The sequence below is a fragment of the Dermacentor silvarum genome, chromosome 3 (assembly GCF_013339745.2).
Source record: "Dermacentor silvarum isolate Dsil-2018 chromosome 3, BIME_Dsil_1.4, whole genome shotgun sequence".
NCBI classification, from domain to species: domain Eukaryota; kingdom Metazoa; phylum Arthropoda; class Arachnida; order Ixodida; family Ixodidae; genus Dermacentor; species Dermacentor silvarum.
Window position 1 is genome coordinate 166079838 of NC_051156.1, and position 72089 is coordinate 166151926.

Consider the following 72089-nt stretch of genomic DNA (forward strand, 5'->3'; position numbering starts at 1 on the left):
TAAGAGCTGTTCGTTCGTTAATAAGAAGCCTTTATGCTTCGTCGAGTGGCTTAATGCCAGACAGCTCGCAGTCGGAGTCGCTTTCTTCAGTGTCATCTTCACCCAGCTGGATGATGATGGGTTGAATGTGCTCACTTCCAGACTTGTCAAGTCTGAACTTTACCTCCAAGTCCAACACATGCTGTATGCTCTTCCTCCAGTCTTCCGCCATTACCTGCTTGATTTTATCCCTCAAGATGGCGTCGATCATGGACAGCTTGAAGTCTCTGTTGTCCGCAGCGATGCCATTTTTGTAGCGTTAGCTACACTGGCCTAGCCAAGCCCGTTTCGCGCGGCACATCAAGAGCCGTGCTGCGCATGCGCAAGGATCAGTGATGTCACACGGCTTGCGCACCGGAGCCACCGGAGCCGGCACCTCTCGCGCACTCCGCCGCCGCCGCGCGCGACTCACCGCCGCCGGTCTGCGCATTCCAGAGGAGTGACGTCGTAGCCGTGATAGACGCACTGGCGCCGGCGCGCGCTCGCTGTGCAGTCGCCGTCTGACACTGCGCTGGAGCCGCTGCGCTTCTGACTGGCCAGTGTGGTATAGCCATGGAGGAGGAGAGCGCAAATGCTGCTCAACAGCGCAGAAGAACGGAGAAGCTTGACTCATAAGAATAATCTTATCTTAAGAATAATCTTAAGAATAAGCTAAGAATAATCAGCTGAACCTTTGCTAACGCTACGTATATCCTGGCATAGCCGAGCTAAGCCACTGCAACTTTTTTACCTTGGCCCACACAAGCTCAATGGGATGAAATTCGCAGTGGTACGGCGGGAGCCTGAGTACAATGCAACCGGCCCTTACAGCTGTGTTGTCTACGATGTAGCTCAGAAAGCGGGACTTTGCAGCTGATGCCACCAGCTCAAGCAGCTGCTTCTTTATCATCCTTTCATCGTAGGTGATGTTCTTGCTTGTGAGCCACTCCTGTATCTTTTTCCTTATTCAAGGCCGTCGTCGGCAATTTCTCTTCTCGCCGGCTATGGTAAGGTGCATTGTCTAAAACAATGACGCTACCAGCTGGCAACTTCTGCAGAACGTCATTGAACCAGCCCTCAAAGCGATTGCCGTCCATTTCCTCGTGGTAGTCGCCTCTCTTTTGGCCTCGGAATACATTCAAGCAGCCGTCGACGAAACCATCCTCGCTGCCGATTTGCGTCACGATCAGGCGCTGACCTTTCCCAGAAGGTTGTTTTAGACCCGCCGTCAGGCCATTTGCTCGAGCGAACAGGCGTCCGCGCTTCTGCACCACGGTGTCTGTCCACACGATCGACCGAGTGTGTCCCGCCGTCACCCATGTCTCGTCCAGGTAGAAGATCTTTCGGCCTTCCGCCCGGTAGCGCTCCACGTCACGGAGGTGATGTCGTCCCGGTCGATAAGCAGCGAGTTAAGGCTTCTCTTTTCGTGCTTGAAGCCGATATCGGCAAGCAGGCGACGCACAGTACACCACCTTTGTGATGGGAGTTCCATACGCTGCGATAACTCGGGAGTTATCTTCTCGACCGTCGGTATCTCGTTGCGACGAAATAAATCGTGCACACATGACCTCAGCGCGCACAACGTGAAGCTGTCAAACTTCGCGCTGCGTCGTCTTTCTCCGCATTGCGCTGGGCGCTTTCGCGAGGGCGTCGTCAGTTTGCCACCCGAAAAATGCGAAGCTTTAACTTCCTCTCTCACCCTGAACACAGTCCTTTCGCTGACACCGAGCATGTCGGCGACAAACTTGCTCGTGTCCTCCACGCTGCGTTCAGGCTGCCTGTTACGCCAAAACGTGCAGTAGTGGAAGATCATGTTGCGTGAATTGCTGTTCAGGATGTGGCCGCCCTTGTTCTTGCCGAAGCTCCTTGGTGGTGTGGTCATTGAGGCGACACAAGGCTCGTTCGGCAACAAAGGATCGCGTTCCGATGTCACCTCGCTGGGCTCCATGGCGGAAAACTGGCACGGAATGCCGCGCGCGATCGTGCGCGAACTCACAAGATTGCAGGTTCGCAACTGCAAAAAAATAATAATTAAAAAATAAGCCTAACACATTAAAAAACATAAGCTTGTGCAAACACACTAAAAGTATATATTGTCACGAGCGGCTATCCTGTGGTCGGTGCTTGGACGATGACGAGGACGACGGCGTGACTTTCTGGTGTGCACGCGCTCTCCTGAACCATTGCTGTAGCGTTGTGCGCCTTACCTTGTAAATATGCCCATTGAATATATAATCTCCCCGTAACTTCGTGGTCCTCCAGAGGAGCGGTCGGTCGTGCGACGAGCTCTGCGGGTGCGGATTTTCCCTGGTTCCGAAGACAACTTGACCATCATGCACAAGGCGAAGATCCACTTCTCGGGCGGTGAACCCATCACATTCGGCGGAGACGAAGAGGACGAGGTCCCCCTCACCCAGCCCGAAGCCCGCGGCTCCCTCTGGAGCGACCAGGCGTCGGCCTCTCAGTCCGAGGTCACGTTCCAGGGAGGGCGACGCCAAGGATGGTCGAAATCGAAAACGCAGCCGCGTGGAAGTTGCTCGCGGTCCACGGTGCAGCGGCGGGTCGAGGGCCGCTCTTTCTCGAGGCTCCGCATGGCGCTCGAGGAACTCCCGGGTCACTGGCGCCAACTGCCAACATTGGCCCACACTCTGGTTCGTGCAGATGACAGCCGTCGTGATCACATTCGTTGTGGCACCGCTGGTGGCTCTCACTTACATTCTCAGAGAAGCAAGTGTCACAGCGAAAGAAGCGCACGATGCCGGTAGCGCCATGGACGTCGACGACATCGCCAACACCACAAACATCACCGTTACGCTGTTCGGGGGCCGTTTCGGCTCTGCAGACCTGGACAACAGCAGCCTGGAGGCCAGTGCGGCTGTGGTGAGCGGCTTGGCTCCTGTTTCACCGGCAGCGGCGAGCCGTCCACGCCCGAGGGAGTTCCATCCTTGCGAGAAAGAGCTGGCGAACGGCCGAGTCAGAAGCACAGCTCAAAGACAGTGCGTGGCGCCGGACCGAAGCAAGAACAACGTGTCCGCGGCAGTTCGCTCCAGCCCGGAAATGAAGAGGAGGAACTACACCGGGAGGGCGAGGCGTCACACGCGCATTCCATAGAAAACGCTGCGAAGACCACCAGCTAAACGTCCACAACAGAGCCGCGGCTTCAGGATTAACGTCAGGATTTAAAGCCACGCCGTCTTCGTCGTCATCGTCCAAGCACCGACCACAGGATCTCCACTCATGACATTTTGAATCTTACGCTATTAAGCCAGCGACTGCTTTATAATTACACGCCCGGTGCCGTCGATCTTGCTCCGTAGCAGACGACGCACAGCATTGTAGAAGACACGGAGTTATTTTTCGCTCGCTATCCGGCATGTGCTGTAGCATTTCCATCATGATAGTTTTAGTAAACGACTCGTCTAGATGCACAAATCTTATTTATACCGACAAATACGCGTTTTAGAAGCAGTCACAATTTTTTCAGCGGGACTATTTCTATAGTCGCGGAGGAATTGGCTGCTGCGCTTCGGTCAACTGGGCGGGGCCTCTCCTGTCTTCTAAAGTTGTACCCGATTATAGATAGATAGATAGATAGATAGATAGATAGATAGATAGATAGATAGATAGATAGATAGATAGATAGATAGATAGATAGATAGATAGATAGATAGATAGATAGATAGATAGATAGATAGATAGATAGATAGATAGATAGATAGATAGATAGATAGATAGATAGATAGATAGATAGATAGATAGATAGATAGATAGATAGATAGATAGATAGATAGATAGTGAAATTGCTTTTGTGACAAACTGAACCTGAACAGTATTGTGAAATTTCAAAAGATGGGCAACGTCCTCAAGCGGAAAGTGCAGAAGAGTATCCTCCAACTCCTTAGCTTTCACTACTTTCGAGACCGCACTGTAGGTTGCCTCGATGGTCGCTCTCCGAGCTCCCGTGTACTTGAAGCGTAGAAACAGGGCAAGCCTCCATTCAAACCGAAGTCCCTGTACAAGAATTCGCGGCGGTCACAATCCTTCCTGTAGGTTCCTTTGCCGACGTGTACACCTTTAGAGGAGTTGTACCTGACTCGTGCATCTGGCAGACCGGAGAACTACAAATTTTACCATAACACCTAAGCCTCGAACCACCACGTAGGACAATTTTCCCGCTTGCCGGAGCACACAGGGACAACAGTTACTGAGCAGTGCAGAGTTACGTTCAAGTTAGGGCAAACCATGAGTACTGCTTATGTAAACGTTTTTCCAGTGGCGTGACTGGGAATAGTACGTCATGTGAATGACTACCTGGAGTTCCTCCTTAGCGCAGTCACAGATTCAGGGTTGCCGGGTGTATCTTTTATAGAGAATACAGACTAGATTGCTAATCTATGTTGTAGCACATTCGTAGACAGAAGCTTCTCACAATTTCTTTTATGTGTATATGGCTCACTTACTGTCCTATCCTATCCTACTGTCCGGATCCAACGGCGCTATTACAACATGTGGCGTGAAGTGATCAGTTACAAAGTTATTTGTGCAACTTCAATAATCAGCTAACTTAACATTCCAATTTTCTCTCGCAATAACGTCCGTCTCAAGTGATTCATCGGAAGAGGCAAAATCAAATGCATAACAAAAGATACCTTAGGAGATCAAATATGTTCAGTAGTGTGTTCATAGCGCGTAACGCCCTGCGACAGATGGCGAGCCTCCTCCGCAGTATTTTCAAAATGATCAATTGTCGGTGTTGCACACCTCTGCTGGACAAAATGTTTTCTGACGTGGTGAACGACATTTTTCAGACAAGGACCTAAAAAAAAAGGCCATCGCTCTCTTCAACGTTCATTTTATATGATGTTCACGTTAAATTTACAGAATGACTTGATTCTGCTTTTTTCATATGGGGATTATGAAAGCAGTAACAAGAGTGCGTTTAGTTTAACGTCAGAAAAGTCTTAAAAATTCTTGAGCCATTTCACTCTGTGAAGGTGGATGACCAGCGAAGCTGTTTACATCGTATATCTAAATGTACAACACAAGGCTACATAAATGTTTTGGTGTCGTTGCGGCCAGCGTCGTCGACTCCGCGCCGTCTCTTGCACGCCGAATCGCGGGCATGTTCCTCTTCTCGGGTCCTCAAGTCACCGCGATGACGACGTTCCGCGGCGGAGCGCGATCTACTTCCCGCACCGCCCCGTCGACGGCGCGACGCCGACGGTCACATTCCCGCCGCTGCTCTCGGTGTCGTTCCACGAAAAATCGCTGTTCTTTGGCGTACGAACCTGCGGCCGTCCCATGTCGAAGGCGGAGCTGAAATCAGACCGCAACTTCATCTGCTCGAACGTATGACATTGCGCGCATGCACGCGTACGTGTGCTATTTGGGGAACTACGTCCAAGCAGATGTCGTTTTAAAGAGACGGGTAGCAACCAAAGCGCGCTTCCATGCGATGGAAACAGATGCGATGATGATAGTTTTCCGCACAACGGAGCCAGCTGTGGAAGATCATGACGATGAATGCACGAGCAGTGGCACGAGCGCATTCGCCCGGTCGCGCTGAGAGGCTCCATCGAGCTGTCGAAGAAAACGACGACGCTCGAGCCATTGCTGATGAAGATATTTTTTGTTCGCGGACAGCGGGCATGCCCTAGGCATTCTTCTTTCTGGGGTTTTACGTGTCAAAACCAGTTCTTATTATGAGGCACGCCATAATGGAGGGCTCCAGATTAATTTCGATAACCTGGGGTTCTCTAACGTGCACTACAACGCAAGCACACGGGCGTTTTTTTGCATTTCGCCTCCATCTAAATGCGGCCGCCGCGGCCGGGATTCGATCCCGCCATCTCCTGCTCAGCAGCGCAACGCCTTAGCTGAATGAGCCACCACGGCGGGTGTAGCCATATACAGCTTCGCTGTAAAGAAGCATTACATACCACAGAGTATCTGCTTAAGTCATGCTAGACATTCGTAAAACTAGTTGTAGTTACAAAATATAACACGCAAAGCATGTGTTTTAATAACCATAGCGCAGGAAAGGAAGCAGAAGTGCGTATAGGCTATTAGTCAGGTGATCTCTGTTCTTGGACCCGGTGCACACGTCGAAGTTCTCTAAATAAATGTGATGCAAATATTGTAATTGATGTCGGTGATCAAAAACAAAACTTCCCACCAACGACGTACGGCGTATTAATACAAGCACACCACAAGGAACAATTGCCTTCAGACAACGTGCATTTTTTCTTTGTCTTGGGAACAAAATGTCGTACCTATCGTGATCGATTTCCTTGCTAAAAACAACAGTATTGAACAAAATGAGAACATGTGAACATAATTCAACACTGCGGGTGGCTCCCCAGTCGGGTCGAGTCTGTTGCTATACTAACGAAAGTTTTCTTTAAATTAAATACAGTATGCTTCCACACTGTGGGTGTATCTGGGATATGAAAAGTTCCACAGTTCAGAGCTCCTTCTGGATGGCGACGAGTGTGCGGCCCTCGGTTTCGGGCACCAGCGCGAACACGGCCACGGCTGCGGCCAGCAGCACCGCGCAGAACGGGAGCGAGCCGCTGTAGCGAGCCGCCGTCAGCACCCAGCCATCCAAGTGCACGAACAGGAACGCGAGCAGCCAGCGTCCCGTCCAGGCGCCCGCCACGCCCACGGTCCGAACGCGACCGGGCAGCAGCTCGGCGACCAGCAGCGCCGGCACGTGGCACAGCCCTATGGAGTAGCTGGCCAGCAACAGGCCGACTGCACGCACGCCAGACCAGTTGGTCTCACCAGGCGATTCTTCCAGGGACCAGACGCTGCGGCGCGCCGGCGTTTAATACGTCGATTGGTTAGAGGTTTTGTGTTCGGTGGCACGCACGCTTATCAGTCACTATGGTTTCCGAGAAAAGTACCGATGGTGAACAACGACTCATGTGACCCTATGCCTTAAACAGGCGAGTTCCTTCAAAAGACTGGCCAATGAATGGGTTCTGAGTGCTAAGCTGCACACCTCCCTCCATAAAGGAAATACTAAATATTGATAATCCCGTGACCAATCTAGCAATAATAAGCCCAATAAGAGTTGTGATAACTATCCGCAATATTCCATGTGATCATGTGTGCTGTTAAAGGGAACTTAACTGTGAGAAATTGCAGTGGAGGCTTCCCAATTTCATGCATGACATGCTATGCATGACATGCTTTTAGCTCCCGTTGTCGGTGAGCTTCGAGTGAACTTGAGCCAAAAGCCAGAGCTGTCATTCGGGCACTCAAATGATAACATCCGGACATCGTTGCGAAAACAAAACGAGATCATCCGGGCAACCAGCCAAAATTTAAGAAAATGCGGTCTCTGGCCCCGAACCCTTTGTACAGGCCTGACGTATTACATACGCTAGTTACTGCCCAAAGAAGTTGCAAAAAAATACTGCTTCCGAATTATTCCTAAGGTTTATTCACAATGCCACTCAAACTAACTTCTAGTACGCTGAACTTTTGTCATTTCCAATAGCGACATTCAAAAGGCAGATAGAGGGCACCACACACTTGAATGTCATCTTTTAACGCTGAGACAGGGTTGCCTTTGCCCGTTTGAACGCCAGCGGTGCGCGAGCTCCACGGCGCGGGTGTCGCGTCGCCTCGAGAGCTGGCGCCTGGGCAGTGCCCTCGTTCTCCTTGGCGTCTATCGCTGCCTGTCGTGCCGCCTTCAGCCGGTTTTCTTCCAGCTGGGAAGCATCCATATGGACCAGTGCACAGTATGGCGTGCTGCGATGTCGTGGGGTGTGCCGTTGCGAACATGCGCTACACCCGTTTTAAGATTGTGGCTACTATCATCTCCAACCAATCTGCTTTGCTGGTAGCCACTTCATGCTTACATCTACGCTCGATTACTGGAGAGTCAGCAGTTTTTTTCACCAACTGATTACATTTAAGTTGCATAGCTGCAGCGATAACAAGCGAGGCTTCTTCAATTCATGTCCAGTAGGACACCAAGTATACAGCAGGGTTGCACGATTTTATCAAGCGAATTTTCGCGCGTATCCTTATATCAAAAGCCATTGCCTTGGGAACAACTGATATAGCGTGCATGGCGGTACTGGTGTACCTTTAAAGCATCGCCTAGCAGTCTTTGACTCGGCCCGTACAATCACAAGCGAATGCTAACGGCCACTACAGCCTCTACCTCAGCTCCCACGTCACTAGAGAGACCACGTTCATTGCATCCACCTGCCCTGCCGGTTTTTTGCATAAATACACACTAGAAAGAACCAGCTGAAGCTCATTCACTGCCAAAACGTTAAGTAAACCAGTTTGTTATGCTCTTCTTTAAGCCATCCCACTGTCTTTTAATACTGGTATCTGTTGCTCGACTCATTGTGTCTCTGCAAAGAAATACCAACGTTTCCCAGCCTTCCCGTCTAACTCTCGCTTTGCTCTATACCCAGTGAAGTTCTCACCTGAACGCGAGGTGGTCGAGCGGACGCAGTACGGCGACGCACATGGCTGTCATAACGGCAGAGAGGAGCAGCAGGTGGCGCCTTCCCGCCAGCCACGTGACCGAGGCGAAGCCTGCCGACAGGACGACGTGACCTCCGAGCATCCACAGGGCCGCCAGCTTGGCCGCCTTCTTGTCGGCCACCAGGGCCTCCATAACCTGGACTGCCCGCAGCAGGAGCAGCTGCACGCACGACAGACACGGCACCAGCTGCACCAGCACGCCCAGGGCGAGCCGCCTGCCGAACAATACAGAGGAGTGTCGAGATGTGAGCAGTTGGCGTCCCTGCCTGCTTGTAGCGTGACAGCGCCAAAATTACTCAGAACACCAGCACCAACGCAGTAAGCCTCGGGAGGTGCCTCCAGGACACACACACACATACAAAAACAAGACAATGAAGGTCAAACGCACATGTAGGAATACGAAGGGAAGTATTAATAAAGCGGCAAATTAAATGCTATATAACTGACGCCCACGTGCACAATTCTGTTTATCTTCGTTCTCTCCAACTTGTAATGTCATGCAATGGTTTTTGCACAGCAAAAGACCCTATTTCAATCTCGTGTAATTTTCATATTTATGCACTACAACGTTCACAAGTTATGCCGAAATGCAAACACCAAATCAGGTGCATACGCACTGTGAAACGCTTGCGCAGCGATGTGACGAGGACGAAGTGGTCATTGTAGAACGTATTGCTGGACCAGTTGTGTCTGTTTCACTGTCTCGTCTAAGATGCTCGCTTTCTAATCCGACAAGAATGGTGAATGGTAATGACAGGTGCATGCACAGAGAACTACGAGACGTATCGAAAATGAAGCGCTTCAGCAAAACAGAAAATTGGACGAGTTGGTATTGCTTGACTAGATTTTACTAAAACGCAAAAAAAAACAAGAAAAACGAAGCACAAGCAGTAGGAGACGCTGTAGTGATCGCGTGTGTCGTTCTACTTGTGCTCGGGTTTTTGCGCCACATTTAGATATGGTAAACATATCAAAATACAATTAGGAATTATGTACTACGGATTCTGTACCATTTACGTATTGTACACATTCAAGGCAGAAAAAAAAAAAGCTTCACCTAATTTTTTCTTGAACGTCACACTTGAATTTCTCTTTACGTTTCGGCTTTCAGTCATTTTTGGCACCATCCCGCCGACACTTCCATGTGTTACGATCAGCGAAAATTAAGCTGCTTTTTTTTTGTCATCCCTGCGGCATTTTGCGTACGTGCGTATGGGCAAGATTCTTGTCTGTACTTAAAAGCTATGCAGTACAACTTCATTTCTAAAACATTACCTTTTGAGCACTTCGGTTAGATATATGCACGAGGTACGAGTTGGTACAGAGGTGTGCATCATAAAGAGCTGTCAGCGGACAGTACATGACTACTGTAGGCAATATAGAACTGAACAGGAGACACAAACTCTCGATAGAAGCTTTTACACGGCCGTGATGTACAACAGCTATGTCCGGAACTCCTCCGCAATGACACTATCAGTAGCGCTATCACACTGTTTCCTTTCGAATTGCAAGCGGCGCGACCTTGCTATTTCTTCAATTTTGGTTGTTGGTTAGTGCGTAGTCTTTTCTGCCATGGCCCGCCACGGCTCCCACAGCACGAGAACGTTCACCTCTACACTTCAAACCATGCATTTGCACTCATCAGGGGCACATACCGCAGCCTTCACGGACCGGGGAGTTCTCCTGTATTTTAAAACTGTTACTCCACTTGGCCCACCGACTCGGCTTCTTAGAGTTAAGTGTGGAGCCGCCGGTCAAATTATATTACCTGGATCGAATTTTCTGCGTGATTTCGACATCGCGCCACCTGGCGGCGGGGCTTGCACCTTGCGTCGCACGATGGCCGCACTGCGATTGTATACTCCCGGGCAACTTTCAGTGGCAATGAAGTGAAAGCTACGCAGCCTAAGCGTGCATATGTATAAGAGTGTTCCTGAACGCTCCATTTTCATCGGCGTTAGTTTAGGCTGCGGAAGAGAAAACGCAAACATCTAATTTACAGCAGCAAAGTAAAGCAAGGTGCCCTACTGACTGTAAAATTTGACTTATTCGTCTGCTCTCCTCTTCCGCGTTAGGCCAATAAGAAACCATTGCACGTGGAAGCTACGCGCTGATTTAGTATCTGTTCAACGAAACCGAAAGAACTGTCAAACTCGACCGGTCTACTTGGCGCAGCAACACATGTGCACAAGCGGCGCACCTGAAGCTTTCCCATCAGTTACCACAGAAAGTTGTCCGTGAATATTTTAGATATTGTTGTAAATGTTTCTTATGTTCTGTCCGTTGGCATGGCAGTCAAATGAAGCAAATTTTGGAAGCAATTTCAGCTCACTTATAACGCTACGCAAAAAATACCTGTTGACGCCGGGTGAGGAGTTTCCGGAAATACGTGGGATATGCGGTCCATCTTGTTTCCTGCATTATGTGCAGTCACTAAACTTAAAAACGCTACTAGGCGATGAGTGAGTTGTAGTTAAGTAGTTTTCAGGAAATTTCAGCATCTTTATGTTAGACAATGCTGGAGCGGAGGGGCACGTTGCTTTAGGCTGCACTGCAGCTCGCTTTGGAACTTCATTGCGTTGCTAGCACTATCGCTTTGACACTGACGTGTTCTTGCAGCGCAATAACCAACTCAAGTGTATAGAGCGGCGGCGCGCATCTAGGAACGTATTATATTACGAGACCTTCGGAGGGTCTCGTGCGACAGCTCCTATCTTGTCGTGCCTTACTTTCGTTCCATGTACCGATGATTCCTCTACGATAATGTTCGTAAAACAATGCGAAGCATTAAGGACAGGGTAACTGATCCATTCCAGGACTATGCGATTTCCTTTTATCTAGATTGTGAAGATAAGCACTCTAGGCGTGGCAATCCAACTCGAATACAGAAGAGAGAGAGAGACAACTTTATTCGTCGAATGCGGAAAGTTGGTTCCTGCACCGCGCTGCAGTTAAGTTGTCAGTCTGCTCCAATACGATTCTCGATGCTCCATGACATAACAAATTCGTAAGCAAGCAGGTACGGCGTCTCGCAGAGTACGTAGGCATTTCGCAAGTAACTCCTCAAGTCTGACACCTCCCGGCACGCTTATTCGAAGAGCTATGCCGACCGTATACGAGCTCTCAAAGTCTAACTGGACTCCAGAAAACAGTGCATTTCGGGTGCTTTTGTGAAAACTGCAAAATAATAATCCTGGGCACCTTTTTGTGTCAATTAAGGGAAAACTACAGAGGACAAGTAAGAACACTGCTAAAAATTACCCCATGTTCTCATCAGCTTTGCCTTAACCAGGAGAAGATACAAAAATGCATTCTCAGAACAGTAAAGTAAGAGAACATACACGCCTGATTGCTGAATTATGTGTTATACTGCTTTTCTCTTCTGTCCTTGCGCAAATGTGAAGCCGTCGCACGTGGCAACTAAGCTGACTCAGTATCTACTCCAACAAACTGAAAGCGCTACGAAGCTGCGCCTAACTGCACTTCGCGAGTAACACGTGTGCAGAAGCTTCGCCCCCCTAGCTTCCCTCAGTGGCATGCAGAAAGCTGTCACGTATACTCGCCTGGCTGACGTGTACGCCGGCATGCTGTCCCACGTGTTCTTGATATCGCGCGCTGCCCGGACAGTGAACTCCGGCGGCACATTCGTTCCGTACAGGCGGTACAGCGCATGTGTGGCGTCACGCAGCCTGCCGTTGCGCATCAACCACTGGGGGCTGTTCAGCACGCGGTTCTGCAGGCACATGATCAGCAGAGGGGGCAGCACGCACAGCCCGGCCTGCACCTCCCACGAGCAGCAGTAGCCAAGCACGTAGGCCATCAGGATGCCCGCGTTACGCGTCACCTGTGGTTGAAGGGAACGTTTGTAAAAAGCAAGGTTGTTGAAGGAACAAAACCAGCCACTCGCGGTTTAAATGGATATCATTCATTCATTCATTCATTCATTCATTCATTCATTCATTCATTCATTCATTCATTCATTCATTCATTCGTTCGTTCGTTCGTTCGTTCATTTGTTCGTTCGTTCGTTCGTTCATTTGTTCGTTCGTTCGTTCGTTCTTTCGTTCGTTCGTTCGTTCGTTCGTTCGTTCGTTCGTTCGTTCGTTCGTTCGTTCATCCACTTCTTTCTTTAGTCAGCAATCTGAGGTGGATTCAAAGGCTGACCGCCCTGAGGTAACTGATCGCTTCGTGTGCGCTGTGTTCTCGCGCGCCTATAGCTCGCGTTGAAGCGAGAGGTAGCGCGGAGGGGAATTCGCTTGCCGCTGCTGTCGCTCTTTATCACGCCAACCTTCTGACAGCGACTGTTCTCGGTCATCGAGTGAGATGTGTTCCTGTTTTGCAGGTTAAGTTAGTAAGTTTTGAGGAGTTTATACAGCAGATAAAACGACTACCCTGACTTCGTATAGTTGTCTAATAATGTGCTAAAGCAATCAATGCTTCGCCTTTAAGGCGAAACCGATTTTTTTATCTAATTCGTTGACAGGAGGTGAGGAGCGCGCAGAAGTGTCTCAGGATTCTGTGGAGCCAAGCTAGCGCAGTACAAGTAGATAATCGTGTGAGGAGAGAGATAATGCCACGAATTCATATATATATATGAAGAAAAAATTAGAGCCGGCAGCTTCGAGTAGCCAGTGCCAGAGCGATCGGCGGGCAGTCCTGTCGTATTCCTTTCAGAACGGTGAAGTTTTCCGGCCGTTCTTAAAAAAGAAACTTAGTTTTGTTCGGCATAATCACGCATCTTTCCTTTGTACGTACATGTCGGTTTGACGTGGTGTGTTTTCGAGTACTTGTGACGCCGCGTGACAGGCAGGCGAAGTGGGCGCAGCCCGCAACATTTAGGCAGACGTATTTAGGTTAGGTAGATACAGCTTTAGCGGCCGCAGACCAATGAATAATGACACATCGTTACTGCCAATTAATTTGATTATACCTCTATTTGTATGTTATGCGTAATTTCCTGTTCACGGCTGAGCGGAGCGTACGCACAGAGGGTCCATGTAGCACGCAATGTAAAGATCCCCTCCCCTCTGCAAGATCCACCACAATGGCTGAAGGACGCGATCATCACGGACACCTGCAGTGCGTCCCTTGTCATAAGGCACCATTTTGCCTTGCTGGCTGATAAAAGCTTCGCGTACGCCGATTCCCACAGTGCGTGGTATCAGAATGTCTTTTTTATTCTTTCCTATAGGGTGTAAAAGTAAGGAGAGGGCTATTTGCAAGTAATTTCTGGTTCTCGTATTTCTGTTAGAGCAATAAATTTTTATTCGTTTATCATTTAGTCGTTAAGACGTCTTACAAGCAACATGGCACAGTGTTACAGGCTCGACAGTGCGTGTGGGTGTTTCTTTTTGATAATATGCGCAGGAAAAACCTCTGCTTGTTATTTTTTTTCACGGCCTTTCAAACTATCTATCTTATTCTATCAAGATTCGTAACATAACTTTTGCGGCGCTACCTCTACGAGTCCGAGGAAGAAGGCCCTCCGGCGGCTGGGGCAGATATCGGCCACGTGCATACCAACGCAGCTGGACAGGGCGCCCAGGAAGATGCCGGACATGATTCGCGCCACGAACAGCGAAACCGTGTTGGAACAGAAGAGCAGCGTGATCCAGCTGGCCAGCAGGCCGAACGAGGCCAGCAGCAGCGTCATCCGGTTTCCCACCGTGTCCAGTAGCAGTCCTGCACGCACACAACAAGTGGTGTGGTTACTGAGAGCAAGTGAAGGTTCCTGATCTCAAGGACGACTGCTAAAGGGACCCTAAAGAAGAGTATTGCGTTAACCTGTGTCGGTTAATTAAGCTTTTGCAACCGAGACGGGACCTTAACGTGAGAGAAGGCTTCAAGCCCATGCTCTCAGAGGCCTCAACATTAAGAAATTCCCTGCAAATTCCCTGTAAAACCGCTTAGGTTGAAGCTTGTTTTTATACGTTTGCACAGACAAGAAAAACTAATCCAGAGAACTGAAGCATTTGCGTACAACCGGTACACCTTACTCAGTACAACTTTAAGATCGCTGATCACATCACCTTCCTTACCTGTCCAAATTGATCAAAACCAGCAGGGCAAGCCGTAGTGTGGTGACCGCAAAATACACTAGTCGTGAGGAAAGGTTCCTTATAAAGTAATTAGCAGTTTCGCCCTGAAGGTAAAAGATATATAGACAGTGATAGCAAGACTTAGCATTGCACTTCACTTCCTCGAGTAGTGATCTACCGATACGTTGGGGCCACTTGCTGGCGCGACACTAAGCGTGAGACAACTGCTGATGCGCAGCAGGCTACCAGGCGTCTCAACTTCCAACGTCTCAACGTTAACGCCGTGGCACCTCCCAGCTGTTCGAGATGAGACCGACAAAATATAGTCGGTACTCTTCAGCGCCCAGAGAAAACATCAGATAGTTTTAGTGGGTTCAGGCAGTCGTGTATTGTCCGGTATAATATGAACCTGGAGCGACATTCTGGGACAACGCCTTAGGAGATACTTTCATTATTGCGAGATTTTCATGTTCGGGGACTGAGTTAATGGCGCTGCGCTAAGACAGCGTGCTTGGCAGTGTGCCAAGTACACTGTCGCTCGTATGAGACATCGCTGCATCGGCGCCGGCCACGTAAGTGTAAGTGTCCCCAAAGGGGTCACTCAAAAATACCACCATAGCGTACGCACACAGCAGCTCAGCAGGAATGCTAGAGCGTGCGTGCGCAAAACGATCATGCCAGCAGCGGATGGCAAAAAAGCCTCCGGTTTACGATGCCGAGCCGATCGAGTGGGTCGTGGCGATGCAACCACTTCATTCCGATGCTTCCTCAGCGAAACGCACTGCGCCATCGCACGCGTCTGTGTATACCGCCTAACCTTCCACGCCTGGGCTACACACGTGCCATCGATGCCAGGACCGGACGGTGGCGGTGGCGATGGCGTGAACGTGCCTCAAGTGTCTGCATATTTGCTCTCTTAACAAAATTGTCATACTCGTCGCACCCGTGGTGAGTGCGCTGGGCGCGGCCACCAGGAGCAGCATGTCGGCGAACCAGCGGTTGTCGGGCGACCGGCGCTCGAGCGTGTACCAGGGCTGGACCTCGATGGACTGCGCAGCCGTGGACGCGTATCCCAGAGTGGTGCCGGCGGCGCACGATGCCAGGCAGGCGACAAGCATGCAGCTGGTCAGGCAGCCACTACCCTGCTGCATGGGCGGCGACTCGGCTTCCATCGACTCCGGCGAGGCCGGCGTGCCGCCCCGCACAGGAGGTTGCCAGTTGCGCAGAGCCTCCATGGCCTTCTCGCCCGGATACAGCTCGATGGAGTGGATCGCGGACTGCGGCTCCGCGGCATCCTTGCCAGTAGACGCCACGGCCTCCCTGTGTGTGCACTTCCGTTAATTTAGCCGGAATCACGACAACGATTATTCTAGTGTGGTCCACCGGGAGTGGGAAACGAACAATTCGACCAGCGATCTCCTGTCACAACCCTATCCCGTGGGAGCTGACAACATGCCAAGCCTAAATATTTCTTAGTCCCCATGTCTTACCCGATTATACCACTAGGACAGAAAGTTACGCCTCCGGAATAAACTTTAGCTTGAAAGTTAGCGCTTGTCCTGTCGTCTCCTCTTTTGTGTTCGTTTTCCTTGCGCTGGTAGGGCAATCGTGCATCGATTATCTGTTCTGCGCGACACCGTGACCTGCCTAACTTGATATTTTCCTCTTCCACTCAAAACCAGACGGTAATTACCTCTATTCAACCGCTGGTTATGCAGTTCTCAACTCTTGCGTGCTGCTGCGTCACGGCATGCCAGAAATGAGGCCATCTAGGCAAGGTCGCACGTATCTAGGCCCCTACGTTATGTTAACATAATGTCCCTAACTGTTTTCCTCCTGTGTCTGTTCGAGGCAGCGAAATGTATGAGGTATCTTGTTGGCAGCATTGCAGCACATTACCTCCTCAACCGCCTGAACGCCATGTTTGATGAAATCAGTATGCAAATGGCTTTATCAGCCTCGAATGACCTTGGCGACGCTGCTGAAATAGCGGCAGAGGGTCGTCAAACTAAATATAAATGTGGCAGTAAGCTCTATATATACTTTTGCCAATACTCCTGGATTTTACTAACCTCAAAAAACACTACATCATCACAGCAGCAAATTCATCACTAAAACCCCTCCAACCATGTACATTATCGAGATATCAAATGGCACCAGAACCCCCTGCAATAACTCTGATAGTGATTTGTGTCGTTGTAACCAGTATATAAACCTTTTCATCGTAAATCTTTAGAAATGTTTCTGTTGGTATGGTGGTTAGCTGATCAGATGCAAAAAGTCAAACGGGTTCGCAAATTGTTTCCTGAATTGGTGAGAAGCAACTTAGGGCAGCGCAGAAAGCAAATATCACGGTGGTAGAATACAACGTTCACGTTACGACGGTAGTGAGGGCACCATAAGTTAAACTTTTCTTGGAAATATCTGAAGCCATGACAGTATAGCTAGACTATTTTATAAGTTGTAATACATACACCTTGGTTGCCTTATTTGTAGCCAGGATGTCGACAGAGCAATGAACGCCGCCAGTCATCAAGGTAGACAGCTTCTTCTTCTTCTTTCCACGTGCGAAAATGGAGCGTGCCAGCTAGCTGAAATTCGTCTTCGTCACTTCGCACACGCGTCTGTTACACCAACGAAGCGCAGTAGGAATACCTCAAATAATTTCATTTAGAAATTCTATATAAAGTAGAAAGATAGTTATCCGTGAAGTATACAGTGTGACCATGAGGATATTCGCGAGGCATTTCAGATACTCTATGCAATGTAATCAGCCCCGACGGAAGCAGAGAGAGAGAAATGGGGCGGGGGGGGGGGGGGGGGGGTATTTAACGTCGCAACCATGCACACACCCAACAGGCAGACGCACTAGATACGTCCCGTATACACGCAGAGCTCACTTCCACCTGGTTTGTTGCTCGTATGTAAGCCCACATTTATGCAGAAAGTTAAGCATGCGCGAAAGTACAAGGAATTGAAGCCAATATGAGAAAGATAGAATAATTGATTACTGCCTTGAATCCAAAAACGGCACTTCCGCAGGGAACCAAGATACAGATGGTCCACTAACACAATGCTGCTCGTTCTTTCGAATCAAAAAAGGCGTCTAAGGCCACACGTGATATTCTTCTTGCGCTTTTGTCATGAGACTGCGTGTGACAAAACCGTGGCTCACAACCACAAAATGCGACATGAAGAACGAAGGCGCGTCGTCGTTCTCGAGGACGCAAGCATCTCAGAGGACGTCGAGCAGCTGCTTCAAAAGGGTCCAAGTTCTGCCTACGATACCCGCCCACGACCTGGTCGGCCTGAACCTTTCGGCGAAAGCCTGCCAGGATCGCGACACATGCCTCCTGGACGGCGTAGAATGCTTACGGAAATGTACTTCGCAAAGTCCGGCTAAGCATAAGGATAAGAGACTAAACATGGTGGTGTCGTTCTTCAAATAAAATAATTTGAAACTAATTGAGGCAGACAAGGACGGTGGCCTTCCACTAAACAGCTTTGTCAGCCATCAACAAAAACTTTGTAACCGTAGGAAAGAGGCGCAGGCGTAACTGTTGAGAACTTTATGTCGCTTTTAGAATTCTATCTGAATGCAACTTTTATTGTCTTGACAATAAGCCCTACCTGCAGCGACAGGTTATTTGTATTAGTTCGTGTGTCATGCCACTTCATATATTAGCAGATGTCGTTAGGGCTCTAGACAGTGTTTTTAAACGGGGCAACTTTTCAAGGTTTTTAGATATGTCGATGACGTTTAAATCCTCTAAAATAAACAGGGTGACCTTACATCCTTGGAACCATTTTAAATGTTCTTGAAGAGCAAGGACGAGGCCTCAACTTTACGGTCGAGCCACCACAAGAAGCTTGCCTGCAGTTTTTAGATATGCAGCCCATGTGGAATGATGAGCACCTATGCTGGTGTTATCACCCCGTAGTTGACAAAGACTTGCTTCTATTCGATGCAGCACATTCTAAGATTGTAAAAAGAAGCGTCGCTACACTTTGCTCAGGTCAGCCCTGATGAAATCGTGCCCCCACATGATGCACTGCAGCTTTAACGATCAGGTGATCTGGCTTTTGGCTGCAGGCTTCCCGTCTTCGATCATAACTGCCGTTGACGAGACACTACGGCAGAAGTTGAAACGTGTAACAGATGGGGAGACGACTGCTACGCAGACCTCAAAGATCAGGCCTCATGTTGTGCCCTATATCCACAAACTATCCTATAGTCTCAAAAAAGTCGTGGGCAGGCACGGAGTGCGACTGGTTTTTTCGGCGCCCTTGAAACTTGCGATACTTTGCCCTCGCATATGTGGTGCCAGGAAACTTGGCTGCGAGAAAAAAAAAACAACATGAGGCTACCTTCATGAAATGTTCCACTGGAGTTGTTTATTAAATTCATCTTGCCTGCGGTAAAGTGTACATCGGGCAAACCGAGCGATCTTTGAATGATCGATTGCGGGAGGACGCACAAAAAGTAAAGAAAAAAGAAGATAAGTATGCGCACCTGGTTGCCCATGTCGGGTCATGTCGCTGTGAGCAATGGTTTCGTGACACGCAGACTCTTAACGAAAGCGCCAGAAGAATAGCACGTGTGGCCCTAGAAGCCTTTTTCATTATAAAGAACGAGCAGCAGTATGTCAGTGAATCATATGTATCTTTGGTACCTGCGGAAGTGTCGTTTTTGGGTGGAACGCTGTGACCAACATATTCTGTCTTTCTGATAGTGGCTTCAATTATTTTTTAGAGCACTGTCTTTATAAACGTGACCTTAAATATCAGCAATAATTGAGCGCTGTGTGTTGGATACGTATCTAGTAGGTCTGCGTGTGTGGGTGTTTGCGTGGTTTCGAATGTTCCTATTTGCACTCTTTTAATTATCTAAGATATTGAGAGACAGTCCGTTTTCTATCATCCGCGAGCTTTTTCATCCTAATCAGCATGGTTCTTGCTATGGTCACTCTTCCAGAACGCAACTTGCTCTTTACTTACAAGACATTTACACGCACTTTAACTAAAACACGTCCATGGACGCTTTAATTATCGACCTAAAGAAGGCGTTTGATGAAGTCTCTCGCCATCGCCTTTTGCTCAAGCTATCGTGTCTCAGCTTAGATGAGCATAGTTTCCAATGGAAAACATGCTATGATGTTCCCAAACTAACCGCGAGCAGTTTGTTCTTGTTAACTCCTAATCATTCCTCTATACCAAGTACTCTCAAGTGTCCCTCAGGGCAGTGCATTAGGACCGCTTCTATTTCTTATATATAGTGACAACTTACTCCCCTGTGTTAAGTCTAACACGCGGCTCTTTGCCTTTAATTGCATTGTGTATCACCCTATATTTCATGCATCAGCTGTCTCTACTCTGTCATCACAATGGACTTTATTAAAAGCAGAAATAGAGTATTAGGATTAAACAAACAGCTTGCTCACATACTCAGGAATCATTGGTGAGTGCGTATGATGGTGGTTTAGCCTAAAGAGTCTGATTTTCTGAGTGACGCAGAGTGCTCCTTTACGTAACTTCTCGCTTACTATACCTGCTATGGCCGCCGGGATTGAAATTTTTACATATTTGCTCCAATTTTATGCTTGATCGTGCACAGGTGGCGATTTGAGATGTTCAAAAACAATTCGTACTCGTATTTACAAATAATGACGATTCGACTCGAATACTGGTTCGAATAAGGGCTATTCCATCCGATAGTCGAACGCTTCGAATATTCACACACCCCCATTTGAATACATTGGCGTTCAGCTTTCTTGCGATCTCACTTGGTCCAAGCATATTATAGAAATCAGTGATTCTTCAAATCTCGTACTAGAGAACTAGGCCACTTACGCGGTAATCTAGACTTTTCACCAGCTTTTGTCGAACTATTCACCCATATAACACTTGTCCGACCTACGCTTGATTATGCTAGGTCATTTTTGATCCTCGCCAAGCTAATTTAGTTAGCAGGCTAGAATCGTTCCAAAACTATTCCGACAGTTTCATTCTCTCTAACTACTTCTACCATATCACTGTTACCTCCATGAAAACACCATTTCATTTTTCTGCACTCGCCTCTCGTCGTACAATACCATGCCATTCGCTTTTTCTAAAGTTTTTATATTCTTTAGCACTAAACAGCGATTACTTTCGACCTGCGCATCGCATATCGTGCAGCAGCCATCAAAACACCGCTTAGCCTTCATGAGTCAGCACAACGACTTATAAAAAATATATTTTTCTTACGTACTGCCTAAGACTAGAATGACCTTCCTGCCCCCATCGATTTGATAACGGATCACCTCCAATTCAAGTCCGCCTTTGAAGAACGTTTTATCATCTAAACCACCACTGCTCTACTTATGTACTCTCGACCAAAAAAGTTTACGGACCCCGGGATCTCAGAAAACGCTAAATATCCGAGCAGCCTTGAAAAGTAGCCAGTAAAACCGTACATCACAATGTTGTTCGCATATGCCAGTAGAGGCTGGAAATGGGATACCACGCTGCGTTTTGAGGCTGCGGATATATTCAGCTTTTTGTCAGATTCCTTGGTCCATAAACTTTTTTGGTCAATAGTACACCCCTCATGCAATGCATCGCATCAAGGCCTTTGAGGTTTAATGAATGAATAAATAAATAAATAAATAAAGCTATGAGGATTTCTGGTCACGGGATACGATTGCATTCACACGAAAACTAATGAAACGTATCCAGTTAACATCGATTACAATGTAATTACCTATGTGACCTGCCAAAAATGCCTCCATCTGTGTTACCGCGGGCTTTCATAACCAGAACATACCGCAAATTTAGTACCTAGATTAACTTCTTTGGATTTTTGGCTGTGGCCCTCCTGTAAATTTGTTACCCCGGCTAAAAACGTTCTTTTGGCTGGGTATCTTAGAGACAGCCTGCTGGTCATGTAAAGCTTGAGCCTGCCCTACAAGTTTCACAAGGGTGATGAAAACCAGGGTGTAGTTCTGGCACAAATGAGATGAGTGGCCAGTGACATAAGGAATGTGAAGCTTCTAAAAGTGTAATTTATTCCTTGTTATTATGAATAACCAGCCAACTTTTGGGGGCTAAAAAAAACATCTTAACGAGGGTTACAAAACATAACTTCGACCACCTCGAGATTTTTTTTTTTTTACTGCACACCCCACTAATCCCTACTATAGCTAGTTGGCCTCATATATTTAAAACGTGACAAGTCATTTTTCTTTTCAAGAAATTGACTATTTTCCAGTTCAAACGCAAGAGTCTAACACACCTTATTTTTATTACACCAAGGTGAACCTGGTGCAACACGTTTGCTCCGAATCTTTGATATGTACGTCGCGAGTTTGTTCCGCGTCAAACAAGTGTCAAAAACATGCTGGCACGGTTTGGTTGTGAAATATAGTCTGGTGCTAGCGTGCACGATTGGAAACTCTGCGTGTTGACCGCTACATGAGACAGCTCATTGTGCGACATGTCATATACTTGGCCAAACGGCATAAGATGTTTAGTACTCTGGGCAGCCGTTACAGCCCGGCAGGTCAGGGACAGCGCTCGAGAATTATGAGGGCGAGATAGCCCTGTTGCGCCGTTTCTTGACGCAGCGATAGCGACTTTTTATGTTGTTTATGGCAATAAAAAACCGTGCCCGTAAAACGCTGTTATGATGACACCATTTGCGATTGACTGTAGCTTTAAGTAGTACCCTTCAAGGGGCGCAGGGTTTGTCTAGCGTGCCGCTTTGACATGAGATGACAAATTCTGCACAACAAAGTTGCACAAGTAGATTCAGTGATTCGGTAGCATAAATGCGTCGATAACAAACGCTCTGTACATTACGCCACTATATAAAGTAAACTTCCCTGAAGACATTTCTCAACTTGCGCTTGTTGCGGTGATCTTTATTTTCTTTTCCCATTATCACCTTCCTTATTAGGTAATGAAGTATTATTATTAAAAATTACCTTATTCTACATCTCACAATTTATTATTCTAGATTTCTAGCCATAAGAAAAAGTGTGCTTTGAGCTGTGCGTTATTCTTACGAAAATCGGCTCTGAGAAGACGATCCCGGATTTTGGCAAGAATAAAGGCATTTTGTGACAAATCTTTCAACACGATCATCTCTACATGTGCTACAATTTCGAAACCTCTCCAATCTTTTGTTTTAGGGGCCGCTAACTTCGAACACATTTTTTTATTTATGCTTGTTCTTCACATTTAACAACATGTGCAGTTATTTTAGGCATACACTTATTGCAAACCACGCACCAAAGCATAGGCTTTGGTGCGTGGTTCATAAGCAATGGTGCGTGGTTCATAAGGTACTCATAAGCAATGAGTACCTGTAGTGCCAACAGTTATGGGTGTTCCCTGGTGTCCCGGGCTCTCAGATCTCATAGCATTGCGCGAAAATTCCAAACACGCATGACATATCTCTTGTGCGAGAGTTCGAAACGAATCTCGCAGTTTTTCAGGTACTCGATAAGCTCCGTATGCCGAAGCCATGGATTATCATTATTATTATTATTTGATTTGAAAACATGTACACAGGAAAGTGAAAGCGAGGAGAAAGGCTGGCAACTGCCACTGGAAAGGGCACAACTCCTGCCAACTCTTCAGAAAGGAGGAGACGGAAACATACAAATGGAAGATCGGAAGGAGGGGAGGAAAGAGGAAAGAAAGAGCGAGATGACAAATCTCAAAGCATAAAGTAGAACACACAGTATGTATCACGATGACACATGTCGTCTTAGTGTGGCGCACGCCTAATCACAGCTTTTGGTGTCCTTCGGTGTCCCACCTAAGCTGCTTGCACCTGCTTGAAACGTCGACTCGGAAACAGTGCAAGGCGTCACGATGGCAAACGGTCTTTTGGAGCAGGTCTCTCTGTTCCTTAGGCTGTTCCTACAATCTCTCCTGGCGGTTTCTTGCTGGTAATGTGTAAGTCCCATGCTTTCCGGTGCATTCTGTCTATCACCGCTATGCAGCACATCACGCAGGCAGAGACGAGGCTTACAGCTGCCAGCATCCAGTAAAACTTGTCGTACGAACCCAGCTGATCCCTGAAAAAGCCTGTGAAGGCGAAACGCAAGAGTGAGACAAGGAACAAGGCGACCATTGGACGTAGAATTTTTTCTGCAATTATCTATATAACTGCCGACACTCGCACACGATGTCATGCGTTATCAGTTCATACTTGGGCTTGGTCGTCGGAAAACAAAACTGTCAGAAACCCAACAGCTCTAGAAGGGCCTCTTATAGACCGCATTCCCATGTTTGTTTCTGGCCTTGCTAGCACCTGAGGACACCGTCCTATAGTGAAACCGACGCAACGAGGACAAAAATGTTGATAAAGTCCCCTTGAGAAGACATTCTCCCTCTCAAAGTGTTTATCTTAATACAACGATCTTATATCAATAGTATGGGTGTAAATTAGGCGCAAGAAATTGAATATTTGCGTCTCACATGCGAACATTATTAGACGACTAGTGTTTCTTGGCCAGACGTGAGGCGCACAGCACTTCGTTTTATCACAACCGTGACCAATATATGCAACCTCATCTGGCATACACATGAGATTCATGAGATAACACGGTATGCGAATGATGTGACCCCAGGGTTATTCTTTCTAGAGACAGATATCTTCAAAATTCCTTCATTTAATCTAGCTCTTGCGAGTTGTCTTGTTTATTAGATTTATGGGTGTCCAATCCAAGATAAAAAAACGCTATCTAACCGAAGCATTAGAAATTCTTTACAAGGTGGCTTTCCTCCTATACAAAATGATTCCCCGCTAGTATGCGCATCGACGTACTATACACTGAACACCTGCGCTTGATTCCAGTGAGTACACGAAACCCTCCTTGATTCGGTGGTCTAAACGACATATTTCGGTTAGATTGTGTGTTGAGTCATCTGAGCTTTGTGTATGTTGTGTGTCTGTGACTTGCAGTGTGGGTATCACAGACAGACAAGCTTCGGCACCACTATGACTGGGAAAAATTAAGGGATAGTAAGCCATGCAATAGATGTAAGAAACGCGGCGAGAATTCACTACTCGCTGTCAATGATAAGCAAATGAACTTCACGTTTTCTATTTGCATTGTTAGCGCTCTTTTGCTGGACGTGTGGTAAGCAACCTCGGTTGCATTCCAATTGGCACTCAGTTAGAGACAGTGTCCGTCTCGAGTGAAATGCAAGCTTCAGAATAGTGTTTGCCTGAGCTCATTGGTGGACCACAGCATGAAATGTTTCCAGCAGAAAGCACTGACAAGGACAGAAAGGATGACGACACACGCTGGACTAACAACAGAAAATTTAACGCTCGCTTTTCACACTTTTTATAGTACCAGACAGCCATTGCTGTGCATTCTTTTACAGCGGAGCTGTTAAGCTTCTTGCCGGCAGAAAACTCGTTTCGTGCCGGCAGAAAACTCGGCCCAGATGTGCGTCGCCGAGCCACGCTACCTCCTCGCGTCACACACGTGCGTAAAGGGTGAAGGCTCGACGCGACATGCGTGCGCTTCGCCTTCCGTCTCCCCAGCCGAGGAGAAGCAAGTGTTCGCTTAGCCTTGACGTCCCTGATATGCTAGAAAGCTCAGAGCAGCCGGCACGCCGACCAACGTGTCGTCTCTCTCGTCTAGTGAACACACATGCACAGCTACTATGGGGCGACGGAAGAAAGGCAAAACTCCCGAGCACGGGACTACGATCGACGAAGGAGAGCTGATCCTGCCCGTCGCGCCGAGGCCGCCGCCGACAAACGCTGTCGCCGAGCCGAGGATCCCAAGTTTCGGGCCAGAGACAACGAACGCTGCCGACGGAATGCTCGGCGCCGCCGGGAATCAGTTCCGGGCCTGCACGTCATCGAGAGCTTCCAGCTAGACGAGCCATGTATAACGTTGCGAAACTTAGCAGAACCTAGCAACACTTACGAAAATAACCCATCCTTGCACCACTAGTGCAAACTGGCCACATTTTTTATTTTGTCACGCTGATAATCCGTTTCTTAGTATGATGGACCATTTTAGAGCAAGTAGCCTTTTCCTATTTCTCTTAGTAGTATCGATGGTGTAACGGTGCATGATTGCCCGCTTCCTTCAATGGCAGGGCTTCTAAAATTTCGTTAAACAGCGTGTCTTTACTCTTTTCTAAAACATTTATGACATGTAATCGTACGCTGTAATGGTAATGGCGATGATGAAAAGCGAGAGGCCCGGTGGAGACGCCTTCCAAAGATGCTGCATGTTCCTGTTGTCCTAACATTCAGACACGTGCCTGTTTGTCATATGAATCATCGGCCACATTATAAAGGTGCATCATAGATCAACCTTTTCTTGCAGGCGGTGTACTTATGTTTCTTTTTTTTTGTACGTTGTTTACATTCCTGGCCAATTTTGACCGGTGCACCATTGAATACGCTGATTTGGTGTTAAACATACAATCCTGACGCGTTCTTTTCCGGCTATCTTCTTTAGTTTGTAGGTTAGGCTGTGTACATAAGGAACAACGACAACCTTCTTCCTTTTCTGTTTAATATTTTCTACTTCTTCTTGAACCTTGCGGTAAGCAGGGTTCAAGACCACTCTAAGCACGCCTTTGGGGTAGCCAGCGTTGCAGTAATTAATATAAATAAACAATATTTTAGAAAGCTACTCTACCATAAGCAATAAAACTACATGTATGTCACAAAATAACAAACAATTGTGACAACTTTAGGCGAGCCATGTTGAAGGCGCCGATGACGACTGCCACAGTGCTACGAGAAGCCTTGGCAGAGGTGCCCAAAGTCATAACACCGAAGCACCTGACACCTGACATCAAGTAAGCATGCCGAATCATCGTAAGCCTTGCCTATATCACTGGCAAGACATGACCAGGGGAAAAGCTGCCGGAGAAGACAGAATAACAGTCGATTTAATCAACGATGGGGGAGATATCATGCTTGAAAAGCTTTCGGCCCTTTATACGCAATGCCTCACGACTTCAAGTGTACAAGAGAGCTGGAAGAACTCCAACATTATACTAATCCATAAGAAGGGAGACGTTAAAAAACTGCATAATTATAGACCCATTAGCTTCCTTTCAGTATTGTATAAAGTATTCACCAAAATAATTTCGAATAGAATCAGGGTATAACACTTGACTTCAGCCAACCAAGAGAACAGGCTGGCTTCAGGAAGGAATATTCTACGATGGATCATATCCATGTCAATCAGGTAATCGAGAAATCCGCGGAGTACGATCAACCTCTCTATATGGCTTTCATAGATTATGAAACCGCATTTGATTCAGTAGGTAGCGATTCCCACTGCTATAGAGGCATTGCGTAATCAAGGAGTACAGGAGGCATACGTGAATATATTGGCAAACATCTACAAGGATTCCACAGCTACCTTGGTTCTCCACAAGAAAAGTAGAAAGTTACCTATCAAGAAAGGGGTCAGGCAAGGAGACACAATCTCCCCAATGCTATTCACTGCATGCTTAGGAGAAGTATTCAAGCTCTTAGACTGGGAAGGGTTAGGATTGAGGATCAACGGCGAATATCTCAGCAACCTTTGGTTTGCAGATGACATTGTCCTATTCAACAACAATGGGGACGAATTACAACAAATGATTGCCGACCTTAACCGAGAAAGTGTAAGAGTGCGGGTTGAAGATTAATGTGCAGAAGACAAAGATAATATTCAATAGCCTGGAAAGAGAACAAGTATTCAGGATCGTCAGTCAGCCTCTAGAGTCTGCAAAGGAGTACGTTTATCTAGGTCAATTACTCACTGGGGACCCTGATCATGACAAGGAAATTTACAGAAGGATAAAATTGGATTGGAGTGCATACGGTAGGCATTACCAAACTCTTACTGGGAGCTTACCACTGTCGTTGAAAAGAAAGTGTACAATTATTGCATTCTCCCGGTGCTAACATATGGGGCAGAAACTTGAAGGTTAACAAAGAAGCTCGAGAACAAGTTAAGGACGGCACAAAGAGCGATGGAACGAAAAATCTTAGGAGTAACGTTAAGAGACAGGAAGAGAGCAGTGTGGATCAGAGAACAAACGGGGATCGCCGATAATCTAGTTGACATTAAGAGGGGAAAATGGAGCTGGGCAGGCCATGTAATGTGTAGGAGGGATAACCGGTGGACCATTAGAATTACAAAATGGATACCAAGAAAAGAGAAGCGCAGTCGAGGATGGCAGAAAACCAGGTGGAGTGAAGAAGTTAGGAAATTTGCAGGCGCAAGTTGGAATCAGCTTGCGCAAGACAGGGGTAAATGGAGATCACAGGGAGAGGCTTTCGTCCTGCAGTGGACATAAATATAAGTTGATGATGATGATGATATTATTGGGGCTATGGCATTTAACCCTTTAACTGGCAGCTCAAAAATATTGTTGACCTAGCAAAACTATCTGCAAGAACTAGACAAATCCAAACATTAGTCTGCGCCTTTCAATTTACCTTTATGTGCCTGCTCAACAGTGGTATTAAATAAAATGTCGAGCGCGAGCAGCAGCAGATGTATTGTTCAGAAAATCTGAAGGCTTCGTCATTATCTTCTTAGCGCACGCGGGGTCATATTCTCGCCAATGCGAATTTTTGTTCCTTTTTTAAGCAGGCTCTTATTTCTTAACTTCATAAAGGTACATCTCAAGAACACACATCAGCCTTGCCAAAGCAAGTGCCACAGACCAGTTTTGGGCGATATATTTTCCTGTCACCATGTGGTCAACAAAATTTTGACCTACTGTATCTTGTTTATTTTTTAGAGAAACCGTTTAATATTTCAATTGGTAAGTATTTGAGCAAAGTAAACAAGAACTAAAGCAATAAAACCATTCTAGGTCAAGTCTTTCTTGTCTTGCCAGTTAAAGAGTTAACGCCCACGCTGTAAACTCATGACAAAGCAGAAAGGCGTGTTAACTAAAGTCTACAAGAAAGAAGACGAAGTCGACATACAGGGTATATGTATTTATATGTACGAAAATTGGGGGCATTAAAGGTCATGCAGTGATCCATATTTGCATATTTTTGCAATATTTAGATTATGTATTTCGTTTTATGGTCAGACGCTACACTTTTATGCGGTCCTTGTATTTCTTTTACTCATGTCGAGTTCTTCAGGTTCCTTCTTTTTTAATTTTTTGCACACATGTATACTAACGTTGTCTTCTTTCTCGACGACTTTGGATCCCACGTCTTTTCTTTTTTCCTGACCACGGCGACCGGTGGGCCTATCCCAGCGATAATGCAGTCTATGATGCAATGCGGGTAATGTTCTACAGTATTGGCGTTAATTATGCCTGTGCTGCTAATTTTACCTGCTCTGCGACGACTCATTGTCGCTTGTTGTCTCGTTGAGATATATTGCGACTCGCTACGACTACTCTGAAGGCGCCAAAGAGCCGTTTTTCAACCAAGAGGCCGGATAGGTACCTATATCCGGCGTACGCCACACCTGTGTGAATTAACCAAAGCAAGTCGTGTCTTTTAAAATTCTCAAGCAATATTCCATGATGAACCTGGAAATTCGTGTGGCAGTATCATGTACGGAAGAGACTTGCCGCGACTGATTGCGCGCCAAGTCAACAAAAGTAGTAAAACCTTTCAGCGTAATCCTCGGCTTCCAGAGGTATGTAAATAATAACGCGGAATGGCCGCTTGGTAAAACAAGATTATGGGAAATTTAAACTTCTTCAATACCTAAGGACAATTCAGAAAGACCGGACAACTAGCAACACGCGCCCTTGCTGTCCGTTCTTGTCAGTTCTTGTCCCGTTCACAAGTACTCTCGTAACGTACGAACAAGCTAAGCTGTCAACCTTCCTGCAATTTAAACTTCGTGCCCTATCACATCAGTTAAACTTAACACTCCCACCACTTCGGCCTCTTCGGTGCATCAACTCGGCGATACACGCCGTCCACAAACCACCGAGAGCTGTCGCTTTAAAAAAGGAACGAATACTACGCAAATGCATTACCTATAATGGACGGCGCACTTAACAAGGCAGGGACACTGGCCACTCCTAGCAGACCACACACAGCTGCAAGGGTCTCGACGCCCAAATAGTCGCCGATGAGCACGCCCTTGATGCACAGCAGATAACCTTCACACACGCCGACCACCGCGGTCAGGGCAGCGAGTGTCATAAAATCCTTAACGTGGGAGATCAGGAGCAGGCAAGCGGCCGCCACCGCGAGGCTCGCGGCCGTGAACGGACAGCGACTGCTCGCAATCTTGTCCGAGACAAAGGGCACCACCATGCGACCGACCAACTGGCCCACAGCCGTGTATGTCTGGAGCTGCTTGGCGTCCTTGAGAGTTGCCGCTCCTTTGTCGATTCCGTACTCTACGATGGTGGTGTCGACCATCGCCAACATGTAGTCGATCGTCATGAAGGGTATCAGAAGCACGTAAAACATGGGCGACCGAAAGAGTTTCGCGTAGTGCTCCAGCAGACTGGGCGAATCGACCCTCATCTGCTTGGCGCAGACACGCTTTTTCGCGGCACAGCTTCACAGGTGGCGAGCTGTTGGGACTGCACGTTGTAGTCTCGTCCAACTTCGTAACGTCCGTCACCAGAATTTTCCCTGAGTCGTGTTTCGTGGTCTCCTTCTCCATCGCCTTATCCTTCGTCACGGGTTCTTTATTCGCTTCCCCATTCGTCACGTATCGCCTCGTTAGAAGCAGTCGCTTTGGTGTCAGTTCAGCCCCTTTGGTTATGCATTGCTGTACATTTGGTGCCACAGGGGCTGAGAAGCCCTTCGCCGGCTTTCTAACGCACCACGCCGGTATGGTCACGGGTTGCGGATCGCTCAGCAGCATGACCAGTGGCAGGGCGTGCATGGCCATCGCGCCGATGAAAAGAAGAGCTCCCTGGGCACCGTAGTGCTCAGCGATGTAGCCGATCAAGGTAGGACCAACAATTCCCGACGCTGCCCAGCCGGTGTACTTGAAGGCGGTCGCAGTGCCACGGTACTTGTCGAAGTATAGCAGAAGGTAGAGCGATAGGCTGATCATAGAAATCCCGGCACCGGCTCCTGGGCGGGTACACAAGTGACATTAGCAGTGAATAGATACCGCCATCGTCAAATCACTTCTCTATAGACTTTTCTGTAAAGAAGCGCGGTTCGCTACAGAACACTGAATATTAACAAAGGTGCCTCTCCGTCAACGCGCTAGTAATCAAGTTTTGATGACACCGCACAAGAAAGATTACTGATGTTGCACTGTATCTTGTGGGCTTTCGTGCTATGTGAAAAAGGAGAAAAAGAAAGGTAAAAAATTGACATCCATCAGAATTTTACCACGAACCTACAAATGAAACCCAAACGGCTTTCACAGAAAGAAAGTTTCGCCCTGGTCCGGGGATCGTCAGGGTCCGGAAAGTCGGGTGGACGACAATTTTTGCTATACATGACCTTTGACCCACGTTGCGGGCTTCCTCAGAATTGATTTTCCACTTGCTCTTTTGTGTTGACTACCTTCAATATCAAATCATTGTCTGTTCTAACGCTTAGCCTGCATGACACATTCTAACAGGTGATTAGGACAAGGTCATCTGTAGCCGTAGTTGCTCAGGTTCTTCTACCTTAATTAAGGGGGCGGGTCAAGGCTCACTTGTTTTACCTAATTGTGTTGTTTTATATTGGCAATTGGTCAAACATATTTCTGTCAACTGGTATATATTGTCATTACAATTTCTTACCGCCTACTTCAGCTAAGTTATTTATGTATCACAGTGGTAAGATCCACTGTGCAGTACAAGTTTAATTGTTTCCGTTTCACAGAATTGATATACTGCAATGAGGTGTTTGCAATCTGCTACAAACTTATATCTGGCATGTAGCACAGAACCTCCCTACGGCTGCTGTCGGTGCTGGCGCCGTATGATTGCTGCTTAAGGTGCTAATTAGTGTATCTGTTCATCAGATGAACAAACGCGGGACACAGCCCCTTCATGTTACTCAGGATTTTTTTATCGTTCCCAATGAATCAAAGACCATAGGCTCACGCGCGCTTACCGTACACGCCGCCGTACAATGCCGCCATCCATACGATGTCCGGCGAGAAAGCACACGCAACCAAGCCTGCACAGGTAAGCCCGACTCCGAACAGGGTGAGGTGGTAGAGGGGCACCCTCTGCTGGACAACACTTTGCACCAGACCTGCGAAGATTAGAACAGGTTCCCAGCTCCGGCCTGCACTCCTTAAGCTGGTCTCACTTGTTCACTTCCCTAAATAAGCCTCGAGCCATTTTCTGAAGTAAAGCCGCCGATCTATCTGGCCTAATACCAGCAGGTTCATGCAGTACAAAAAAGCCTGAGGGGGGCCTGTGGCCTAGTTAAGGGAGACTGAGTTACTTTCCTGGGCTCTGTATTAGAACTGACGGGGCGGATTGAAAATCTAGCGCTTGGCCTTTCCTTCCGTTATTCTCTCTGCAGAGGAAACCTTATTTATATGTTTGTGTTCTACTGTGGCTCCATGCTTTGCTATTACTGAGTTCGATATTTTGTATAACTGCCTTCCAACGTGCACTCCTAAAGAAAAGTACTGCAGTGCATTGCTTTGCGTCATCGCCAGCTGTATTCGTTGAGCGTTGCATATGCTTGCAAGCCTTATATGTTCACTTTTTCTGCGGTGCTCCTGTTGGTTCTATTTTTTTTTTTTATGAACGGACAAAGGGTGCATTGTATCCCTCTGTCCTGGAGCAGCGAAAACGCGGTTGTCTTTAGTGATTTCAGGGTAAGCAATAAAGTACTCGACATGGGATCATTAATTTCTTCGTGCTAATTCAACCAGCGCCACATGATTAATTCTAGTGTGATGGCGCGCGAATGAATTCTCTTGTATTCGAGGCTGTGCTTCACTAAAGTTGAACGATTGACAGTGATTTTTTAGACACATATAGGAGCTCCAACAAAATGTTTATTTATCTCGCAATAAGTATAATTATATTTATTTCCTTCCTCAAAAAAGTCGCAGTCTCGCCCGAAAGGCGAAGCATCGATTGTGATAGCAAATTAGTAGAGAGCCAGACGTAGCAGGAATATTAGTTTAATTGGCAGTATAAAGTTGTAAACATTCGCTTAGTAACTAAATAGACAAGCACGATGTCGGACGCGCACGGGTAAACATGAACTCATCTCGCTCGATGGCCGCGGAAACTCGCTGTGAAAACTCGCTTTCTCACTCGCCGGAGTGAGAAAGCGCGCCAGCAGCAGCGGACAAATTGATCTTCGCGCTGTCTCTCGTCTCGCTTCAACGCGAACTAAACGTCGAAAGCACAGCGCATACGACGCTACCGGCACTCGGCGCATGCACTTTGTCCCTATCTCAGATCGCTTTCAAGATACGGCGCCCGCGCGGCAACGATGAGAGCAGCAGCCGACGGGGCAGAACGCACCCGCCTCCCTTCCTCTTCGTCTCCGTCACCACGACTATGTGCCTCGCGCGCAAAAGAAGACCGCGCGCTTCCGGCCTGCCCTCCTCCCTCGCGTGTGCTACATTAAGCCGCGATGGCCGGCTCACCCTCGCACGCTTTCACTCGCACACATAGCGTGTGGCGCGCGGTGACGATTCGCCGTTGGACTTTATACGGAACCTCATGGCGACGGCGACGGCATAAGTGCTCTTGGAGTGTCCATATAATTGCTAGCGCAATAAAAAACGAAAGAAAAGAAGAGTAGCACCCAAGGAGGGGACAATCACAAAAATCATGCTTTGGGCGGCAGCTTCAAAGGGTGGGTTAACCTAAACATCGCACTAAGAAAGCCGATAGGCACTAGTTTTAAACGCGACGTAGTCATAGTCAATCAATCAATCTTTATTTTATGTGACCAGGAATAATCGAAGGTCTGAATACTGGCTCACAGAGAAATAAGAAAAAATTGTTCTGATCCTACACCCTGTGGTAACATTCGTTATGCGAAGCATTTTGCAGGTATCTGACGATTCAGCGTGGTTTGGAGTTGCGCAAGACAATACCAGGTGGACCAACGTGTTCATCTGAGTGTAGTTGTGTGTGTTAGTCGCGCGCGTTCGTGTCCGTGACGACTGCAGCCCGACAAAACCAGGTTGTAGACGATGATATGACGGCGATGGCATAATTTCTACCATGGTCGCTCGACGGGAGCCTACGGCAACGCTATTGTTGGGTTCTACATAGGTAGTGCATGAACGTAAGCGACAGACGCACGGATTGTGACGTCATCATCGACTACGCTTTATACAATCGTACCTACTATCGACCAAAATAGTTTACGGACCAAGGGATCTGACAAAAATTTGAATATCTCCGCAGCCTCAAAACGCCAGCCTGGTATTCCTATTTCCAACCTCTACTGGTATATGTGAACAACAATGTGATCTACGGTTTTACTGGCTGCTTTTAAAGGCTGCTCGGATATTTAGATTTTTCTGAGATCGCGTGGTCCGTAAACTTTGTCGGTCGATAGTACATATGGCTATTTCAGATGATGTATGTTACGATGACGATTGCATTTATATTTCGGCGAAGAAATTTTCAAACGCTATTACCTTGGGCGATCACGAAGTCTGTGCAACGTCGCACAGTTTCTGCGTAGCGTACGCTGCTACGAGGATAGAAGTGGGTGAAGTGGGCTGGTCGCGGAGATTGTGCAGTCTAACATGGCGCCTCATAGCACCAGCTGTCACAAGAAAATAAGACGAGGAATTGGTGCGGGGTGCACGCGCTGAGTGTTTCAAAGAGCTGGTTGGTACCGGTTCCGGTTCCGCTTGTGACCTCGCCGCTGCTGTTCGAGTCGTGTTGCGGGGAATTGGTCATATATCGCGCGCTTTATTTTTCTTTAGTTTTGTTTAGTACTTTCCTCTTATTGTGTCGTTGATCATAACGTCTTTTTCTTCTCCCGGCCAGAGGTCTTTCCTCTGGACGGCTTCCCTTCTCAGTAATGATATTCCTAGAGAGGCTTCCTTGCGCAGTGGCACTCACAGCGTACCAGTGGCCCTAGTGCCGACCAATGGAGGATTCATCCGTGTGAAGAATCCAAAGGCGATTCAAGAAGAGCTGCGGAAAGCTACCCCGCACTTCCAAAGCATAACCGATGTTCGACAGTTTGGCAGAGGGGGCATTCTATGCAGTTCGCCGGACCTGTGTCTCCGACCTTCTGAATTGTGAAATGTTCGCGAATTACCCGGTGAGGCCTTTTATTCCTGCTCATCTAGCTTGCGTTAAGGGGCTAGTTCGTGGAGTCGACGCGAGTCTGTGTGCTTCCGAGCTCCTGCAGATGGTCTCCGCAGCAGGTGCAGTCTCCGTCTACCGATGTTCACGAGTTTCTGAGAATCAAAGAGCCCCCACAGAGTCGGTCAATGTCACCTTTGCAGGCACAACTAGGCCGTCGGAGATCAAGGCGTGGCCCTTCATATACAGGGTCGAAGCACTTTCTCCTCGCCCACTGAAATGCGTTCAGTGTTGGTGATATGGCCACAGTATTAAGGGGTGTGGGTCAGATCTTTGGTGCAGCATTTGCGGAGAATGCCACGATGGAAAAACGTGTTCCTCTCAGAGCGAGCGATGCTCTTTGTGTGCCTACCCACCTGCCTACCCATTTGTGAGCCTACCCGTCTGCCGCAAAGTGCCACGAATGAGGCGAATAATGCGAAGCATTCTTTGACTCATTCTTGGCACTTCGAAAACTTGATAGTTGATACTTGGCAATGAGGCAAACTTTATAGCCTCATTTCCAAGAAAGTATAAAACATAAAAAAAGTGTCCCGGTATGCAATTGTTCAAGTTAATCATTTCAAAAACAAAGCTTGCAAATGCATTGATAGAGTAATAGTTTATTATTGTGCATTTAATTTTTTTTCAAGTGGAACAGGGGCTGCGAGAGATGCTGTAGGCAAGGGCTCCGGAATAATTTAGACTGCCTGCAGTTCTTATATGACCAATAAAAAAAACGCTACACTGTTCTTTTGTCTGATTGTTGCATTCGTCCCACATAGGAACGTGTTCGCCATGACTCGGAATTGAACACGCGATCTTGCGCTCCGCGGCAATACTACATAGCCCCAAAGCCACTGTGGCGGTCAGAGCTAGACTAAAATCAACCTTTCCTGCATGTTCTGCCACGTAAAAAAATGACCTACTTCAATGGACTCTCCATTAGACCTATTTACCAGTTGTAGAGAATAGTATGCTATTGATTGCAAAGCATAATTATGTCAAGAAGTTGGACTGCGCGTATTATTTGCGATACTTGCGTTGCATGTGCAAGGGTTGCCTCGTAAGTCGCACAGAAGAATCAAGGCATTGACATATATTTGTGTACTAAAGGCAATGCGAAATTTTCACTGCGTGTGCACGTGCAGTTGGTATTAAATTTATGTTACGCTGTATTACTTATTATTTTTGAAAAAAAATGAGCGCAGTTTGCACTAGTGGTGCAAGGCTGGAGCAAACAGCGGGGCTTGTGATCGACCAAGCTACAGCCAGGGTCGCTATCCCGACCACGCTGGATACTCAAACGCAGACTCTCGCGTTCTCATTCTCTAAACTCGGGATCTTCGACTCGATGATGCCTCTTCTCGGCTGCAGCTTCGGCACGGCATTCCGGATCGGCTCGCTGCCGATGCGCAGGTTCTCGCTTGGCCGCAAGACGCACTTCAAGACGCGGCCTGGCGAAGCGTTGACATGTCTAGGCGAAGCGAGGCACATGTGGTTGCTAGGCGACGCGAAGTGACGTCATGGCTGGACGGAGCAGGTGCGCGGTCGTAGCAGCTTGGTGCGGCGGTGTGGAGCGGCGGCGAAGCAAGGCGCAGCTGTGCCAAATGGTTGCTAGGCAACGCGCGGTGACGTCATCGCCAGGCGCAGTTTCTGGTCTACGCTATACGGGCCAACCTCCGGCTTAAACGGCTCCGCTGTTAAAACCCCCCTCAGTCCTTTGTTAACCACTCTGCAGTAAAAGCGATATCTGTGGCATTGTATGGGACACTATGTATCGTCATGTACACTTGTCTTTCGCAGTAAGCCTAAGGTAACATTATGTTGAACTTGTGATAATATATGTGAATGTTATGATACCACTTCACCTATGCACGAATCAGAATAATACCAACTTAGCGCCTAGGTTGACGCACCGGGCTGATCTTTCCAAAGCTTTTTTTGGCGCTATCACCTACGAGCGCTAATATGATTATTTCAGGCGTGACGCACAGCCACACGTGTTTTCGCCTTTAAACAGAAGAAAGCACTCCGACCATCCAAAACTGACCATCAAAACGACACAAAACTGCACACCTTCTCACGCAATAGAAAGCCGACCACTATACATCTAAATCTGCCACGGCGACTGAAAGTTGGCTGATATAAGCCGGCGTCTCACCTATCGAGTTCGACATCACTGTGTACGTGGACTGCGGCCAGGCGGCCATTTCGTGGGTGATGCCGAACTCGCCCATGAATAGCACGTACAGCAGGCCAGCGCTGGACGGTGGCAAGAAGACGAGGAATGCCGAGAAGGTCGCCACCACGGGAACACCCCAGCACCGATCCTGCAACTCGGCTGGAGGAGGCATCGCAGGTGCTGTTCTCGAATTCTGTTCGAGTACCTGTCGCCCAGAGAAAAAATTTGATGATTATTTATGGGCTTTTGATTGAGTGATTGATTGATTGATTGATTGATCACTTATCAAAGCAACACCGGTGAAATGAAAGGCGCCATAGTAGAAGGAGGCTCGACATTAATTTCGACAACTTTGGACCACTTTTTTTTTTTTTGAAGTGTGACAAATGCAGCAGCCCGCGTTGAATTAGGAGGGTCCCTAATATTCAGCTGGCCCCGTCACGTATAATGGTTTTGCCAGGAGGGCCGTTGTATGTCAGCGGTGGTTCGACATCCACACTTCAGCGCCCCTGCGCTTCCGTGATATCCCAGAGCCTGAGCGACACTCAGAAGACATCGACCACTGAAATGCGGAGGGTTGCCTGAACGGCCGCTTGCACTGTGCCACGCCAATTTGGCAACTTCAAAGTAGCACTGATTGGAGTGCAGTCGAGGTAATCTTTTAGTTTTATTCTGATTCATATGAGCAAACCAGCGTTTTCGCTTTCCGTCTCCTTTTCAATGCGGTCGCCGAGGGTGGGAGTCAAACGCTATTGCTCAGCACCAGAGGCCAATGGCAACTGAGCCATCACATAGTAGGTGAAGTGAGGGATATAATTATTGTAACTGCGATGTTCATTGGGCCATTGGAAAACGGTCGCTGCATGTCACGCAGTCTATCCAATAAAGTTATTGTACCCGTGGTAGAAAAAGTGCAGAATGGCAGGCTGAGTAAAAATCGCTGTAACTCATAACAAGCACTCCCTGGGTATACAACGCAGTTCAAGAGAACATTGTGTCTTTAAGTGGGAGAGAGGACTTGAAGAGCACCTCTAAGGCTAATGGCCTGCATAGCACAGCTACTCAGTCTATTTCAACTAAAGACTGTGCGGTTCGCAAAGGAAATGTGGTTCGCAAGAACGGTCGTTTGACGCACGGAAATGTCACTTTCTTACTCAGCGATTGTATCTAGAAGCCTGTGCATGTATATTCATCTCGAGAGTTTTTAGAACAGAGACCAGTTGGCTAACCTGCCTTTGACAGGCATGGCGCTGAGGCAATTTTCGACGTCGCGAACGTAGAAGCCCTTTTCGCAGACTTGAAAGTGGACACGACGCATACGCTTCTGAGGACGCTTCATTCAGAGCTGCTAGAAATGTGCAACAACCCAGTTCACATGTGCCTTGAGACACTGTGCTCGTATGACATTATCTTTATTTGGAAGTAAATGCAATAACGATAGAAATGTGGCCGTTCAGAAGCAGCTGCGGACATAATACATAGTAGTGGCCGTCGACGCTTTTATCTACACTTGAGTATGGGTTGCCACAAGGGCAATGCCCTTTTTACCGCCAGTTTTATCGCTCAAGCACAGCAATTTTTATGCATGAAGCACTATCTATATCGCTGCATTAAACCAGCAAAACTGGATATTTCTGCACATGGGGATTGACGCAGGTTTACACAATGTGCGGTTTAATGCACATCTAGCACAGCAGGAAACGTAAACATGTCAGGATGAATTTTCCTGCAGGGAGTCGTGGTCTCTGTCACACGCAGGTGATTACAGAGAATCCATGCCTGCGTTCTGCTATTTTGCATTCAACGTTCGCTTCTTTTTCTTCGTGTACGAAAGCGAACGCATTATTTTGAAAATGATCCAAAATATATAGAGTTCACTGTTTTAGACCGCAGCTCTTAGGCACCCGTTTCTGCATTGATTAATTACGAGACTCCCTAATGCGAAATTTGAGCGCTGCTCTTTACGAGTGTTGAATTCCACTGGTTGCGTCGCTCATTGTTCAGAAAGAAAGCATAAACACGGCAACGCGTAGTTCCTGATTAGTCGAAGAGGCCTGTACCTTCCACAGTGCTGCACGAAACTACTGAAACAGAGTATCGGCTACCTTGGCGGTGTCGGCCTCGGCGTAACCAGCAGAACGAACGAGCGGTGCGGAGGATGAAAGACAGCGTTATCAAAGAAGGCGCAAGGAGAAAAAGGGAGGCGGTGGGCACAGCGGAAGCATGAGGAGGGAAGCGGAGGAGGAGAGTATGACGAAAAGGTGAGGAGGAAAGCGGAGTGCTGCACGAGACGTGCTCCAACGGCAGCGAACCGCTACGACATGGCGGCATTGTAGCGTGCACCATCTGTCGGTCGCCGATGACGTAATTACTAAGCGCCCACCGATACCAGATATGGAAACTAAGCGCTGCCGTGGGCTTCGGACCCATTGCGCATGCGCTACTTCGCCTGCGCCGTGGCTGCTAGAGAATGCGCGCCGCGCGGACCACGTGTTTTCGTGTTCACGCTTTTTTCTGAACAATGCGCGACGCAGCCAGTGGAACTCACAACTCCTAAAGAACTGCGCTCATATTTCGCGTTAGGGAGTATAGTAATCATCTGTGAATTATTTTACAGCGAAGCAGTATTTGGCTAGGTTCTGACCAAAAGTGCGTGCGTCGACAGGGCGTGTAGAAAAAAAGTCGCTTCGACAAAATTGAATCCACGGTAGCCTATACTGTGTTTCAGTAGTTCCGTGCATCACTGCGGAAGTTACAGGCCTCTTCTATACCAATCAGGAGCGCGAACACATCGTAAATGTGTCATTCCGCGCCCTGTCGTCGGCTGGCGGCGATCGCTGCAGCTCGGAAGAGGTGGGAGCCATCTCCTTAGACTGTTCCCCTTACCAATCTCTCTCGACGTGGTGCAACGCTACGCTAGTCGTATTTGGCTACACACTCATCGCGTCCAAGTGATAGTGTTAGCCTTTATTAATATTTTATACGTTACGGACGCAGTTTTCCCGCTTCGCAGTGCGCACACCTGTCACACATGCGCTCGGCGGTGTTGCTCGCACTCAGCGGCTCGCGCTCCGGCGGCTCAACGTCATTGCGACGCGATGAATGACCTTGCGAGACTGGCGTAGTAGAGCTTTCGCTCTAAAGCGAAGCAAAATCACCTAAACGATCGCAAATATAACATGCAGAGAAGCCTTCAAGTAAACATATTCCGACTAGACCACTTGCTAAGGCCATTAAGACAAGCAATGGGTTCCGAACACTGGCACTACATCTCGCTTCGCAGGAATCTGCGCTCGATAGTCACGTAGCCTTGGCTCTGCTGCACGGAACTACTAAAACAGAGTATATGTATGTAGGTTCTTAAACATAAGTGTCAAAACCAGTCAAGACCATTACGTCAGTCTACACACTAATCCACCAATTCAGGTGAATGAAGGCGGATTAAGGTGGACGAGGGTCGATTAAGGTGGATTGGGTGGATGAAGGAGGATTAAGGTGGATTAAGGAGGACTGGGGTGGATTAAAGTGGATTAGGTCAATTAAGATGAAGAAAAATTAAGCTAGATTGAGGTGGATTAAAAAGGATTAGGGTTGATTAAGCTGGATTAGGGCGAATTAGGGCGGATGTAACCATTAGAGTTACAGAATGGATGCCAAGAGAGAAGCGCAGTCGAGGACGGCAGAAAACTAAGTGGGGTGATGAAGTTAGGAAATTTGAAGGCGCAAGTTGGAATCAGCTAGCGCATGACAGGGGTAATTGGAGATCACATAGAGAGGCCTCCGTCTCGCAGTGGATATAAATATAGGCTGATGATGATGATGATGATGATGATGATGATGATGATGATGAAGGTCGATTAAGGACGACTAGGGTGGATTAAGGTGAATTAAAGTAGATTGGGGTGGTTAAAGGTGGATTAGAGTGGATTAAGGCCGATTAAGGTGATATAAGTTGTATTAAGTGCGATTGCGTTCGCTATACGGACGATAATGCATTCGCTTTAAAAGCTGCCTTGCGCAAACCTCACTGGAATACACAACTTCACTGCGCGGCTATTTCAGCCAGTAATCCCTAACTGTTGCTTGTTGCGCAGCGCTGCCAAATTGAAGTCTATGTGGGAATAAGGGAAATCTAGTTTTGGGGAAATTTTGGACTCCGTATACAGCCGCAATTTTATAGGCTATTTATATTTTTTAAGAGATAACATCGACCATCAGCGGCTTTGGCTACCGTTGGTTTACTCTCACCAGCCGTTTAGCGCTTTGTTGTGCGATCATCTAGCAGCGTTGGAGCACTCGAACAACTTTTTTTTTTTCGAGTGCAACCGTCGAGAGGATTTTCTCTCTTATCAACAACATGAAGAACAAGGAACGCAGCAGCCTAAACATGAAGAGCCTTGTGGGGCTATTGCATGCAAAACGACAAAAAAATTACTGGCTCTCCCGTAATCGAGAGTACCTGTAAGCATGAAATCGCCACTATATGGCGTCTTTTGCTGCCTGTGGTGCAGCCGCCTTCAACCGCTTTTCTTCTTCCAACACTGCAGCACGCTCAGTGTCTGTCGCTAATTTTAGGGGCGAAGCACCTTAGGGCCGAGCCTTGTCCCTCGTCGTCCGTTGTCCGTCCGTAGCAGTGGTCCGGCTGGGAAATTCCGACTTTTCATGTTGGCAGCCCTGTTCTCACGTTGCATTTAACCGCCAACATGTTTGAGGCCAGCGAGAAATTTGTACGGCTGTGGCTGTAAAAGCTGATGGCGTAGTCCAGAAACGACGCCTGCTTTGGAACGCCGAAGCAGCCGTATGACCAGGGCATTCGTGAGAACGCGCAGTCGGTGTCAGTGATGAATCATGATAAGAATTGCCAACGAAGAGACGCTTAGCACTGCAGAAGGGTGTGAGAACTCGGTCATACAGCTACACTGTCATTGATGTCTATGTTGCTCCGATTGGCATACATCTGCGAAGGCTTGCTTTCTTTTTTTAACAGCGGACAAGTTTAACCCCGCCGTAAGTTGTGCCGCGAGCCGCAAAACCTCGCAGAGCTATGACGTCAGTGCGTTGCCTAGTAACCACCTCGCGGAGCGTCGTGTGCTTCGCCTCCTCTCCGTACCGTGCACATGTTTCGTTAACATGGGACGTTAAGGAGAGTTAAGGAGAGCGTGCGCGCGGTGCGCGCTACGCTCGGGAGAGAGAAAGATAAAATGAGAGCAAGAGAGAGAGAACAAAATTGTAGCAGCACCAACGAGCCAACGCACAGAGATGCTGCCAACGCCACCCGCGTTTCCCCATTTCCCCGCGTTCACACCGAACGCACGCAGTGTCCGTAACTGCAGCAGGGGGTGAGGCTCTGGACGCTCTGGCGTTGACTCGGCAGGTTTTGACCAGCCACGTCCCGGCAAGTGTGGAGGCGCGGCTTGGCCATGATGTCACCGGGGAGATAAAGCTCGGAGCCGTCGCGACGGCGGCACGACTCTCGTTGACTCTGTGGCGATTACATGTAGCCTTGACATGGGACAAACAAAGAAGATCCGGACACCCGAAGAAGCCGCTCATCTTGAAGCGCGTCGCGCGGCTACGCCAGAATCTGAGCGTCGGCGGCGAGCCGATTCGGAATACCGTACCTGGCAGCACTTAGCATTTCCTAGCAAAACTTAGCGAAACCTAGTAAAACCTGGAAGCAGCTAGGTCGATCACCAGCTCCGCTGTTTACTCCAGCCTTGCACCACTAGTGCAAGCTGCCCACATTTTTTATTAGTTGCACAACGTGCTTATACACAGCCCAATTTTGTCCCTGTTTTATGCAAAATTTTATCTGATTAAACAGATTACGGATACAAAACTGTTCCTTGCGGAAGCGGTGGTACAGGTACTCAAATGTATGGTTCTTTCGTTTCAGTGACAATAATGACACAGGGTTCGTGCGCAACTTTTTAAATTGACTCTTCTAAACTGTGTAGACTTTCTCCTTAGTAACAAGTGACGAGTCTACTTTTTACAGGAAGAACCGACCCTATATCAAACTCTTGAATTCAAAAAAGTTGGGCTAGAAGATCACTATAACCGCAGTATCTACATTCTTTTTTCTCACTGTTCTTCTGAAATAAGAAAATGAAACTACACGGACAACTACGCATTGTTTACATTACATGCACGTATGAACTGGTAGACGTTCTTTCAGCCTTTAATGCCATGGCATGAGTGCCAACTTTCAATCCCTTAATGCTTCTTTTATTTATTTATTTTTCACATAGCAAATTTGTGGAGAGCTATACGGAGTAATGATAGTAGCTTTATCAGCTGTATAAACTTGGACGTGCAGCAGCACCGGCAACACGCACAACTGTTGTCGACGCCGTCGGCGTTTTGCCCGCGTTCGCACAAAATGCGTGCGGCGTTGGTGACTGTTGCCGGAGCCTCTGGTATAAATAGGCACTTGGTGCTGCAGCTAAACGTCGCCTCCCTTCCCTCCCCCTCCCCCCTCCCTCCCCACCCCCCCACGGCCTTTCGTGCGTCCGAAGAAGGCGCGTTTGCTCTACATATATGGTGATTGTAAAGGAGGAAAGAGACGCCTACTTCTGCAGCCCTTAACGCACGGCGCAGAACGCGCGTTTGTTCTCCGCCGTGGGTTCACTCCCCGTGAAAGCGCGCGTCTCTCGCGCCCTTTCACTCGCACATACAGCGTTCGGCGGCGCGCGGCGACGATTTCATCTCCATTGACGTCATACGGAACCTCACGGCGACGGCGACGGCGACGGCGACGAATATGGCATGCAGGTGACGAAGCTGAGCGAAGCATTAACATGTACAAACAAGGCGAACACTCACTGACCTCGTTGGTTTGAGAAACTATTATACCATGCAATAGCACGTATCCGTTCACCTGAATCTAGCAGTGCCCCGAGCTTAGATAATGGAAAACGAGAAATGAGAAGAACGCAAACACTGTTTTCGAGTTGCAAAAAGGAAGGCCTCGTAATACAACCACGGTCGCCTATCAGAGAAAAACCTTCGCAGCGGATGCTGAGCGGATGCTCCGAAGGTTTGATAGAAAGAAAAAAAAAAGAAGAGCGAAATGGAGACACACGTGCTTTGTACTGGCACGTAAAATGTCACAGTACAAAACATATTTATGCAGGGAACGCTCACGTCTCCAGGTGCGCTTAAATACTCACTGCGGCAGAGTAGAGGTTTAAAGCGTCCTGCGCCAAATTCTCCAGGGGGACGGAGAGGGTAACACTTTCTGCACTCACTGTCGCATATAGACGTAAAATTGTATTTGCACCGAATTTCTAAACGATCAAAAAACATACAAAACGTAATTTAGCTGTCTATCGATCCCTGCGCCATTGTGCACTGACCAAGCGCTCGTTTAGAACGTAAGAAATGTTTGCATGCGCGTGTAATTAGAAGAAGGAGCTCGATATCCCGCAATACATCTAATATGTAGCTGCAATTGTATGTCTTGCAGAGAATTATAACTTAAAATAATCTGTTCACTATCTGCTTCTTAATTTCTTATGCAGTGCTGCTTCCATAGAGTGAGAAAATTATAAAAAGAAAAGTGTTCAATAGCTAAAACACGATTATTCCAGCGCGCCAGCTTGGCAAAATTTCCCGCTCTAGTATAGCCTACGCACGTTAAGAGCCAGTGAAATCTGTGCTATTTGTATTTTATTTATTTACAGAGTACCTACATCGCCATAAAGGCATTACGTAGGGGGGAAAAAACAACCAGTAATACAGAAAAGCTTTTGCACAGATATTGGCGCTCATTTAAACACTTGTCACCCAAATGTAGTAGTGAGAGGAACGAATTCATGTACAAAACGACATGCAGGTCAGGGCTCAGATATAGAGGGTGTCCAACTATTAGGCACCAAGATTTAAAAATGTGCAAATGCCACGTACTTGGACATGAAGAAGGCCGCGCATGACTGGCCGCTCGAGGCACTTTGCGTGTATTCGCGGGCTTATGTCACGTTCGGCAAAACACATTTATGTAGCGCGTATTGAGCACCACAAAGCTGTGTCAGGAGTTTTTCATGTTGCTCTACAATTTTACCACTGACACTTTTCATCTAATTATAATATTTAAAAAAGTTTATTCATTCATTAGGACTAAATATGTAATTAGGCGGAATGCAAAAAAAAATCTAAGTATCTCCAAGCGACGGCAAACAACATTGCCTTGGTTATGTCCAGCTACGTGGCATTTTCACATTTTAAAATCTTGGTGCATGATAGTTGGAGCACCCTGTATACACTGGGTGTTTTATTTTAACGTTAACCGAATTTTTTTTAATCGACTCTGGCATATAGCAGAAAAGTACTTATTGGGCCGGAAAGGCTGACATCGTTTGCACTGAAAATCAATGTTCATAATTGAGTAATACATAACTTTCACTAATCAACTATTTAATTAAGTGCTTTGATGCACATATTGCAATACACGAATTGAAGTGAGTAATTTCACATGGCCCATCTGCAAAAAACTAATTCTGAAACTACCATAAATTTTCCCATAGGCGCAGCCAAACCTCTGGTAGAAAATTCAGTATTGTTTCATTTACTTTTATAACAAAATTCCCTTTTCCGCATTGAAGATCAAAAATTACTGGCGCACAAATGGATTTCGTCGCAAACTTTGCGAACGAATACCTGGAATTTTGTGTCATCTTCAAAATTCATTCTAATTGAATATGACTCTAGAAGTCACCGGCTACGATTTGTAAACTGCAATATGTGGCGGAATAAAGTAATTATTTAGGAAGTTAATTAACGAAAACTTGTTTGCTAGTGAATTATTCATTCATATTTTTCGTGAAAACATTTTCCACCTCTGGGAGTAATCTAGCTCAACAAGTAAAATTGTGCTACGTCTCACTGGGGATTTCCGAAAATTCTCCCAACGATAGAATAAAACACCTCGTATATATATACCGGGTCCTTCTGCGAAGATCCCCAAATTTCCTGAAAATACAGCGCTCAAGATAAAAATGATATTTTTTTACAAAAACGGATTATCTGGAACGACGTACGTCCGAAAATAGGTTATGTGATGCAATTATCGAGGTAATTAGTTAAATAAATAATTAATCACTTTAAATGGCGCACTTACATGCCTACTGACAAAGTAAGTAGCTTCTGAAGAGATAATCTCATATGGGTTGTCAAATTGCGCGAAAAGTTGTTCTGCTAAACCCTGCAGCACGAGAAAGTATCGCAATTTTTTCGCTAGTAAACTGGAACTGGGCGCGTAAGGAGTGCACAAAACCACGTGTACAAGAAAGGTCCACTATTGCCATCTTCTGGCGTTTTCCGGTTGGCTCCACACAAGTCCAACCATCTTTCCTATTTCGACCTGTTGATTTGTTGCGGACAGCAACCGGCCGCGCGAGTCTTCGGGCGTGTGTTTTGAAGACGCCGTAAACGCTCGGCGCTAAGAGGCCATGCGTATGCCTCATGGTGACGCGAAAGAACAACAACAACAACAAAACAAAATTGAGGCGAGGGGCGCATTTCAGAGTGTCAAACGCTGAAAAAAAAATGAAAAGGACGGCCAAGTGTTGACGCTAAATGAGACAAGGTCGCCGTATTTGCGCGTGAAATACGATATCCATGGTCAAGATACAAAATGAGTAAATAAAGAACATAATGAACATAATATTATTTTCTTTAGTGTCGACAGCCAGTTGGCTCTACTTTTTTTTGTTTTCGGTCCTTGTGCAAAGTGTTGCTCCGGGGGCGCCATTTTGGGGATGTGACGACAATTCAAACGGAAACGATATCGCTGCCGACGCGCTTTCAACAGAAGAGGACATCCAAGGATGCTTCCAGCAACAGAAGATGTAGAACCAGTACAATGCGCCTAATGTGAAGTATTTTGAAGGTGAATACATTGGTGTATCTGAAAGTTTGCGAAATGAGGTCTTCTTTTTTTTAACGTACTCCACGAACATTTGGGAGCCATTTAATAGGCGGCCGCAATTACCATCTGGTTTGCTACGTCCACGTCAGGTACGTGCAAATCGAAAAAGATCAGGTCGAGTTTTGGCGGTGAGCAGAAATACTATTCTGAAGGAATAGCGAGCCCACATTGTATCGCCCATAACCAGTGCCTATAGGGACGCCACTGTGTTCAAAGCTTTACATTTGTATATGTTTTTCCTCGTGCGAACGAAGCGAAGTAGCACAATGTGATGTTTATCAGGAGCAGCATGATGTCATTCGACAGCGCGTGTTTGTTTCGGGGACCTCGATGGCAGACGAGGGAACACGCGAGGATGTTTTGACAGGCGCGTAACAGGTGCGCAAGTGTCAAAAATTTGTGGCGCAACGCAAATGCCGGTCTTGACGCGTTAACCGCCGGGATAGTCGGAAAGCACTCGCAAGGTATGCGCGTATACAGTTATTGAGGGGCCCGGAGAGACGTGGAGCACCGCTCTTTCTCGCATCTGGTCCAGCTGCTCTTATCCACGCACGTGCGTAACTCGTGAGGCTTGCTTATGCATACGGACGGCCCGGCCGACGCTCCCGCGGCCGAGCATCGAATACCTTGCCGACATCGTGCAACCAAGCATGCACGTGGCTTAGTGGCTGCGTAGCGATGCGTTCGCTTAGTAGCGGCGGCGTTCTGTCTCCGGGCAAGACATCGAGGGTTGAAACTCGCGGCCGTGTTCTGATTAACGGTGCGAATTTGCCAAAGCGCTCGTACGCACAGGTTCGTGTACACGTTGAAGGAATTTCAGATGGACAAGATTATTCTGGACTTTGTTACTGCATCCTCCTTCAAATCCAAATGAGCAACTTTAGGGCACGAAACAAGCATTCATCTTACAACATAATGAGAGCGGCATTCTGGGCCAGTTGGTAGTCCATTACTAAGGTATTATTGCGCAAAAAAAGCACATGGACGGCAGAGAAGAACACACAACAGACGGCACTGGTAGCTAGGTTTCTGTTCGACCCACCGCGGTATATCCCAGTGGCTATGGCGTCGTGCTGCTGAGGCAGTCATATTCTCATAGAGGCAGAATTCAATAACGTTCGTGTACCGTGCATTGGGTGGCCGTTGAATAAACCCAGATGATCACAATGAGCCCGGAGCCACCATTTTACGGTGTGCCTCATAATCACATCGTCGTTTCGGCACGTAACAAGCCCAATTTTAATTCCTTTTTTCTAGTTACGGTAAAACTAGTGCGCACAAAGGATGGAGGACACAGGTGGTTAAAAAATGTCACAGTTTCGCCCTAAGGGCGAAGCAATGAACGCGATAGCAACACAGCAATGTCATACGAAGTAAGGTGAGCGGCTTTGGTAGCAATATGAATTGTAGTAAACATGAGCTGATTAAGTAAGCAGGTGTGTTGCGGCGTAAGTAGACCGACTTGAAGAGAGACTCGATGACCCCGAGAAGGCGCGTATGAAACAGTGGTGTTTATGAGAAGCGCTTCCCGTGGGCAGCGCGTGCGAAGGGACACACCTGTAGTGCTGCACTGCCGATCCGGGCAGCATTGCATGTGTAGCGTGCGTTGGAAAATGTGGCCCGACTATTACTAACTGAATGAACAAGCGTGGTGTGAGCGCGCACATGCAAACATGAATAGATCACACTCAATGACTGCAGACAACGACTGTCAAAACGCTGGTAGCGAGCCCATACGCCGCAGCGGGCGAAGGTACGTGCAGTCTATCGCTTCAACGGAAACTGAGCGGCGAATGCACGGCGCATAAAGGTCAGAGCCGTGTGGAGATAAGAGACGGTGCGGACGAGCGACGAGCGCGGTTGTTGGGAGCGTAGAAGTGCGCCCCCCCCCCCCCCCCCCCCGCGCTCCCTCCGGCGCTGGCTTCCCGCTTCCTTGCTTGCGCGTGGGTGATTGAGTGCGTTCGCTCTCCGTGATAGCGCGCGTCCCCGCACGCTACCGCTCGGGCATATGGCGCGCGGCGAAGATTTTATCTATAGGGAACCTCACGGCGACGGCGACGACGACGGCGACGGCGACGGCAGAAACCCGGTAGAAGTGTCCATATAATTGCTATCGCAATAAAATCAAGCGCTGACTCAGAACTCAGTGTTTATTTCAGGAAAAGATTATACATATATACTACCGCTAACTGCAAACAGCATGGGCGAAGCATTCACAGCTACGAAATCAAAAGGTCACATGTTATTCGAAAAGGTGTATCCTTTGTCAGCGAGTTTACAAACAGAACCGCTGCCGCTTAGAAAACAGGATCACAATGACAGCGTTTTCAGTGGTCGGCTCAGTGTGAATGGCTGTCTTTCCGTAGTGATTGAAGGTGCTCTTAAAAGCGTGTATAAACACGCCAGCCAATTTGCCCTATGTAAATTGGCCTCAAGTTAGAGGTAGCAAGTACACCACACCTGTTTTACACGGAACGAACATTGAATTTTCTTTCAAAGCACAGACACATTTACTTCCTATCTTCTCACTCTTTTTTGCCACAACCTGATAGAGTTGTAGCAGCTTGTTATGTGCGTTGAAAACAACATCAACACCAAATCTAGCTATGTTCTTTAGTACATGAGAACATCAATGGGCGTAAGGCAAGACTGCGACGCGCTTTTGCTCTGTGCATTCTCTGCTCTTTCCTGACCCTTTTGGTTTCATACCCTTGACTATTTACACAATTTTCTCCGCCGCTCTACAAATAATGTGCTCCGGCAAACCCGCCAATTCCAATCTGGTTGCTTGATTCGAAAAGCTTTCGTTCATTGTGTCCTGACACGATTTGAACAAGGCCACCCTAAGGCAAGAGACAGCCATTCCGCTTATTACAATTTTCGAATGAGGAGAGTTATAGTGAAGAACAGGCTTTTCTAGGGCTATACATCCAGCAAGTCTGTTCTGATCGTAATCTAAATGTCAAAACCAGAAATTGTAATTCATTTTGTTCGGCAACGTCGTGAGTGAATTTGAGGCCCTTTGCACATTCGCGGAACTCTTTGAGGACGTTAACAACACTTCAGCCACGTTCAGCCGAGTCAAACATTACCAAGTAATCATCAACAAATCTGAAAACCTTTCTTACTAAACTAGCCAAAGCACGGTAGATGCTTCGGTTCGCTCGAGCCAGAAAAATATCGCTGCGGACTGGCGATACCATAGAGCCAATACACAAACAAGAATTCTGCGCAAACATTGCTCCTTCCCATCCAATAAAAGTGGAATTAGAATAACTGGGCAGAATTGGTGAATCCAAATTTCCAAAAACATTTCCGATGATAGCCCGCTATCATTTCTAATATGCAGAGTTGCGAGGCAGCGCTTGTTTGTGAAATACCTGCGTACTTCAATCTTTCTTCGCGCCATTTTTACCATGATTGACCAACTCGTCCAGCTTTCAGTTCTTATCCTTTTTTTATGATTTCTATTCTTGAAACTTGATAACAACTTATCGCACTTATCGTGAACATCGGTTGTACGTTAATAACACACGGACAAAGTTGGGATAAGGCACAGAGTTGTTATGCATGACATGTCAAACATCATGGATTGGCCTAAAATTATCATTGTCCTACAAGTGGCTAGACTTATAAAATTTATTGAAGTGAACAGTGCAACTTAGATAAAATGTGCTTTGTAATCTCACAACATCACACTTTTACTATACCTCCAGTACTACAATATTTCAACGCGCCATCTGTCAGTTGTATAGTTGAACTGTTTCTATGTATTCTTTTCATGTACATCGCTCCACATAGAATTCTGTGCATCACTGAGCGATTTGGCTTACATATGTGGTGATGAACTAGCCTAAATGTGGAACCAGGTCTTGTATAAGGGCCGGCCGAATATCGCATGTCCGCAAGGAGACAGCGCAAATGCATCTCGGAAAGATGCATTTAATGAAGACCAATAGTAATATCTCCACCCACATAGAAAGCCTACATGCAAGCAAAGTAGCGCAGCCTCCGGGTAAAATGAAAAGTTTGTAAATACAACTGAATGCGTTTCGAAAAGCTCGCAAAAACAGACCTTTCTTTGTATATCGTCTCAGGTTTGGCGTAGCGGACGCTGCGCCTGGCTGCTGTAGGACTGTTCGGTCAGTATCTCAGCGGATATTAATAATGACGTGCAGGGTGTCAACGCTTAGCTTAGCCAAGCTGTTCAAAAAAGAAAATGGTGCAATATTACACGGTTATTAGACCTTCTGTGTTAGGTCCTCAGTCCTCTTTCGCCAGCTTGCACTAAATACCTGGGTAATTAGAGAAGAATATTTATTAAGCTTTTCAATTTCTTTTAATCACAGCGTCACGTCCAATGGCAAAGCTGGCATTCCATCCTCAAGCATCCCATCCGGCGTAAACAACTTTTTCGTTAGCGCTTGATGGCGAAATGCAAGAACGCCTGTGTACCATGCATTGGGTATACGGTAAACAAGCCCGGGTGGTCTAAATTAATCCGGAGTCCCCCACTACAGCGTGCACCTCATCATCATATCGTTGTTTTGGCACTTATAACCTCGGAATTTAATTCTTTAGTAAATTTAGCCGGCTTACTCCTAGTTCGCGAATTACGAAAAGTGCCGCCGGATTACGCGCTCGCGCCCAACACCAGCAGTGTTTTTTTTTTTTTTTACTTAAAATGAATTATTTCCAAAGTTCGAATCCTTGCCGTCGCTACTGAACTAGGGCCAAGTTCCTTTCGCCTTTGTAATGCTCGTCAAAGTGAGCGTTCGTGTTTTCGAGACAGTTCTCGTACAGCTATAATTGAAAACGCCTGCGATTTGTTTTTAGTATAGAAGCTAACCGCCGTGTATGAATTTGCCTACCTCCGGTGATGAACTTGGCGCCAGTAAATATAGTGACAGTTCGGGGTCACTCTTTATAGAGGACAGAGACAAAAGGAATGAAGAACAGAAGACAAAAAAAAATGCTCGTAGATAGCGGTGTCATTTCCTCACCTCGTGTTTTAAAATGACGTCCACATTAACGACCACGCTATTGCGTTTATTTTAATCTTCGCTAGTTCTGAATAAAGACACACCAACTCCAAGATTTCTCATATCGCACTGCGCAGCTGCGCATATTCCTATGTATAGGCGCAGATAAGACACTGTTTCAAAATGGAATGAAGTTGATCAAGTCCGTAATGCGTTAGATAGAGTTCATGCATAGTTGCAGCCGAACAAAAACACGCAGCGGACAAAAATTTGCATCGTACGGAAGACTACATTGAAGGCAACGATGAGGTCAAAGTATTTAGAATGCGACCCATAGGTAGAAAGGAAACGGCGAATCCCCTGTTTCGTATTTTGACGAAGCTGTCTTACAAATGCGCACTCTTAAGCTGGCTTGCTCAACATATTCGTAAGATGACGTTCTGAAGGACGATTATCTTCGCCCATTGAAATATTCCTTCTCCTTTCCGTCATCCCCGTCTCGAGGCTCTATAGAACTGCGACGTTTCCCTGTACAAATCGGGAAATGGAGGAAGCTGCGAAGCGATATAATGACACGTAACTGGTAATCACCTGCTTTCGACCAAGTGCGGTGAGTGGACATTCGTCAGTCCGTGCCTCTTCGTCAACCTCTTCCCGTGTGTTCTCTCGCCATCAGCAGTTCACCCGGTCGTGTCAGCAGCAGTTATGTCCCACAATCGTGCACTCCTGTGACGGAAATAAGAGCACGGAAAGGTACTATACCACAATGTGCGCGGAGTAAAATATCCCGTTGGCTGTCCCCGCTCACGAGAGAAAGGGAAAGGAGTGACAGCACGAAATAAAAAATAAGAAACAACAACAACAAGAGATTCACGATGCAGAAGCAAACACACATATAACCGTACGCACGTACACAAGCACCTATCCCCCCTACAACCTCCTCGATGGGGAGAGAGAAAAAGAGAGATAAGAATTGTCGACGTTATGTTTGCGGGGTGCATTTTTTTGTTTCTCTTGGAAAGAGAATACACCTGCAGCTACATAGCACGCATTGCATTCGCCCAGCGTCAAGGCCGTGCGTCAGCAAAAAAAAAAAAAAAAAAAACGTCAAGCAACTATGCGCATCCGCAGCACGTGGGTGCGATGCAGGCACATAGGTGAGGACTCAACACTTCTGAAATTTTAAAGCACACTGCTGCTATTATTTCGACTAGAGCGCGCTGCCGTTGCCCACATATGGGAAGAGACCTTATAACTTGCTACACAGCGCATGTTTCATCGAAATGAAATGCTCCAACATGAAAGAGCTACCGTGAAGGTTTCAGCTCACAGTTCGCCACTGTGCAAAGGCAAATGTGCGTTGGGTACTGTTCACGTTTTTTCTGAACCAGTGAGCAGCTGTGTGTTTTTCAGTGGCCTTAAACGGGCCCTGAACCACTCCTCGGGATTGGTGAAATAACATAGTCCACGGGTAGCATACGCTGTTGTGAACATCTCAGCCAAGTCCCGCTGTCGTACGCGGTCCGTGGAGCTCGCAAGCGGAACGTGAAGTCACCTTTCAAACGCACTCGTTTCAAAAGACCCCATGGTCCTCGCTCTTTTCTGTGTGCTTTATTTCGTAAGAAAGCACACTTCAATACACGGCTGCTATTGGTCGCTGCGGTCGGCTACACCGCGACCGCCGCGAGGTGCCGCCACGAGTCCAGTGGCTAAGCGCACTGCGGCTCGCTGAGGACAACCGCGTTTGGCCTACGTTTAGTGCTTCGTAGGCACCAAAATTGGAAATCCAAAATATTTGAACTGCGCGCCACGGTGACGTTTCCGAGGCGGAGCGTTGTGGTCCCGCCCCACTCGGCCGTAGCCTTCGCAGTGCAAGGCATTGAAGGAGGAAGGTGAGCCCAACGCAGGCCGTGCTTGATTGCCAATACTCCGCTTCTGCTGAATGCATTGAAGTACTTTTTGCGGCAAAGTGATTGTTAAATAGCCTATTTTCACTTCAAATGTATTTTTCCACTTCAATAAAAAGTAGTTCAGGGCTCCTTTAAACATAAACGGGGACTTCTATTTGGTTTTCGTGAGCTAAAGCAGTTTGTATGACCAGCTGCCGGCCAATTCCCATCTTTATGGCCAATGAAAGACATTCCTTATGAAAGAAAAACTTCGTGAACTCAATCGAAAATTTAGACTCACAAACAATAAATATCCGCATTTTTTATTGATATGTGCAACTTCAACATAGCTCACAATATTAGCAGACAAAGAGCACATGTATTTAGTCTCTCTTCAGGGGAGATGCTAATCGAAAAATGCGAGTTTTTGTTATGTCTGTTATGTTTAGTATCTCTATTGTTGCGAAAATCTAAATCAAAGCCACAACTCAACTGGAAATGGGTTAAAATTACGTTTAAAGAGCACAAGGTGGCTGTTAAATGCCCGGAAGTGTGCCGTCTTCAAACCTCTATCTCGCGGCCGACAATGCATGGCCTCTCGTCATTGCTGATCGCATGAGGAGCTCGGCCAAGCCTCATTTTCCCAATAAACATGGTTTCCCGGGCTGCTGCGGTACAATAAATGTAAGGATGCATGCGTTTTCCGCGTTTTTCGAGTATTGAGACTTTCAATTTCAAACTTTAAAATTCGTTTTTCTCAAAACGAGTTTTAAAGTTTGCCCATGTTGTTTTTGGTACTTCTGGTGCTCGGTTCTGCATGAAATTATGCCTACGTTTTCTCTAAGGTACGAGCAGTGCCGTTATCTCCCTTAAACCTCAATATTGTTACGCGCGATTCCCGCGCACTGAAGCACTGAAGCATGGGAGAATGCTCCAGAAAGACGGTGAAGACGCCGATCGGAGTAGCGCCCGTGTTGTTGTTCTGCCATCTCGCCTGCAGCCGTGTCTCTCTGTATGTATTTTGTACGTACAATTTCCTATCCCTTTTGGCTACTCTCGTCATCGTGGCAATATTATATATATATATATATATATATATATATATATATATATATATATATATATATATAAAATTTTAAGCAACCACTTATTGGGGTATGGGTATTGTAGACTGCCCAGGTTCTAATTTTTCACGCGTATTAAATATTTTATATGCACTGCCTAACTTAGTTTTCGCCATTCTGCAGTTCAATTGGCAGAATATGAACCATCACTGCTCCATCAATATGAAAGTTTATGATGAAAAAAAAATGTCGCTGTTTCGCCCGAAAGGCGAAGCATCAATTGCGATAGCAAATTAGTAGAGAGCTATTCGGAGTAGGGTTAGTAGTTTTTTCGGCTCCATAAACTCGGACACATTCGCTTACTAACTGAATTAACAAGCGTGGTGTCAGCGCACAAGCAAACATGAATAGATCACACTGAATGACCGCAGACAACGACTGTCAAAACGCTGGCAGCAAGCGCGGCCGCCGCAGCGGGCGAAGGTTCGTGCGGTATATCGCTTCAACTGGAAACTGAGCGGCGAATGCACAGCGCATACAAAGGTCAGAGCCGTGTTGAGATAAGAGACGGTGCGGGCGACCACCACAAGCGGGCAAAGTACAGGCCCAGTTGTTGGCAGAGTAGAAGCTGCCCACCCTTCGTTCTTCGCTCCGTCTCCTCGGCTCGCTGTCTCCTCTTGGATTAGTTCCGACGACGAAACCTAGCTTCTTTCAATCTCTCTGACTCACTTTCCATATATGCCGACGAATCCCACTGAGCGGCCACTTCTATATATACGATGCAACGCCGGCTCCTCCGGCGTTGCAACGCCGGCGCTTGCTAAGCAACGGCTCAGCTCGCGGTTTCACCGTCTCCTCCTCTGACGTCATGCCAGGTGGCGCGGCGAGCGGCGCTGCCAGCTGCGGCGGTTGCTAGGCAACGGCTCAGCTCACGGTGTGGTTACCGACCACGGTGAAACGGCGAGAATGCGGCCAATGCAGCTCTCGCTACAAAAGGTCTTCGAGTAGCACCTTCCCTTCAGCTGGGACAGCACGGATGCGTGGCGTCGTGGCTGACTCATGATGGGAAATGCGACAGATCATTCATTACATGTTTTGGAAGTTAAGCTAAATTTTGGTAGACTGGTATTGCGTACAGGTAATTATCGCGCTCATTTTCGGTGCGCTTAATGTGACCATGGGCTAGTTTCACATGCTGTCATACTTGTGATATTTCGGTAGGAAGCCTGCGGAAACTTCGAGAAATCCACACAATGGACTAAAAGCATCTTGAGTGTGCAATGGCACCCAAAGATCAGGCTTGCTTTCACAGTTAGTGGGTAGCACCATTATGAACACGGGCAATGCAATGAATGTACAAAGAAAACATCACCACTAACTACACTCCATTTTAAGACAGGCTACCGTTTCTTCGACGCAGGCGTTCACAATGTTTAAACAATGTATGCCAGACTTGATGAACATAAAAATATTCATTCAAGCATCAAAAGAACATCATTGAAGGCAGACAACCTTTAAGCTTCCGAATAAAGCTGTGAGCGATATTTACAACTTAAAAGTGCACTGCTTAGGTGTTTGTCTACTTTTTTTCACGAGCATTACTATGTCTTACCCCATCGACGGCCTCTCCTTCTTGGTGGGCATTTTTACACTGAAGTATAACCAGGGTGTTGAAGCGATAACTTTTCGGGTTTGGTTTGGGTTCAAATTAAAGCTTCTACTTATCTTCAGGCTTGGTTCAGGTTCAGTTTCGGAGCAAAAATATAATTGTTGGAACCAATTTGAACCGGCTCATACGAATTCATAACAATTCGGAATTAGGGAGAATAAACATTTTTAGGGAACAATGTTTTGTCAACCTCACCCATAAATTTATTTCAGCTAAAATTGTTTATTTCCACCCTCATGTGACGAGGACCGGTGTGCCTCAGGTGGCTTTAATATTACTCAAAAAATTAAATACACTGTGGCCCGAGGAGCACGCATGCAGGCGTACTATGATTTCTTTTCGAAGGCCACATGCATAGAAAACAAATTTATATTTTATTTAATTGCTCCTGTAAGCTGCCTTAGATATGCATGTACCTCGCACGTTGATATTGATGGACCGGTGAGGGAATAATATATTAAGATTATAAGATAATATAACTTTAGATTTGGCAATGACGCAGGCCTGTGTGACCTGCATTGGTCTTACCAAGGATGTTCTGAACAGTGGCCAACCGAATTCCGACGGCGCACCCGTGCAAGTTCCGTTATCTTTAAGGACTGAAACTTAGGCGCTGTCAAGTGTTTCTTTGTCTCATTACGAGGGTTTGAAATAATGCACCTATCCCGTTATGGTGTGCGTTATCTTGTAATTTGCTGCGTAGTTGATGGAGGTGAATTATTATTGCAATAGCAATTATATGGACACTCCAGGTGCATTTCTGCCATCACCGTCGCCGTGATGTTCCGTATAAAGTCGCAAGGCGATAGGATCGTCGTCGCGCGCCGTACGCTGTATGCGCGAGTGAAAGCGTGCGAATGATGGCGACCGGATCTCGCGCGCGCAAGGGAGGAGAGCGGGGAGGAAGCGCGGCGCCTTCCGTCGCGCGCAAGGGAACTTGTCAGGGCCTTGACGAAGACAAATCTCGTTATGGAAACGGTGGCTTCAGCCTGAGACATCCTTTGTGTGACCATGCACTGCGAATCACTACATTTCTCTATCTTCTTCTAAACTTCTGTATAGAAGAAGTGTATTTCGGCCGGTGGAGTGGTGTTCACGCTATAGTCTGCGACCAAATGTTGTATCAAACTTTCACACACGCCACTGCAGGTCTACGCTGTCGTGGGCTGGACTATTTTTGTAGCAGAGGGCTCGTGTGGGAGTCCCCCTCCCTCCACATTCCCCATTGCTTTCTCACCATAAATATGTGACCTGAAAGAACCTAATGCCCTCAAATTTTTTGTTACGTAGAATGCACAGAACATTAATAAAAGCGAAATTCAAGTAACCTCACCAAATCAGTTTCTGCACTTATCATCGTTAGCTGCAGAGAGCTTGAAAAAATCACCAGCCCTTCCCCTGTCGAGAAAAGGGGGGCAGGCGAAGCCTGTCGTGTGTATATCTGACCTTCGTGGTGATTTTCTTTATTTCTTTCTTTCTCTCTCTCTTTATCTTTCTCTCTTTCTCTCCATATTTCTCTCTCTCTTTCTTTCTTTCGTTCTTTCTCTCTCTCTCTTTCTCTCTTTCTTTCTCTCTCATTCTTTCTTTCTCTCCTTCTCTCTGTCTCTCTCTTTCTCTATTTCTCTCTTTCTTTTTACACCAGGTATGTGTCATTGGGAAGAAATGGAGCTGGGCAGGCCATGTAATGCGTAGGATGGATAACCGGTGGACCATTAGGGTTACAGAATGGATACCAAGAGAAGGGAAGCGCAGTCGAGGTCGGCAGAAAACCAGATGGGATGATGAAGTTAGGAAATTTGCAGGCGCAAGTTGGAATACGCTAGCGCAAGACAGGGGTAATTGGAGATCGCAGGGAGAGGCCTTCGTCCTGCAGTGGACATAAAATATAGGATGATGATGATGATGATGATGATGATGATGATGATGATGATGATGATGATGATGATGATGATGATGATGATGTGTCATTGAGCTTGGACCTTTTCTGCACATCACCAGGATCGGCCCACTTTTCAGCGTGACACCATCACCACCACCGGCGACACTTGTGAAGCTATAACACATTAACACGACACTTTTGAAGCGTGACACTACAAAGCTTCGCTTAAAAAATTATTCAGAACTCTATCGGTGTACAACTTCTACACAACTAAGAGTACGTACTACAGAAGGCTTTGGACTCGACCTCCAGGTCAAAGTGAGCGTGTAATGTGGCACGTGGTACGTGAGAGATACATTCTTACACGGGAGACCGCCCTTATCTCTTCAGTCGTAAACACTCCGACGAGTAAATCAGTAAGTGCTCACATGATTGCCATGACTTTTTATGTGCCTGACAAGGCACGCCGTACGCGTGAGTGATGGAATCCCGGTTTCAGCGTACCGGTTGAAAGAACGTGAGGCAAACAACATTGTTTCGGGTGCGATGTACGAGCTAGTACAACTTGAATTATAATGGTAAGAGCATTTGCATTTCGCATAGAGTAAATATAACCAACTGAGTACAATAATCTAAGTCAGTATACTAACTTGATGGCATTTCGTGCTTGTTGCCGACCGCAACAGGAACCAGCACTTGGCTTCAGAGCAGAAAACAGCACGTTCTGGCTGGCAACGTCAGGAACATGTACGCGTGTTGATATTTCAAGTTCATAACATTAAAGTAAAAGAAAGTACATTACCGGCGACAGCATTTATGAGCTCAAACCTAGGCTATGCGCCGTCCACCGGATGCGTTCACAAGCCTCGATCATCTGTGTCTTCGCGCCGGAAGCCAGTGTCGATCAAAGTGCGCTACAGGAACGCTTCGTTTTAAGTGCGCTCTACCCTATCAAAACTTAAATCGCACAGAAACAAAGATGGTGGATCCGATCATACGGGGCGCGTACGAAGCGGCACTAGGATTACCAGTCAACACCTCAAACGAAAGACTACACGACACAGGAGTTTACAACACCTTTGAAGAGCTCAAGGCAGCAGTTCTGATAAATCAGATGGAGCGCCTATGTCTCACAGAAGCAGGACAACAACTACTGACTGAACTAAGATACCCGGTGAGACCGCAATATTGCAGTGACCGTATCCACCAGGTCCCAACCCACATCAGGAAGCAAATACAAGTCACACCAATACCAAAGAGCATGAATCCCGAATACCACAAAGGCAGAAGACAAGCCCGAGCCAAGCAACTTATGAAAAGCTTTGGAAACAATCAAGAAGTGCAATACACAGACGCCGCTCGGACCACCAGAGGACACGTCATAGTAGCAGTTCGCAACACACAGCGAAAAAGAGCCGATATAACGGCCTCAATAAAAACAACTTGCACAGCCACTGACGAAGCCTCAGCAATCGCGATGGCAATCGAACACAGCGAAAGCGCCGGGCACTCTGCACTGGTTATCTCCGACTCTCAAGCAGCATGCAGAATGTACATGCAAGGCAGATTGCCACGAATCGCGCTAAGAATAATAGGCGACGCACTCCAAGAACAACATGCAATCATATGGTGTCCAGGACACGAGGGCATCCCAGGCAATGAGAGGGCACACTCCCTAGCTCGAGAACTCACAAACCGAGCAGGGAACCACAGCCCTTGCCAAGATAGCCCAATTACGGCCCGAGACATCCTCGAGCACCAACGTCGCACAAGAGAGTGCCTTGCTCCCACCGCATTGACAACTGGGGGTACAAGAAGCCCGCGTACACAGAAGAATACAAACACACACCTACCTCCACTTAGGAAGAGCACACCACATGAATCCCACACTGCATGCCGGCGCTTGTCCATGGTGTGGTGCATGGCCGTCTCACTAACACATGTGACGTGGGAATGCACGAATAAACCACAGGAAGCAAACTCGCGTCACATACATACCTACAGTAGGGAGCCGTGGGAGATCCTCCTCGCCCAGCCGGAGCTGGAGGCCCGAAGGGGCCTCTTGGACCAGGCGCAGAGGGTAGCAAGGATCACTGGTGTCCTGGACTAAGGACCCACCCCCCAGCTCCATTTCACCCAACCACTTCTCTTATTCCCCGTTTCCCCTCCCTCGATAAATAATAAAGTTTTTCCATCCATCCGGCCGACCTCCTCCAAGAGCTATTGGCTAAGAGCTTTTGGCAAGACCGTAGCAGCAGCAGCAGCAGTGGGAAACTCGAAGGAAGAGGCAAAGAAAGGTTCGCTCTGAAACATGACGGTATATTTGCTTTCATTTCTTTCTTCATTTTAATAAAACTATCATCTACAACCTCTATCTCTTGAAGCCTATCTACATATTCTCAAAATTTTGTTTGCGCTCTTTTGCATCTTTTTTTTATATTGAACTATCCGGGTGTTGGCCAATCTCCCAGAGTAGGTTTATGCCACTAACGTCTAGGGTTTACATCTACATCAACAAATGACTATGATACGAATGTATCAGAACCTTCTGGGGGAAGAAGAAGAAGAAGAATGGACCAAGGGAAGGCTACAGTGCCTGCATCTACCACGGCGTCAACAGCAAAAGGTGACAAAGCTGTCCAGGTTCGCGAATCGCATCGAGCGTCACGTCAGAAGTTGAGCAGCCATGACAAGATTCATCACCACAAGGGTCGCCACAGTAAGCGACGGACCTCTGACAAGGGCGGTCCGGAAGGGGCACAAGACATGGTGAGCGCACACACTAGGGTTATAGAAAAGTACGTGCCCATTATTAACTAAAATGTTACTAATGGGTTGTCACAAAGACTTTAGTGACTGCAGCTAATGCCATCGCAGGTGGTCAAGTAAAATAAAATGAATAAAGAATCGCATTGCAGCGCTATCTTGTAATTATTTTAACACCATAAAATAATGGTACTCAAATATCATGTTTACGAAAGACATCATTCTTCGGATAGTTGCGTGACGCAGATCCCACAATACAATGAGTGAGGCACTGCGAAACATGTCTATGTGCACGACATTATGTGTATAGTCGTAGTCATGGGAGCACAGGGTTTACCGAATGTACCTCTGCATTTGGGCAAGTAAATTAAGGTATAAGTTAAGGTAAGTAAAGTTAGTGTAAATAACTTATTTGGATATGAGTCCAAACATATATTTGTATAATGTGCAGTCTCTGCACGTGGGCACAATGGGGGTAACACATAACTGTTAATCAAACGTTATGAAAGAAACTGCAGCTCATCTAAATGTCGCACTGACACTGCACTTACACATCATAATAGACCATGGGCAAGACAAAGGCTGCATTTACGAAGTCTGGCTTAATAAATGCAATGCTTGCTGATTCTTGCTATAGCAGAGTAAGCACTCCCTAAGTCTGTATGTTTTAAGGTAGTAAAGAACTTGTCAAAAAGGTAGTAATGGCTGATGAAGTTCTTATCTACATCCATTACTACATTTTACTTTACATTTTACATTTTACGTGCCCATTATTAACTAAAATGTTACTAATGGGTTGTCACAAAGACTTTAGTGACTGCAGCTAATACCATCGCAGATGGTCAAGTAAAATAAATCTAATAGAGATAATAATAATAGAGATAATAGAGATAAGTGTAGATATAGGTACGCTTTGCACTTGTAGTCACTCGCATTTATTTGCAGCGTAACGTATACGTCCGACATTATGCAGCGGGCACCGCTCGCCGGCAATTTAAGAGAAAATCCCACTTTGCGCATACAGTTATTCAAAAACTAGGCCCACTATGAAAGTGTTCCCTGATGGTGAATGTTCGTTGACAAAGCTATCCTGAACTTATCGTGTGTCAGTTTGCAATCCACGCACCGCAAGTAATCGTTGCCTTAAATAAAAGGGCAGTGTACTGACACGTACTTGTCTAGTTTAATCTATTTCGCCGGACCAATTCAGTTCCAGAACACTGTAATGCAGCTAAAATGTGGTCTTGAAATGCGTTGGAAAAATAAAGTTGCCCAGTTTTAGAGTGCAGAGGACAGGCATCCATATTCTGACAGACCAATGAAGAAGACGTTTTCAGATGATTTCGAAGAAGACAACGCTCTGAACTTCGCGAACTAACTACGATCTTGTCAGCCGCTGCAGTTCTTGTAAATACGCTGTAAATATATTTCTTACCTCTTTTGCCCCGTAACAATATTTTTAACGCAGTATACACGAGGAAAGACAACGAAAGGCAAACAGGTAATAAAAATGCTGTTGGGTGCATAGGCCAAGTGTAGATATAGGTCACTCACTGCAAACATGCTCTGTATGCAGTGAACCAGCTGCAGTGAAACCCAGTGCAATGTAGCCTGTTTTTGCGGCCGTCACCAATAGAAGCAGCAGCAGCTGCTCTGCCACCTGCCATTAGGGTGACTTTGTAGTGTAAAACGGCGCCCAGCGTGCTTTTGTTTCAATACTAGAGGACGGAACACTATTCCGAGAAATTGTCAGTTTCGAGAAGAGTAAAGCGTTATAACCTCGACCAATTGCTATGCGACGTAAACTTATCGCACGAGTTGTGGGAACAAGGCGTCCAAGGGAAGTGAGGACAGGGAGAGTGAGGACGGAAGGCAAGAAGGAAATTTGCTCGGAACTGTTGTGACCACTTCTCTGCTATTCACCCTGGCAACATAATGGAATGCCAACTAGCAACCAATCTTCTGCCCTTTTAAGTTTGAATATTCGTACACATTTCCTTCAATGGTATCCGTCATGTACCTTTCCGCAACATTCCTTCCATTAAACGTCCACTGTCATGTAATTGATTTTGTTTGTAGTGAGCAATCAGCTCGCATTTCTATCTTGTTGTTCAGTGGCCAATAGGCCAAGTGAAACGAGTTCATTAAGGAGCGGAAGACTTGCGCAACTGTAAGTGTAGCTGGAACTTGCCACGTTTACTGTAGTCGAGGAGATGGACATGATTACGCGTGTCTGGATTATTGTGGGATCAAACATGGCACGCCCATTGCGTATTCAGCGAACGATTTGTAGTTCTAGCAAGTCCCCCTCACGAGGCCAGCTCTCCCAATGCCAGCCAAATTCATACAACTTTACGTTCCTAAGACGTGTTTCGCTTTGCCTGCGGTCACTCTGGTTAGTGATGTTTCTTAATCGATTGTTGAACTCCTGTTCTCACAAGCTGCTCCTACTCAGTAAATGCTTCGTGAATCGCTTCTATAGTACCCGGTTGCAGTGCAGTAAAGGCAAAGATTCGGAGCAAGCGCAAGAACTCCCCTTACTGATTTTTATTCCGTGCTATAACACTGGCCTTTTAAATCAACGCTTCCAATGACGAAAGCAGTGCTACGATAGAAACTACCACACGCATAGGTGGCGAAACGTCTGTTATGTTTGAATTTTTGTTGAGTAAGGCCAGTTCAAACTATTTGACAAACATATAACCATTAGTAAGCAAAGTTTTTATCTGCGAGTCTGCATGTGTGTGTATGTGTGTGCGTATGTGCGTGTGTGTCTGTGTGTGTGCGTGTGCGTGCGTGTTTATGTGGGTGTTTTCACTTGTCGATTGTGTTTCGAATCAATGTGGTGTTTCTTGTCTTTGTTATTCTTTCTGTCCCAGTTCCATCTGACCTCCTTATAGCTAATCAAATTGCGCGTTTCGTTTCGCATAGGGCAAATCAAAGTCGCATGATGTCATGCCTCGAGACGGTAACCGGCGTACGAAGGACAAGACGAAGAAGAGCTCTGTTGCTGCCAGTGAGTCAAGAATCAGACAGTCGAAGGCTGCCAGCACCTCAGCTGAAGCAGCCGACAGATTAAAAGCATCAAAGTCAAAGAACTCGACCAATTCTTCTAAACCGACCGACGCTGTAACCTCACCAGCCGCCGGAAATCTCCGACTGAATGTTGGTGTTGTAGAGAATCCGCAGCAACCTAAGCAAGGAAAAGACACAGCCCCACCCAGGAGGGCACATGTCAGTGTTCCAGGCAAGTTCATTTCAGCCAACCACTGCGAAAAGAAATTATTTGACCCTCTGCGCAATTTCCAGAGCTCTGGTGAGCGTCTGCACGATAGAACCCGATTGTGTTAGCAGAACTTGCTCTCGGGCTGGTTGATTCACACTTAAAGCGATGACCGTAGCGTTAGCAAGACTCACATGAAAATTTACAAAAGATAGACCATAGCGATCGTCATTGCTACAGCCCATCCATCCTCAAAGCGCAGTTCCAGTTCTGTTTTCACAATTTTAAAGCGCATGCTGAAACACTCTAAAACAACAATCCAAAAGCGTTAGAGGCACTACCTTACGCCATCGTGGCTGTGAGCCTGAAACATGCTTTTAAGTACGCTTGAACAGCTAATACAGGTAACTAAATCTTCAAAATTATTCAAGAAACATTTCTATTGAAAAAACACTTAGCTAGCACAGAATGGGTTTTAAGGAGATTTATTTCGGTGTCTCTGATTCGTCAAGTAATGAGCCTTATCGTCTAGCACTTAGACCTTACTAAGGTATGTCCCGAAGCTCATTTCAATGATGGCAGTACACCTTACGCTCTGCTTGCAGCATGCCTTCGGCATCCTTGGTCATTCATTTCGGCATCCTTCATGCCCAAAGACGAGGAGGACTTCTTCCGCTCATCGTATTCTAAACTCGGCGCCTCCGTCGTCATCGCCCTGGCAACACTCCTGGTATCCGCCCTCGCTGCGTCAGCCATGACCTGGCTGTTTCCTGGTACCACGAAGGGCTACCATCTCCTCACACGGCAACTACAAAGCGCTTGCATTTCAGACGACTGCCGTACCGCCGTTTGGCTCCTGGACCTCTCTGTGGACAACAGCGCCAACGTCTGCGATGACGTCTATGCCTTCGTCTGCGGTCGCTGGAACAGGACGGGTAACGCAGGTTTGACTCAGTCCTACCACCAAAACCTGCACGACCATTACGTACCGTTGGTTCATAACACGCTGTCAGCTCAGAAGTCTGCCAATGCCAGCGTCAGGCCAGATGTGCATCAGCTCATTGAGCTTTATGTGTCCTGCCTGGGATTCTTCAACAACAGATCGACCAACTTGCAGCAGCTGTGGAAGGCCGCTGGCGTGGATCCAGAAGAATGGCTCAACGTGACCGATTTTCCGAAGCTCATCAATCTTATCGTAAGCTCCGCATACCAAAACAGGATGCCATCTATGCTGCATGTGCAGTGGAAGACTGACGGAAACCACGATGCGATGGTGTGGACAGGCCGCTCTCTAAAGACAGATGCCCCCGTTCCCTGGCATAGTAGAGAACCTTCTCGAAAGAGTTCCAGATTATCTAATAGCGAGCTCTACGAGGACAGAACTATCGGCGGAGTTCTTGCGAGTGGAAGACAAAATCGGTAACGTCACAGAGACGTGGAGAGACTACGATTCCGCGCGGTTTGTAGCTGTCACAGAGCTGGACATGCCTGCATTGGGTGTCACTTGGGAGCCCCTTCTCAACCACACTGGCCTCGTGACGAGAATCATATGTAACAGCGTCGATGGTGTCAAAAGTATCATCGCCACCCTCGCCTCCACGCGACTCAGCGTGGCGGCTCTTTACGCGCTGATCGTGCCCTTCTCAGCCCTTATCGGTCTGGACATTCGAGCATCGGAACACAGAGGCCGTCGGGACGTCGCGACAAAGAGAAAGATTTGCCTAGGAAACGTGGAGTTTCTCTTGCCGAGAACAATCCAACGGGCGCTGCACGGAGTCATCGACGTTAAGGCGGCGATTTTTGACGCGTTTCTCATGTGCAAGCGCATTCTCATGGTCAGTGGACATGCCTTGTCGATCGCCAAAAACGTGAAGCTGAACGTGACACGGCTCAAAGAAGCCTGCGTCCGAGGTAAAAGAAAAGTTATCACGTCATTTTTTTCTTTTTGTGCTACAAATGCTTCTTACAATTTACAGCGGAAAATTTTTCAGTGGTTACTTACAACGCTTATCTATTCACTCTGCCATTACAGTACTTGCATATTTAATCGATGGAAACTGCGTTTCAAGGTTGCTGGCTGTGGATGACGTTAGGCTGTATAAGTTACTGAGATTTCCCTGAAACGTTTTATGACGTTGTTGTCTATGGGTACACTAATTCGCTACCTCATAGTTCAAGCGTCTATAAACTAGCCAACACATTTAACTTTACAATCAAATGCGAAGTAAAGGAAGCCAAGGGATTGCAGAAAGATTGAGACTTGAAGTGATTAACAATGGTCGTAACTGTAGACAAGTGGACTATATAGTCATCGCCCTGGCTAGGAGAAGTTTACTTAACGTCGTCCCCAGCGACACCTCTTCGTCTGACGACTGTTGATAACGGTACAGTAAAGTAGTATAACACAAATATTTGGATCTACTTAACTATTTAACTGGAGTCTTACGCTTTATACAAATTCTGTTCAAGATTATTGGAAGCGAGAGCGCTCTCCTAGCTCCAGATGAGCATTTCCGACATTTGACCTTAGCGCGAAAGAATATCCCACAACTGAAATTGTCCTGGGAGAATTTTCATCTTTAATAACCCATTCCATTCTCTGCTAACGGTTTCTCTCACTGGTTCCTTTTTCAACGCTTGTAATGTTCCCGTTCTTCTTTCCCCGCCTCTAAATGCACGTTCTGCATCCATGTACGGACTGGGGTGATGTTACAACATGTACCTCGCCTAGATTCCATAATCAAAAACTGTTTCAATTAAAGAGATATCTGCTAGGCGAAAAATAATGTTCATATTTGGTGTTACGCTAGTTAGAGATATGGGGCGAGTGCTGAGTAAGCAATATCAATGTCGAAAGAATGACTGCAACAATATATCCTACAAATATGTAGATTGACGCGCCACATGTTGACAATAAAATCCTTCGCTTAAGGTCCCTACTTCCACAAAATCAATCCGCGATACCGCCTCTCGAACCCGTACAAATATGCTGACAAATCACCGGTACGCTTTTCCCCTATTGCGCATAATCAGTACAAAGCCTTCATGAATCTTGCAACAGCGTTTATCAGCAGCTCCTCAAGCCATTGTCGATATCATGAGGCAGAGACATCCGCGCCCAATTAGGCTATAACAATTAGTTATTACATTAGGCGCAGGTTCTCTCTAACCAAATTCTTGGCGCGGTGCTCCGTTTGTCCTTAGTGAACCAGTCAGGTTTCAATTAACAAAGCACGCTTTATCTCGCAATGCTCTAAATCTCAGGCTCTCTAGTCAAACATCGCCGGTCATTCCCGGTTCCTAGGTAAGTGCTTCACTGCAACAGCAGGCGCAGCAAAAAAAAAAAAAGTTCTTCCGGGTTCTAGCGCTTTGAATTATTAATTCACCCCCATAATGACAGCCGCTAACATGATAGTTGCGAGTAAAGCGAAGAAGCCGGCCTTGCCATGAGCTTGTTTCCGTTCACGCAACGGAATTAGTTTTTTTTTTTTCTACTGCGATGCTTGCTTTCCAGGGAGCACGCGCGAGTTTCCTTCGTATCTATGTCCTACAATCATATATGTAAACCTTTACTTCATTTGTCCCTCAAAAAAGGGATTTCTACGACAATCCACAGTTAGAGTAAGATTCATGGCAGTGAAAGTTGGCATCTCTGAACCTGGGTGACTTCGTTCTGAAAAAAAAAAAAAAAAAACTTCCTCAGAAGGACGTGAACAGAACAGTGAAAAAAGTGGAATATAAAGCCTTTTCCTTTCTGGGAAGGGAGCACTAATGCGTTTCCGTTGTAGCTTTCATGGAACTTTTGGGAAGCAAGCCAGTTTTCTCTTTCATCATTAACATCATCATTGCAATCATCATCAGCCTATTTTATATTCGCTGCAGGACGAAGGCCTCTCCCAGCGAGCTCCACTTATCATACGTCTTGCGCTAGCTGATTCCAACTTGCGCCTTCAAATTTCCTAATTTCTTCTCCCCACCTATCTTTCTGCCATCCTCGACTGCGCTTGCCCTTCCCTTGAGACCCATTCTGTAACTCTAGTGGCCCACTGGTTGTCTGCCCTACGCATTACAAGTCATGCCCACTTCCATTTTTTCCTCTTAATGTCAACTAGAATATCTGCTATGCCAGTTTGCTCTCTGATCCACAACGTTTTCTTCCTACCTCCTAATGTTACGCCAAACATTTCTCGTTCAGTCGCTCTTTGAGTGGTCCTTAACTTGTTCTCAAGCTTCTTTTTTAACCTCAAGTTTCTGCCCCATATGTTAGCACTGGTATAATGTCATGATTATACACTCGTCTTTTCAATGAAAGTGGTAAGCTCCCAGTCAGTATTTGGTAATGCCTCCCGTATCCACTACACTGTAAATTTCCTTCTCATGATCAGGGTTCCTGTGTGAGTAATAAACCTAGACAAACGTACTCCTACACAGGCTCTAGAGGCCGAATGGCAAGTCATGAATTCTTGTTCCTTTGCTAGGCTATAGCAAATTACCTCTGTCTTCTGTATATTAATCTTCAACTCTACTCTTACAATTTCTAGCTTAAGGTACTCAATGAATTGTTGCAATCCATCCCCAGTGTTGCTGAACAGGATGACGTCATCTGTAATCTGCAAACCGAAGGCTGTTAAGATATTCGCCCTTGATCCTCACTTCCAAGCCTTGCCAGTCTAATAGCTTGAATACTTCCAAGCATGCAGCAAATAGCATTGGAGAGATTTTGTCTACTTGCGAGACCCCTTTTTTGATAGATCATTTTCAACTTTTTTTGTGGAGATGCAAGGTAGCTGTGGAATCTTTGTATATATTTGCCGCTGCTTTTCCTGTATCAGCGAAATGGCTGATGGCATTACCCTGCTTCGCTTTCACTGTATACAGCCTACCCAATGCCATACTTTCATGCTGCTGCCATATTTTACTGCTTCCTCAATCTGTCCGACCTTTATTTAGCCACTCGCGGATTGTAGCTGACTTGACTTGGCTACCTTGGTTTTTAAAGTACCTGCCTGTAACACCGTTGACCTTCGTTCCCCGCAGGCGTTTATAGCGTGGAGGCGGGAATAGGTGCCGGCGAGGTTGGGCTCGATACTGAAAAAGTTGGGCACGGTGGTGACTTCGCGGTCAACCTGGTGCTGTACACCGGCGCTACGGGTCGTGCCGTGGACGTGAGCGAAATGCTCGTGCAGGACCTTCGTCGCAGGCGGTTCGTGCCCTTGGCTTTCATGTTTCCCGACTTCTACTACGCACGCGCCACCGAGCCGAGCATAAACTATGGCACCATGGGTGTCTTCATCGCCGAGATGATCATCGAACACAGCATGCCGAAACAGCGTACCACGGGATATAAGCAGTGCTTCGCCGAATATGCTAAGGTGAGTTTCGTGCGCCAGACGTTTAATTAGACGTCGTGGACGCGGACTGCAGAGCTTTCTGATATTGGTAGTACGTAATAAAGGTTGCGCTGTATAGTACAAGGATGAAGAAAGAGAAAAAATACAGCATCATGGGTATGCCACTACAGAGTGCCATTGTATTATTGCGATAGCAATTATATGGACACTCCAAGCGGATTTATGCCGTCGCCATCGCCGTGAGGTTCCGTATATATGTGCGAGTTAAAGCGCGCGAGGGACGCGCCCTTTCACGGGGAGCACGGCGGAGAGCTAACGCGACTTCTTCCGTCGCGCGAAAGTCAGTGGAGGGACGGGAGGGAGGGAGGGGAGGCGACATTTAGCTGCGGCACCAAATGCGTATTTATATAAAAAATGTCGCACTTTCACCGCAAAGGCGATGCATCAATTGCGATAGCAAATTAGTAGATAGCTATACGGAGTAAGGATAGTAGTTTTATCAGCTGTATAAACTTGGACATGCAGCAGCACCAGCAACGCGCACAACTGTTGTCGACGCCGTCGGCGTTTTGCGCACGTTCGCACCGAACGCGCGCGACGTTGGTGATTGTTGCCGGTGCCTCTCCATGGGGGCGGCTGGGAGGTTTTCGACAAGATCAGAACGCGACACTCGTCGAGCAGTGCCGGAAGTATTTACCAACTTCTCGCCTCGCAACGTTTTTATATAAATACGCATTTGGTGCAGAAGCTAAACATCGCCTCCTCTCCCGTCCCCCCACGGCCTTTCGCACGACGGAAGAAGTCAGGTTTGCTCTCCGCTGTGCGTTCGCTCCCCGTGAAAGCGCACGTCCCTCGCGCGCTTTGACTCGCACATACAGCATACTGCGCGCGGCGACGATTTCATCGCCGTTGGGCTCTTCTTCTTCCTGGGGTTTTACGTGCCAAAACCAGTTCTGATTATGAGGCACGCCGTAGTGGAGGGCTCCGGATTAATTTTGACCACCTGGGGTTCTTTAACGTGCACTACAATGGAAGCACACGGGCGTTTTTTGCATTTTCGCCTCCATCGAAATGCGGCCGCCGCGGCCGGGATTCAATCCCGAGATCTCGTGCTTCGCAGCACAATGCCTTAGCTGACTGAGCCACCGCCGCGGGTGACTCTATACGGAACCTCACGGCGATGGCGACGGCGACGACGATGACGACGCCGATGGCAGAAATCCGCTTGCTATTGCAAGAAAACGTTGCCAGGCGAGAAGGTGATAAAGACCTCCGACGCTGCTAGACGAGTGTCAACGTTCTGATCTCCTCGAAAACCTCCCAGCCGCTACCAGAGGCACCAGGCAACAGTCACCAACGCCGCGCGCGTTCGGTGCGAACAAGGGCAAAACGCCTACGGTGTCGACAACAGTTCTGAGCGCTGCTGGTGCTGCTGCATGTGCAAGTTTATACAGCTGATAAAACTACTATCCTTACTTCGTATAGCTCTCTACTAATTTGCTATCGTAATTGATGCTTCGCCTTTCGGGTGAAACTGCGACACTTTTTTTATAAAACAACACATACTTTACGCAGTACCATACTTTGACCCATCTCTAAACTTGTCATCAGTCCCAGATTCATGCTCTTGCCTCCCCTTGGAACAAGGCAAGCAAACAGAAGCTGCACTGATACAATCACACTCCCCCATAATACCATTGGGAAGTTAAATTCAAACAAAATTGCCTAGGAAAATAATCAAAGCGAATGTTGTGAGAAGGCCAAATCTGCGCCAGCTCAATGTCGCTTCAATTGAATCAGTGGCAAAAAAAAACAATAACTCAAAACTTACTAAACTCGAAAAATCTAGTTCAGTCTCCTTAAACCAAGAGCAAGCTGGTATGACTTTGATTTCAGCAAGAACTTACACTAATAGACTGCGACCATGGCTCCTTTCGGTTCAAAATTCGTCGGCATTACTGTTCTTACTGCGAAGATTATTTCTAAGGTCTACCTCCATCGAGCAAAGCTACGTAGATGTGATAACTAATGTCAAGCACCATTACATATTCGTGCACGTAGGCATGATATAGCCATCAAGAGGTTTAAAAGAGGCCAATTAGTCTTCTATATGGGTGGCGTTTAAGACAGAGCAAGAGTAGAAGGGAAAAGAAGGAACGATTTACATATAGATGGCATTCGGTTTATTACTTTGCGAATGAAAGCTTACATATCAATATGCATAAGCAAAAAGCGAGTAATCGAAATCACCGGAACTGAATCGAGAAACTACAAAAAAAGTTGATAGACACATAACCAACCGGATATTCTATGCCTTCGCGTATTCCACGTAGTCAACACGTGTCAACTTATTGATTTATAGCGAGAATCTATGGTGCGCT

At 46.9% G+C, this 72089-nt stretch overlaps 2 protein-coding genes across 2 annotated transcripts; both read right to left on the reverse strand.

The window, feature by feature from the left end:
* Window positions 1-6063: 6063 nt before the first annotated feature.
* Window positions 6064-16180, reverse strand: LOC119444995 (solute carrier family 2, facilitated glucose transporter member 8). Its single transcript, XM_049664834.1, has 5 exons — window positions 15511-16180; window positions 13988-14211; window positions 12093-12373; window positions 8469-8744; window positions 6064-6827 (listed from the first exon to the last, which is right to left on the reverse strand). Exons 1-5 carry the CDS (start codon window positions 15800-15802, stop codon window positions 6482-6484), a joined length of 1419 nt encoding a protein of 472 aa, XP_049520791.1. The 5' UTR covers window positions 15803-16180; the 3' UTR covers window positions 6064-6481.
* A 2762-nt stretch (window positions 16181-18942) lies between these two features.
* Window positions 18943-52590, reverse strand: LOC119445998 (uncharacterized). Its single transcript, XM_037710300.2, has 5 exons — window positions 52459-52590; window positions 36937-37162; window positions 31597-31740; window positions 29553-30612; window positions 18943-23642 (listed from the first exon to the last, which is right to left on the reverse strand). The coding sequence occupies exons 2-4, from the start codon at window positions 37127-37129 to the stop codon at window positions 29729-29731; spliced, it is 1221 nt and encodes a 406-aa protein (XP_037566228.1). The 5' UTR covers window positions 37130-37162; window positions 52459-52590; the 3' UTR covers window positions 18943-23642; window positions 29553-29728.
* Window positions 52591-72089: the final 19499 nt, after the last annotated feature.

What these genes read in the sequence shown, in the direction of transcription:
- LOC119444995 (XM_049664834.1), bottom strand. Translation starts at nt 15,802, where the DNA reads ATGGAGGCTCTGCGCAACTGGCAACCTCCTGTGCGGGGCGGCACGCCG. An exon ending in GCCCAGCGCACTCACCACGG is followed by an intron (nt 14,212 to 15,510) that starts GTGCGACGAGTA and finishes GTGTGCGTGCAG; the next exon opens with GACTGCTACTGGACACGGTG. An exon ending in CCGGCGTACACGTCAGCCAG is followed by an intron (nt 8,745 to 12,092) that starts GCGAGTATACGT and finishes ATTGTTCGGCAG; the next exon opens with GCGGCTCGCCCTGGGCGTGC.
- LOC119445998 (XM_037710300.2), bottom strand. Translation starts at nt 37,129, where the DNA reads ATGCCTCCTCCAGCCGAGTTGCAGGATCGGTGCTGGGGTGTTCCCGTG. An exon ending in AGTGATGTCGAACTCGATAG is followed by an intron (nt 31,741 to 36,936) that starts GTGAGACGCCGG and finishes TAATCTTCGCAG; the next exon opens with GTCTGGTGCAAAGTGTTGTC. An exon ending in ATTGTACGGCGGCGTGTACG is followed by an intron (nt 30,613 to 31,596) that starts GTAAGCGCGCGT and finishes GTACCCGCCCAG; the next exon opens with GAGCCGGTGCCGGGATTTCT.